The sequence below is a fragment of the Peromyscus californicus genome, unplaced genomic scaffold (genome assembly GCF_007827085.1).
Source record: "Peromyscus californicus insignis strain IS unplaced genomic scaffold, ASM782708v3 Scaffold_19__1_contigs__length_69161282, whole genome shotgun sequence".
Lineage (NCBI taxonomy): Eukaryota > Metazoa > Chordata > Mammalia > Rodentia > Cricetidae > Peromyscus > Peromyscus californicus.
The window spans coordinates 19,423,144-19,495,232 of NW_026294491.1; the positions used below are offsets into that span (position 1 = coordinate 19,423,144).

At 45.8% G+C, this 72,089-nt stretch overlaps 2 protein-coding genes across 2 annotated transcripts; one reads left to right on the forward strand and one right to left on the reverse strand.

Moving 5' to 3' along the window:
- Window positions 1–23,316: 23,316 nt before the first annotated feature.
- Ado (2-aminoethanethiol dioxygenase) lies at window positions 23,317–27,460 on the forward strand. Its single transcript, XM_052744802.1, has one exon. It carries the CDS (start codon window positions 23,429–23,431, stop codon window positions 24,209–24,211), a length of 783 nt encoding a protein of 260 aa, XP_052600762.1. The 5' UTR covers window positions 23,317–23,428; the 3' UTR covers window positions 24,212–27,460.
- A 2,363-nt stretch (window positions 27,461–29,823) lies between these two features.
- Egr2 (early growth response 2) lies at window positions 29,824–34,418 on the reverse strand. Its single transcript, XM_052743926.1, has 2 exons — window positions 33,566–34,418; window positions 29,824–32,216 (listed from the first exon to the last, which is right to left on the reverse strand). Exons 1-2 carry the CDS (start codon window positions 33,732–33,734, stop codon window positions 30,979–30,981), a joined length of 1,407 nt encoding a protein of 468 aa, XP_052599886.1. The 5' UTR covers window positions 33,735–34,418; the 3' UTR covers window positions 29,824–30,978.
- Between the last annotated feature and the right edge of the window lie 37,671 nt (window positions 34,419–72,089).

Here is a 72,089-nt window from a genome sequence, read left to right on the forward strand (position 1 = left end):
AGAGAGAGAGAGAGAGAGAGAGAGAGAGATACAGCAAAGGCTCCACATCACCGCATCATGACAGAATAACCTAAGACCGACACCTGTGGGAAGGGGTTCAAGCCAACCATCACAGACACCCACAGAACTATGTGTCTAAGCGGTACAGAAGTGAAAATACCAGTATGCAACCAAAATCCAAAAGACATCCCATCCCAGTGTTAGTGATTGGCGTGGAGAACTCTCTGTAGGACCCATAGGCCTTCTGTTCTCCAATTAAAAATCAAGGAGGTAGCGAATGTGTATCTTCAGGAGATAAACCCCATATGCTTACCTCCCGCTGTGCTGCTGTGGAGAAAGGAAAGATGCCTTGGAACTCATTCCTCCCCAGCCGTTGAGAAGCTCCTTTCTACACAGTGTAAGAGTGGATGCCAGAAGGGGAAAGGGCCCAGCCTCGGACCTGAAGCTTTCACATCGAACTAGGATAGAAAACATAACAATACAGAAAATCAAGTGGAAGATCCCCTGATGAGACGGCTCAGCAGGAAAAGGTGCTTGCCGCCAAGCCTGATGACCTGAGTTCAAGCCTCGGGACCCAAATGACAGAAGACGAGAATTGGCTCCCACCGTCCCCTGATCTCCACAGATATGGCATGACACACACTCATGCATAAATAAATACACACACATAATAATAGTAGTAGCGATAGTAACAAAGAACTCGATAAAAAGTAAAGAAGATCAAGCGGATGCTAAAGGGCTAAAAGTGGGTAAGGATGGGGTCATCTGCCTTGGCCCTGAGGGCTGGGAACCTGTGGTCCAGCTACTCAGTTTCCCTCAAGCCACAGCTAACACATCGCTGGGGAGGGTAGTGAAGGAGAGCTGCAGACATCGGGCGGCAGCGGTCAGTGCCTCTCCACCATCAGCACATTGAGATGCAAGCCCTGGGAGAGCCAACCTCAGTCACTGAAACAAGGAGGCCATTCAGTGATCTCACACAGCCAGAAATCCGAACGTAGGTAGTTCTAGGCTCGGTCTCATGACTCAGAAGCTTTTGTTCTCCGGGTCTCTAGTATGAATATTCGCCGCATGCCCATTACCTCATGCTGTCAGGAGAGTTACTATAGTTCCTGATATTATCTCGCAGTAAGAAGGGGGAGGTCCCTGAGAGCCTTCTACCTTCTAATGCATCACTTTGCCATGAAAATGAGAGTCCCCAGAAACCCCACATTCAGAGGACTTCTACTTACTGGCCAGAATTTCACGTGGCCACCGCTAATCAACAAGGAACATTGCAAGGAAGCTAGGAAGGAGGCGAGCCTGATAGGCTGAGATAAGAAAACGATTACCTCAGCACTGTGCTGCCCCAAGTCAAGTGTGTCAGCAAAGGGTGGAGGTGTGAACTCAGCCTGCCCTGGTGACTATTCTCACTGCTGATTGAAAGCTTAGGGCGTGTTGATCCAGGCCGCCACCGCTCCTGTTGTCAAGGAAGCTTCTTTGGCAGTGGTATCAATGACTCCAGACTCATAACTAAGAGAGACATTGGAGGCTTCTGTGACAACTGCCCCCCACCCGCTGCCCACCCCCCCCCAAAAAAAAATGCCACCAGGAGTAAGCGCCAGTTCAAGAAAAGGAACAGTCCAGACAGGAAGCTGTTGAAGAGAGTCCGTAAAAGCTGTGATAAAGATGCTGAAGTGTAGCTCTTCACAGCTGTTGGCTTCTGGGAGTGGGGGGGTAGAAAACGCAACTTGGTTTTCTTTAAGGGGCTGGCCACTGGGAGTCTGACCACGCTCCAGTAAGTATATGGGTGACACAAATTAGACTTGGTGAGTGGGGTTTTTTGTTGTTTTGTTTTTCTGAGGGGGGGGGCTCAAGGGTAGGAGGGTGGACCTGGGTGGAATGGGAAGTGAGTGGGATTGGGGAGTGTTGTAAAACATTCCCAAATAATGAATATATTATGTAAGGGGGGGGAAAGGGTCTTCTTTTCAAGCGAGGCATGGCGGCACACGCCTTTAATCCAGCACTCAGGAGGCAGAGGCAGGCAGATCTCTGAGTTCGAGGCCAGTCTAGTCTATAGAGCGAGTTCTAGGAGAGCCAGGGCTATACAGAGAAACACGGTCTCAAAAGGAGGGGTGGGATGAAGTTGTTCTTTTCAGTATTACAAAGAATCTATAACTTCTATTTGTACAGAATGTGTCTATCTTCTTTTCAGGGAAGGCAGAATGCTAAACAAAGTATCTTTTCTTCCGGCTGTCTCAGAAGATGTGGGCAAAGGAGATGGCTCAGGCATGAGGACCTGACCTCAACGGCCAGAGCCCGTGGGAAAACAGCCAAAACTGGTAGAGTGTACTTGAAATCCCGGACTAGTAAGGTAGAGACTCGAGTTCAGTGCCTAACCACCCATCCTGCTTGGCAGATTTCGAGCCAGTGGGAGACTTTGTCTCAAAAACAAGGTGGACAGTGCCTAAGTAATAACACCAGATGTTGTCCTCTGACCTCCACACACACACATGAGCATGCACAAACATGGATATACAACTCAAGCAGAAAATGCTTGTAGCAATTAGTGGTTATCAGTATTGGATACACTTTCTCACCCATTTGCTCCCATTGGTGCTTCGCTGAACTTTGACCTTGTTTACACTCCGTCTTATGAGTTCAGTGAGATTTCCCAGTAAACTGCTAGGAGTTAAGTCCTAACATAATACAACCACAGCAATTCTATTTCTCAAATCAGCCACTGGTTTAGGGATAGTTTCTGCCATCATCCTGGCTAGCCATGTTTTAGGGAGTCGTCTGATAACTTTCTAGGGGGGAAGCTTCCTCCTTGATTAAAAAAGAAGAGGAAAAAAAAGGAACTATTGTTCTTCATCTCAAAGAAAATGGGTGAGAATGTGATGATGTCTGGAACACCAGCAACCATGAGAGGACAACCCAGGAAAAGATCAAGGAATTGAAAAAGTTAAAAGTGGGCTTTATTATTTGTGGAATCACTGAGGTCACCAACCTTGAAATGGCTTACTCCTGGGCTTCATAGTATGTGAAATTAAAAAAAAAAAAAAAACTTCTTATTCGTGGATTTAGACTTGGTTTCCTGGGAGCCCAAAGTTCCAGGCACTCTGTGTCACTTAAGACATTTGCTTCACCGCCAACAGCAGAAGCAAGCTCTCTTGTGGAGGTTCCATCTGTGGGACACAGGGCAGTTCTTTGATATGTTCAAGGTGTTGTGTCATATCTGACAATGTCAAAACAGCCTCAGCAAAACCAAATCTGAAGTCCACAGAGTCAAGAGGTCCAGCATTGGCTATGGTGACAACAGGCTCTGAGGTCCTCATGTGTTCCATGAAAGGTTATCTACTTCCCTTCAACTACCCACAACCTATCTGCCCTGAGATGCCTGATGAGCTGCAGGAAGAGATACATGACCTTCCAGAAACTCGGACTTCGGGGCCTAAGAAAACAACTAAATTGACAGAATAAAGATGATGATCTGTTTTGTAAATGCTATAATTTGGGGCTCTAATCCTTCTACATGGCTATGTATATGTCGCTTGCACAAAAATTATGTAGAAGAAAATGCTTGAACATACAAAAATATAACCAGATGTACATATATTAAAAATTTTGGAGGCAGTATTTGGTTCTATTAAGTGATTTATCTAGATTATTTTTTCATAGAAAAGACTTAAAATGTGGTTAAATGTCTAAAATGCCATCAGATGGGGCTGGAGAGTTGGTTCAGTGGTTAAGGGCACTGGCTGCTCTTTCAAAGACCTGGGTTCAATTCCCAGTACCCACATGGCAGTTAACAACCATCTGTTGCTGGGGAATGTCTTTCTGTAAGCTGTGAATATATGTTGTTCCCATTGGTTAATAAATAAACTGCTTTAGCCTATGGCAAGGCAGCTTAGAGGCAGCCAGGGAATCCAAGAAGAGAGACAGGAAGGGAAAGGCAGAGTGGGGAGACATGAGACTGCCATCCTAGGAACATGCAAAGCCACAGAACACATGGCAATACATAGATTAATAGTTATGGGTTGAGTTAAGCTATAAGAGCTAGCTAGCAAGGGGCCTGCCATAGGCCATACAGTTGACAATTAATATTAAGCTTCTGAATGATGATTTTATATGTGGCTGAGACAATTAATATTAAGCCTCTGAATGATTATTTTATAAGTGGCTGAAGGACCACAGGGCTGGGCTGGACCTGAGAAAACTTACAGCTACATTTGGCTGCCCAACGTGGGGCAAGAGTTTCCACCTAAAACCTGAGAGAACTTAATAAGAGATTCTAAAATGGAGCCCAAAACAGCTTCCTACTTCATGTCTCAGGGAGGCCGTGGTACAGAGATGCCACAGCATTCAGGCTTGAGTGCAGCATGGCAGATTCCTGCTGTGGTACACAGAGCTATCTCCAAGCTGTGCAGCACACTGCATGGAGGATTTAACTTTTACTCATACAGACAAACAGGGTTTATGGGCCGGCTGCACGCTACCTGAAGGCAGCATGAACCCTAGAGTTGACGGAGTAAGCGTGACTTTCCTGGGTACCTCCACCATGTTGGGAAGCTGAAATGGGCGGAGTCAGCAGCCAGGGCTGCTGCTTCAATCTTAGCCATGCTGCAGTTTGCAAAGATCAGAAAAGGATTATTAGATACACAAAAGACAGATTCAGATAGGATAAACCTCTAAATGGTTTACATTGTGTGTAAAAATGTACGTAGGCTTAGAAGAGAGAGGAAAAGGAGGATAGACAGTTATTGAAAGAAATAAATAGTTTTAAAAAATAAAATCTTTAAAGAGACAGTAAAAGTAATATAATAAGCCATGCAAAAATGGAAATCACACAGAAAATCTGGATTATATTGTCTTTGGGATTTTTAACTACGTAAAGACATTTGATTGTAAAGGCTGTTGAGTTAAACCAATATATATATAAAGGTATCTTGACTTCAGAATTTATGTCTAAGGATATGTTGCTTTGGAAAAGAGGTTCTGCTTTTGTTTTCACAGAAGATAAGAACCTATGGATTGATTCCAGGCTAATATGGTTTGATCAGCCAAGACCCCCTGAAAGGTCTCTGATGACAACATGGCCCAGATGAACCAACATCCAAAATCAGCTTCAAAGGAACTGACTGAGACAATCTAGCCTCACAAACTACTACAACCAAGATTTAACTATAATTCTTAATTTTCTCAGGATCCCCATAAGATTACCAGCACCCCCAATCAGCAGGAAGTAGTAGAAGAAACTATGCCCAAATTCCCAAAATATTGTTTATAAATGTTTATTTATTTATTTTTATTTTTTAAAGATTTTATTTATTTATTATGTACACAGAAGAGGGTGCCAGATCTCATTACAGATGGTTGTGAGCCACCATGTGGGTGCTGGGAATTGAACTCAGGACCTCTGGAAGAGCAGTCAGTGCTCTTAACCTCTGAGCCATCTCTCCAGCCCAAAATGTTTATTTTTATTTAAAGGGGGTTGATTATAAATGCAATCTCTTTCTAAAAAAGAAAAAGGGATAGTATAGATATGATAGGATAAAAGGGTAGATTATTGAATCTACTTTTAAAGAGCAACAACTTGTTTAAAATGTTTTACATTGTTATGGATTTTAGTTTATTGATACAAATTTAAAGTTAATTTTGTTATACTGTATTTATATTTCTACTCTTGTTTAAGGTGTTATGTTTATATAGCTCATTTAAAATTATAATATATAATTAAGAAATACAGATTAACAATTAGTCATCTATGATAATCAAACTTACAGTCATGTTGAGTTTTCTAGGTATACATAGATATATTTCATTTAGGTATGTAATCTTCAAACCCATCAAAGACCTACAGAACATGGCATTTAAAATGTTTTAAAAACTTAGACATTTCATGACAATGAGTCACATCTGCTCCTGGCAGCACCGATTTACTTCAAAGAAGATGGTGGACATCAAAGAAACTCCATATGGAGTTTGCTTTCCTTATGGCAAAAGTTAGCCATTTGGGTAAGAAACTGTTCTTGCCTGGACTGCTTGACAAAATGTTGTATCGACTGGACATGCAGGACCCATGGAAAAATGACCACTAAATTTTGCTAAGACAAGGCAAGATGGTCCTTCAGGTTCCTGCTTCACAGAGGAGACTACCAGATATTCTACAGGACACAAAGGAGAAATGACTGAGAGTCTCTAGGCCTATAAGCTGAAGATGGATGCACCAATGTTACAGAGGAACTTTGGGTGACTATCCAGCCAGCCAGCTGTCTTTGTCATTCTAGATTTTTGGAAGTTGCTTACAATGCTCTTCTTGTTTACTTAGGTAATATTATAGCCTTTTGGGGTCTTTGGTGTAGTTGAAGACTAGATAGTTATAATTTTCCTTAGTTATGATAAAAGATAAATTAGATATGAAATTTTAGACTCACAAATATAGGAAGGATGATAAAATATTTTCTTTAATTTTGCCAAACACAAATAGACTAGATATTGTAACTGTAATTCTTGCTTGATAATGTTTGTTATATATAATTTTACTATATTAAAGCTAAAACTTTCCTTTTTGATTAGATAGAAAAGGGGAAGTGCTGGGGGATGTCTTTCTGTATGCTGTGAATATATATGTTATTCCCATTGGTTAATAAATAAGCTGCTTTGGCCAATGGCAAGGCAGCTTAGAGGCAGGCAGGAAATTAAAGGAGAGAGACAGGAAGGGAAATGCAGAGCAGGGAGATGCCAGACTGCCATCCTAGGAACAACATGTAATGGGATGCAGGTAAAGCCACAAAAAATATGGTGATACATAGATTAATAGTTATGTGTGGTGATATTGTGTCCCCCAATATATTGTGCACCCTAATAAACTTATCTGGGGTCAAAGAACAGAACAGCCACTAGACAGACATGGAGGCCAGAAAATGGTGGCACACACGCCTTTAATTCTACCATTCCAGAGGCAGAGATCTGGAGATCTCTGTGAGTTCAAAGCCACATCAGAAACAGCCAGGCATGGTGACATACACCTTTAATCCCAGGAAGTGATGGCAAGAAGCAAAAAGGTATATAAGGCATGAGGACCAGGAACTTTAGCTTTTTAAGCCTTTAACTTTGAGCAGCAGTTCAGCTGAGATCCATTCGGATGAGGACTCAGAGACTTCCAGTCTGAGGAAACAAGATCAGTTGTGAGGTGAGGTGGCTGTGGCTTATGTTCTGTCTATCTAATCTTCCAGCATTCACCCCAATTCCTGGCCCTGGGTTTGTTTTTATTAATAAGACTTTTTAAGATTTGTGCTATAGTTATAGGTTGAGTTAAACTATAAGAGCTAGCTAGCAAGAGGTCTGCCATAGGCCATACAGTTGATAATTAATATCAAGCCTCTGAATGATTATTTTGTAAGTGGCTGAGGGACAGTGAGGCTGGGCAAGACCAGAGGAACACAAGACTGCAGGGTGGGCAGGACCTGAGAAAACTTAGGATTATGATCTGTAACTCCAGTTCCAGGGGATCTGACACCCTCACACAGACATATATGCAGGCAAAACCCCAATGTACACTAAATAAATAAATAAATATTTTAAAAATGTCATCTGACACACATTTTTAAATTTTTATTTCCACAAAAAAAGTCACAAAGCACAGCAGTGTTCTTGCTGTTTCTAGGAACCATCTAGAATAAAGTGTTAAGCACAGGACTCTAAATAACAGAACACCCATCACTTAACAGATTTTCTTTTCAAGGGGTAATCTGAAGAAATGAACTGCCTTGCCTACAGTCATGAAACTGATCACAGTGGGAAAATAAAAACAGTAGTTTGCATTATATCCTGATGTTTCTTAGAGGGCTTAAATGAAGCCATACTCACCAAGAGGAGGCTGGGTTGAGATAGAGCCACAAGAATCCTCAAAGGTATGGCAAATCACCCCAGGGAAAAGCCAAACCTGTGTACTTCCATTCTATCAAGGCATTTCTCAAAGTATGTGAGGACCCTTACGGACAAGGGGAGAAAAAACACATCAAGTGCTATGAAGAGCAAGGAGGACACAAGTGACTCTGGACACATGGACCCTACTAAAGCAATGGGTGGATGTCTCTTCCTTGCTGCAGGCTGCAGGCTACCCTTGAAACACATGATTGGTGACTTGGGGTGGAGGTGGCAAGGGTCTGCTTATCAAATCCATCTGCTGCACTACTAACAGGAAAATTGAAACACAGACCTAGAATCTAAGCACTCTCACAATAAAGAACACACATCCATGTACACGCATACACAGATGCAGTGTCCTACGACTACATCAATATAAGCCACAGGGTGGTAAGCACATCAATGAGGCCAAATGCTCAATCTGCATCATGATATCACTGTCCCCCTACATTTGGGGGGGGGGGGGGGGTACAGACTTCGGTGACTCCATCCAGAGGACTATTGTATCAACTTTGTCTACCTTCTATTGTTATAAAAAGATACCTCTGACGGGGAAATTTACTTCTCACAGTTCTGGAGGCTGAGAAACCTAGTATAAAAGCGCTGGCACTCTGTCAGGACCCTTATTGCTGCACTGACCCAAGATGAAAGGTGGTATGGAAAACAGAGAAGAAGAGCAGGTGGGAGGGAGAGAGATCACTCATCCTTTTATTGCGGACTCCCTCAACAACCCCTCATTAGTCCATGTAAGGGCCATGGCCTCATGAGCTCATCCCCTCTTAATGGTCCGATGTCTTCATACTGCTGCCCTGAAGGTCGTTCTCGACACATGGACTTGGGAACACACCTGACACACAGCAATTGTGTTTTTCACCCAGCAGTGGTTTTGATGGAGGACCTCCTCAAACTAAGTTAACTCAGTAGAGTGGCCAGAGTCAGGAGAGCAGAAGGGGATGTGATGTGCTTAGTCTCAAAGGGGGACACTTACCAGCTATGGGGTGGCTGACTGAAGTCACGTGGTCCTTATGAGGCAGGAGAAAGGCCGAGAAGATCCACTGTTCTCTTGCTATGGCTCTGTGGTATAACTTGAAATTAAGTATGGGCTAACTTGAGCATTATCCTTTCTTGCTCGTTTGCTTTGCTCTTGGGGGTCTTTTGTACATCCACATAAATGTTAAGACATTTTTCTATGTCTGTGAAGAACGGCACTGGAATTTTGACAGGGTCACTGAGTCTGTGGACTGCTTTTGGTAGTAGCCATTTTCACAATATTAGTTCCTCTAGTTCACGAGTGTGGGAGGTCTTTCCTACCAGTGTCTTCTTAGATTCCTTTCTCCAGTGGTCTAGGGTTTTCCTTATTGAGGTCTTTCACTTTCTTGGTTAGCTGTAATTGGGGGGTTGGTTTCTTCATAGAAATTGTGGATGGGATTGTTTCCATGGTTTCTTTCTTTGCATTTCTGGGTTTGTTTTTTGTTTTTTGTTTTTTGGTGTATAAGAAGGCCACCAGTCTTTGTAGGTTAATTTTGTATCATGCCACTTTGATGAAAGTGTTATTATAAAGGAACATTTGATTTTGTCAAAAAGTCTTTTTTTAATCTACTGAGATGATCTTGTGACCTCTACCCTTAAGTCCTTTATGCGAAGGATTACATTCATTGATTTGTGTATGCTGAACCATCCCTCCATCTCTGCAACGAAGCCAACTTGATCATGGTGGATGATCTTTTTGATGTGTTCTGGAATTTGACTTGCCAGTATTTTAATGAAAATTTTTGCATCTATGTTCATCAGAGAGATTGTGACTGGGCAGTATTGAGATTGATATATTTATTTTTTCTTTTTTTGTGTGTGTGTGTACGCGTGTTTTGCTTGAATGTCTGTGTACGCACCATGTGCATGAAGTGCCCGTGGAGACAGAAGACACTGGATCCCCTGGAACTGGAGTTACAGTGGTTGTGAGGCGCCATGTGGATGCTGGGGATGAAACTTGGGTCCTCTGGAAAAGCAGCCAGTGCTTATAACCACTGAGCCATCTCTTGATGGTTTGAGCCAGGCCCAAGATTGATTTTCACCTCACAGTTTATAAAGCATCTGTTTGGGTCCCTTAAGATGAAAATGGCCTGTCGTCTCTGGAAGACTTGCCCATAAAACACGCTGCCACCAGGGGGAATGAACATCCGTTCTCACTTGGCATCCCACCTCATCTGTATCCTTCTTCCTCTTTCTAAGACAGGGAGGTCACTGTACCCTTGGTCAGAGCAGTGGGTATTGTCTTCCCTTGTGTCCTCCAGGTCATTATCTTTGTGGTTCCGCAGACTCTAATCTCCTTAATGAGCTGTTGGCTCTGAAATTGGCCCTTTGCCTAGAGTGGGGTTTCCCCAGCCTGGAGATATGAAAAGGCACCCCATACTCTTTGTGCAGGGGAAATCCCAAGGCCCCCAGAAAACTGAACTATTATTTTGTACATTAAATAGAAGGGAGGCTTGACTAAGAAGTGTGGGGGAAAACAGGCAATTTTCTATTGTGAAAACAGTGTCTGGATAAACTAATTTTAACAACATAGGCCCTTTCTCTTATACCAGCTTGCACAGGCACACCTGCTTGACTGGCTTGCTCTTTTATCAGCTGTCCAATAATCTGGAAGCCACAGAAGAAGAGCTGACCTGGGGCACCGGTCACATCTAGATCATATGCCGGCATCTGCGGCACGCTCTTGTTCACAGGCAGTGTATTTGTCCAGAGAAGTTTTAAAGTCGAGTTTTGAATACACATCATTCATTCAACATCTCAACGGAGAAATGCTAAATGGGTTTGAGAATAAATTGGTTCATTTTCTGTACTTTCAAAACTAGTGAGATCCCTAAAGTCATCCAGATCCTTCTGAAAATTTTCACATGAATGTCCTTGTTGGGAGGTAGCGGAGAGTTCAGGAACTGGGGGCGGAGGGGAGAGGGAAGTGGGTCCCCGGGGGTGTGCCTTTGATGGTGATAGCCCTCTTCTCTTTCTGCTTTGTATCCACAATGAAGTGAAGAGCCTCCTCTGTCCTAGGCTCCCACTGCCATGATGCTCTCTATCCAAATGCATGGGCCAGGCAACCATGGACTGAGCCCTCCAAACTCATGCTCCAAAACAAGTCTTTCCTCCCCTTGTTTCCATTGGGGGTTTTGGAAAGATGAAAGTAACTAATACACACTGTTTTGTAAAGGCCGAGGGGTGACTTTGCAAAATGGTATACTATAGGACTTGTTCCTGGAAACAGGGGTCCCTGGAAGGGGAACTGTTGTAGACGAATTTCTAATGGTCTTATTAAATAAAAAACATGGAGCCACATATAGGGGTGAAAGTCTTAGAGAGATCAGGGAAACAGGGAAAGCCACCAGCCAGCCTTACCTCACCTACTCTACAGCTTCCAAATGTGAGTGACTTCCTGTCTACACACAGAGAACATCACCAACAAGAAAGGGATTTGCCACCCCCAACTGCCAAGAGTCCTAGTGGAAAAAGCCTATTGTGTGCTAGCTGCTATAGAGTAAAGCCTACTATGTGCTAGCCGCTGTACAGCTTCAATCTGAATGAGAAGCCACCAGTGCCAGTCAAACTCCTGTGCCTCCTTCAGAGCAAAGGGGACTGGGGTTAGGAAGACTTTGCACTGGGTTCTTAAACATGTCTGGGCTACCTTAAGCTTGATTCTGAATTATTTAAATTACTTTCCAAAACAGTAAATTGAATAAAAGGAAGAGGCTTTATATAGTGCGTGTATGTTTTCTATTTGGGAAATGGAAGTCATGATTAAAATTGGCATTTTTGAAACTCTAATTGCTAGTTACTGCTTTGCTGTGGGAAGAAAATATTTCCAAGACCAGCCAGATGGGAAGTCTCAAGATAAGAATTATAAGCCAGCATTCATATTCCAATCAGAAGGAAAATTCTGTTTATCCACTTTTAATTCTGCTTAAGTAGTAAGTAATACATTCCTTTAATTGATTCCTAAATGGCTATTAATTGGCTGACTAATTTTCTAATGCTAAGCTTAATCTCCCAAATCCTATTAGATTGTAAATAAGTAAAGCAGAGTTTTGTGAAAAGGTCTGTGCATTAAGGACTTCACAGACTGTGATGGGAACAGACTGGGTTTTGGCTACCACAAGTGATCCTCCTGTGGACGTAGAAAACTTAAAATAGCCTGGAGAAATTTAACATGTCCACTTCTCCAAACTCACCTCTGACTAAGATACAGTTCAGAGTTTTGGTTCACACATCCAGAACCGGATCACCGTAAACACCTTGCAGACAAGTGTTGGGACTTCAGCTGTCCTTTGCTGGCAACCCCTGCCACACCTCTCCTGCTGAAGGCACCTCCGCCTGCATCACCCTCTCCTCCTCCCGTTCCTCTTCTGTCCTTCCCAAAGCAAGGTCAAGAACGGCAGAAAAGCCATGCAGGGAAACATCTGAGAGAAGGCCACGGTGCTTCCCCCCGACCTGTGAGCCCACGGAACTTTCTCTCTCTTACCGATGCTTCTGCCAATTGTTCCAGGTCTCTAAGGACCACTAAGGCAGGAAGAAAGGCTCTGATCCGAGGCCCTCGCCTTGGGGAGAAACTATGGAACTTTTCTTTTATTCATGTCTCCTGAAAGCTACTCAGAAACAACTACCAATTGAGGTACAGCTCTCGCTAGTTGCTTGAGTTTGACAAATAAAGCAATCATCGAAATCACGGAGCATGCACTGCTTCTAACAGCCCTATTTGTTTGACACAATACAGCAGCGGGATGGCCAGGCAAATAAATGGCATTACTTAACATAATCACTTAATGTTGTGCAACCAACATCAGGTCTCATTGCTTTCTCACTTGCAAAGAATTTGATGAGAATAAAGTTGATTGTTAGTGTGACGATATAAATTGTTCAGTAGTTAAAACTATTAATGACAGTAAAGGAACACAAAAGGGAAAAATGGGCTTTAGCGGCCCAAATTCACTGCTAATTGCCTGTACATTCAGTGCAGGCTGACCAGGGCTAATTATCTAATTAAACCAAAGGCTGCTGGCTTAGAGGCATCCAAGGCGCTCGGATGCTGGCTGTCAATTACCTCAGCACGGCTTCTTGAAATGTGTAGTTAACTCGAGGCATGTTTTGCTTTTCTCAACAGCAAGACATGGCACTCTGATTGCATGATAATTTGTGCTTAGAAAGAAAAAAAGAAGTTTTCTTTTGAAAAATAGGCTGTGGAGACTCAGAATAACGACAAATGCTTTCAACAGGAACTCTTGTTCATTCTGCTCCATGATCTATAGTCAGAAAAAGTCGATACAATCCACAGCAACTAAAAAAAAAATTACAACAGAGACATAAAGAAGAAACTAGATCGTCACTGCGTGCACGCTGCTGAGTGTCCCCTGCATGTCGTTTTTAAAAATACACTTGGAGGTGTCTTTTGTGACACCCCACAGCAGTTTGCAGTATGAAAGCACATTGCTTAATGTCATGTAGTCACCATTGTTTTTAATCTGGAAGGAGAGTGTAAAGTAGATGAGACTCTGGCCTACATCTCTGCAGCTGCCCCACGTCTAAACTGTACTATGACTTCTGGTGCTTGGCTCGAGGATGATAAGAGGGGGGCTGCTACTGACAAGGTTGCTTTTCCAAAAGAAGGTGTGGAGTGCAGTTCACCTTGAGATTGGAGCAACTCCCTGCAGAGCCCATGGTGGATCATGAGCACACATGGCCACTCCTCTGACTGGGCGGGACTACAAACAGGGCACGTGGATGCCCTACTGTGACTGGGCAGGCAACGTAACAGTATGCCTCTCTTGGGGCCCCTCCCACTCTTGGGACCTCTTTCTCATTTTCCCTTTTAAAAAAAATCTACATTTACTCCCTCCCCAAATTTTATTTTGCTTGGGAGTGAGTCAATGAACTTGGAAGCCACTGGCTCAGGGTGGCTTTGGTGACCAAGGCTTGTCCGGCACCCTAGCTTCCAGAGTTAAGCTCACCAAAATCTGAGAAAGGCGGCTCTCTCAAAATACCCACAAGATCATCTCAAAAGAAATGTATGCAATATCGTAACTATTTATTGTAAGTCTTCCACTGAATGTATTTTAAGATTAATTACCAAGGGTGCAGATTACATACATACATACATACACACACACACACACACACACACACACACACACACACACACACACAGTGGAAGCTGGAGGCAGACATCCTGCCTAAAATCCTGTCAAAAGAGGGACCATGGATTTCACAAATCAGAATGCTTAGAGAATTAGGTTGCGCCCTGCTCTCCAGTTCTAAACTGATCCTAAATGCACAGTCCATGATCATACAGAAATACTTATAAGCATCCTTGGAGGAAGGGCACCTCCCAAGAAAGAATGGCGTTATTCTGTTCACCTGCAAGCTCACAGAACTCACTAGCCTGCCCTTTCCAGTCCCTCACTGTGCAGGCAGGTGCCAGCAACAAACACACAGCTATTTCCTGACAGTGAGGAAAGCCAATTTTCCCTTTCACTGCCTCTTAAAGCTGAACATCAACTGTTTCACCACTTGTGTTTAAAATCCATTAATTAAAATAAATAGAAAGAAAAAAAACCCCTCAGCCAGGAGGAAAAGGACAGATGGAAAAGCGGAGGAGGTGGGGATAGCTGTGATCTTCTTGAGGGGAAGAAAAACAAAAAGCATAGAAGGAGGCTGAGTACTTCAGAGAGGTAAGATGTGTTTGAATTTAATTTACAGTTTGTGACTATTTTGGGTCTCATAAGCACAAGGGACAACCTCTCCAGTATCAAGTTTGAAATCATAAATCCACTCTCAAAGGCACATACCTGGCTGTCTTATTTATGGTTATTATTGCTGTGATGAAACACCATGACCAAAAACAAGTTGGGGAGGAAAGGGTTCATTCGGCTTACACTTCCATAGCACTGTTCATCACTGAAGGAAGTCAGGACAGGAAGTCAAGCAGGGCAGGAACCTGGAGGCAGGAGCTGATGCAGAGGCTATGGAGGGATGCCGCTTACTAGCTTGCTCCTCAAGGCTTGCTCAACCTGATTCCTTTTAGAATACAGGACCACCAGTCCAGGGATGGCCCCACCCATAATGGGCTGGACCCTCGCCCATTGATCACTAATTAAGAAAATGTCCTACAGGCTTGTCTACAGCTCAATCTTATGGAGACATTTCTCAATGGAGGTTCCCTCCTCTGAAGACTCTAGCTTGTGTCAAATTGACACGAAACTAGCGAGTACACTGGACTTTGGCAGCATGTAAGGTGGTGCAGAGCAAAAGTTTCTCTTCTTTAACAACTTGTGAGCCATCCCTACCCCACTTCTGCCTGCACATTCGCTTTTCATTCCTTTCTCCCTTCTCTCCCACTGCCTGAAATAAGCTGATGAAGGGAAAGGAATCAGCTTAAGTCCTTCCCCGTCTTAACCCTACACTCATAGGTCTGTAGTCTGGCTTCTTAAACTGTGGGATGTGACTCGAGAGAGAGTTGCATATGTGAATCAAGGAGGCGGACATGAAAAACATGTCCATGAAGTCACAATGACCAAAACTACTTCAAAATCAAATGCTTAATTAGGCCAAGGCGCTTCTGACAGTGCACTGGATAACGTCACTGCAGCCTTGGTTCTGACCACCAATGAGCATTCTGCATGCCATCACATCACTCACCACAATGAGCATTGCCTCAAACACCATGCTCCAAGTCACACCTACTGTGTGTTAGAACTGCAGTGTTTTTACTGTACACAGAACATATTCTGCTCTTACGATGGTTTAACCAGAAAAAAAACAGTCTTTTCATACTTTGTTTTTGTTTTTTTCGAGACAGGGTTTCTCTGTGTAGCTTTGGAGCCTGTCCTGGAACTCGATCTGTAGACCAGGCTGGCCTCGAACTCAGAGATCGGCCTGGCTCTGCCTCCCGAGTGCCAGGAGCCAGGATTGAAGGTGTGCGCCACCACCGCCCGGCCTGGCCTCTTTTCATACTTTCTTTTTCTTTTTTCTTTTCTTTTCTTTTTTTTTTTTTTTTTTTTTTTTTTTGTGTGTGTGTGTGTGTGTGTGTGTGTGTGTGTGTGTGTGTTCTTGGAGTCTGTTTGCCAATATTTTATTGAGTATTTTTGCATCAATGTTCATGAGGGAGGTTGGTCTGTAATTTTCTTTCTTTGTTGCATCTTTGTTTGGTTTAGGAATCAGGGTAACTGTAGCCTCATAGAAGGAATTTGGTAATGTTCCTTCTGCTTCTATTGTGTGGAACAATTTAAAGAGTATTGGTATTAACTATTCTTTGAAGATCTGGTAAACTTCTGTGCTCCACCAAGATGAAGTTTCAATTCTCAACATTTATGCCCCAAACACAAGTGCACCCACATTTGTAAAAGAAACATTACTAAAGCTTAAATCACATATAAAACCCCACACATTAATAGTGGGAGACTTCAACACCCCTGGACAGATCTTTCACTACTGGACAGATCTCCCAAATCAAAACTTAACAGAGAAATAAGGGACTTAATTGATGTTATGGCTCAAATGGACTTAATTGATATCAACAGAACATTCCATCCTAACAAAAAAGAATATACCTTCTTTTCAGCACCCCATAGAACCTTCTCTAAAATCGACCACATACTTGGCCACAAAGCAAACCTCAACAGATACAAAAAAAATGGAATAACCTCCTGTATTCTATCAGACCACCATGGTTTAAAGTTAGATTTCAACAACAACAAAAACTACAGAAAACCTACAATCTCATGGAAACTGAATAATGCTCAACTGAATCACCAATGGGCTAAAGAAGAAAGAAAGAAAGAAATTAAAGACTTCCTAAAGATCAATGAAAATGAATACACCACATATCCAAACTTATGGAACACTATAAAAGCAGTGCTAAGAGGGAAATTCATAGCACTTTTCATACTTTCAACCACTGTATTTCAGCACATTTCAGATTAGTCTATCTTTAGATTATACTGCTGGATTTTAAAACTTGCTATTTGAGTTGCTGACTTTCATTTCATTAAAAAAAGATTTAAATGTACATTTTGGGTTAGAATTAAGAAAGATTGCCCAACAATTTCTGACATGGTCACTTTATGCTCCATAGTTACATAAAGTGGCATTCTCAGCACTCATAGTTGTGCGACAAAAATATCAACCAACTCTGAAAACTGTTGGGAGAAGCTCTACGTCCTTCAGTATTAAATATTCAGCCAAGACTTAGTCCTTTATGCAAATATAAACACATCCATCTCATTAGCATACAAATTTTCTTTCCACTTTAATGAATGTTAAAAAAAAAACATGAATTCCAAAGGTTTGTTTTTGTTTTTATTTTTGTGAGCTTTTCAAGACCAGGTCTCGCTTTATAACCCAGGTTAGCCTCCACCCCTTGGTGGTCCTCTTGCCTTAGCCTCCCAAGTGATGGGATAACAGGAGTGAGCCACCATACCCGGCTCAAGAATTGTTTCAAAATAATTATGACTAGTATCAGTGAATGCTTGACTTATATACCTTTAAGACATAAAGTTTATGTAAAAAACAAAGTAACAGCCTCCTCCCAAAGACTAATACAACCATAGCAGGAAGAGAGAGAGCTAAACAGGGCTGGGGGCTCTTCCAGAGGCTTCCCCCGGAATGAAACAACTTGGAAAAAAAAAAAAGGATGTGTTTTATTCCTGCTTCCGTGTGCTCCCCCACTTCCGAAGGTTAACAGCCGTGGACAGAAGGTGGGATGTGAGCATTCTCAGTCTTGCCTATCACCACAGAGCTGTCAGCGTGTGAAGGGGAGAATGTGGACAGTACACTTGGGAAGAGTCTGCAAAGCAACTGCTCACAACAGCTAGCTGTGCCTTCAGAGCAGAATCTGTTTTCACGCCATCTCTCATCTCTCCCCTGAACCACTGCGTGGAGCTGGGGTAACAAGCAAATGAAGCTGGTCAGGTCCCCTGTCCAGCCCACAACCCACTAAAGGTTTCCTGCCATAATCATAACACAATTCAGTGCCCACCCATCACTGCACAGCACTCATAAACTAGTTCTTGCCCACCTTTCCAACTTCATCTCCACCCAAGACCCCACACTCAATGTCCCTAAAGCCTTTCTCTTCCCTTCCTATTCGGTAGGAATCAAGTTCTTTCTGGCTTGGTCAGTCATAGTGTGTCAGGCCATGACTGTCCTAACACAGGCCCTACAGCTCCTGGGTGGCATGGATAGCTTTGAGCAACTTGTCTGTGGACTCACAGGACTAGAGATCCTTGCTGTGGTATTACATGACTTTCTCAAGCACCACAGACGCAGCATGGGATGAGATGGTCCAGGGTGAGCATTGTCAGTGACTCTGGGAGAGTAACACCACACTGTTTTCTTGCACACAGAACTGTCATGAGTTGGGAAGCACCTTTTTATCTGAGCCACAGACATCATTTTATTTATTAATTTTTTTTAATATTTAAGTATATGGGTGTTTTGCCTACATGTATGCTGTGCAATATATGTGTGCAGTGCAGTGTCTGCAAGGCCAAAGGAGATTGTCACCTCCCCTGGGACAAGAGTTACAGATGTTTGTGAACCACCAAGTAGGTGCTGGGAATTGAACACAGGTCCTCTGGAGGAGCAGCCAGTGAGCTTAACTGCTGAGGCTCTTAAATGCCATGCTGTTATAGAATATTACTTTAAGATGTGTTACTTTTGTTTATGTTGCATTTGTTTAACTCTGTGAAACTGTGTTACTGTGCCTGTCTAAAACACCTGATGATCTAACAAAGAACAAATGGCCAATAGTGAGGCAGGAGAAAGGATAGGCCGGGATGGCAGGCAGAGAGAATATACAGAAGGAGAAATCTGGGAGAGAAAAGAAGTAGCCAGAGAAGGAGGAGGACTCTAGGGGTCAGGAACCCGGCTACCCAGCAAGCCACAGAGTAGGAGTGAGACTTACAAAGTACTAGATCAGGAAAAGTCCAGAGGCAAAAGGTAGATGGGATAAGCGAAGTTAAGGAAAGCTGGCTAGAAACAAGCCGAGCTAAGGCTGGGTGTTTATAACTAAGAATAAGCCTCCGTGTGTGCTTTATTTGGGAGCTGTGATGCGCCCCCAAAAGAGTAAAAACAAAACAACAACACCATGCCCTGGTATTTTTCCATAGCTAGTTTTTTGATACTTGGGGCAAGCCCAGTCTTACCCTTGATCAGTCCTGATAATTGCATGTGAAGTAAAATACCTCACACAAATACCAAGCCATCCCATTACCCTGTTCCACTGCCTCCGTGCATCTACATCAGTAAGAATTTCACACTCATGACTTTGGGCTGTGGAACATCCTGCCTTGTCTATCTACTATCTGCTGCTATAACAGTGCCAGACTGAGGAATGCAGAAGCTGGAAAGTCTGAGAGCATGGTGACATCTGGCAAGGCCCTTCCTGCCATGTTGTTTGTTTTTTCTCTTTACTTTTTTGGTGGGGCCTGCCACTGAGCTTCTAAATAAATCGCACATGGAGGCTTATGCTTAATTATAATATACTTTAATATACTTAATTATAAATGTCCGGCCTTAGCTTGGCTTGTTGCTAGCCAGCTTTACTTAAATTATTCTGTCTACCTTTTGCCTTTGGGCTTTTACCTTTCTCCATTTCTGAATACCTTTCATTATTTCTTACTCTGTGGCTTGCTGTGTAGCCGGGTGGCTGACCCCTGGAGTCCTCCTTCTCTGACTACTTCTTTTCTCTCCCAGATTTCTTTCTTTCTTTTTTTTTTTTTTTTTTGGTTTTTTTGAGACAGGGTTTCTCTATGTAGCTTTGCGCCTTTTCCTGGAACTCACTTTGGAGACCAGGCTGGCCTCGAACTCACAGAGATCCACCTGGCTCTGCCTCCCGAGTGCTGGGATTAAAGGCGTGCGCCACCACTGCCCGCTAGATTTCTCTTTCTATATATTCTCTCTGCCTGCCAGCCCCGCCTATCCTTTCTCCTGCCTTGCTATCGGCCACTCAGTTCTTTATTAGACCATCAGGTGTTTCAGACAGGCACAGTAACACAGCTTCACAGAGTTAAACAAATGCAACATAAACAAAAGTAACACACCTTAAAATAATATTCCCCAACACTGCTACATCCTAACATGACAGAGGGTAGATATCTCACGGTGAGAAAGAAGGAGCATGCAAACTCAGTTGTCATCTTCTTATAAAGCCACCAATGTTATCATGGGGCTACACTCATCACTTAATCTACCTGCCTCCCAAAGGACCCATCTCCAACTATCATGGACTTATGGATTCGGGTATTGTGTTGTCAATATATTTGACACATTTGCTTTGAGACACATTTGCTAGTAAATTCCTTGGGAAATAAAACCTTGTCCCTCCTGTTCCTTGCTGAACCTCCAAAGCCTAGAGCAATACATTGTTCCCACTAGATCCTATTTACTGAAAATATATCCCATCTGTCCCAAACTTCTCCAAACATGTTTCTGCCATTTTCCTGGACTTTGTTATCATTTGTTTTGTTTGTTTGTTTTTCGTATTTCTTTTGGTCTTCACTCTGCTTCTAGCAAGATGGAGAAATGAGAAATAAAGAATATTTAAAAGGGTATTACTATAGGATCCCATCCAGTCTATGCTACTGGCAGTGGGGCCCGAAAGCCAAGCCAAGCACTTCTCAAGGGCAAACCCCCTTAAGCTCAGTACCCTTCATGAGACAGCATCAAAAGCAATTATGAGGTCGCCTGCCTGTGACCTATAAAGCACCGTATGCCCTGCAGATACTCACTGGATCCCCAAAACTTCAATACACAAAAGATTCTGATATGGATTTTAATGTAATTTGGGGACTGCACTTTGGACAAACACCCCCAGTTTCTTATGCGGGTAATCTAGAAATTGTGAATGCTTCAGCTAAAAAATGAATAACAAGGGCTTGAGTGGAGGTATCACCAGCTCAAACCAACAAAATAACCTTTCAAAGCTCTACTCTGAAACTGACAAGGCAAGCCATATTCCATGTCAGTATTCACTGAATGTTTAAACCTAGTGTTCTTTAAAGGGAAACTTTTAGCCATTGAAAATCTTAATAATACCTATTGTCCTCTGGTAGTAACTATGTTCCCAAAGGTTTCATTGATGGTTTACATACGTGTCATAACTTGCCAATTTACAGATTAAATGCTTAGCTTCATTTATGTAAATGTAGACTATTATTAAGAAGGGACCCGTGTAAATCAAGCACATCTGTATGCTGTTCAAGTCTGTGTTCTGTGGAGTCTAAACCTCTCACTAATTACTCTTTAATATGAGTAAAACCAATACGTAAAAGATCTGGTTATGTAACAAATGGAAACAACTTTCTCTTAAATATTCCTTACTTTACAAATACACTGCATGGGATTTCCTCGCACAGTGAACTTTGATAGTACATTTAAGAATGGCACACCACCAGCTTCTAAAGGCCAAGCCACCATAAGGATCCTTTTACATAGCAAATAACTGATCTTACTCACAGCCACCTACTATGACAAGTTGGCTCACCATTTGTAGATCTCACAGTGACCCCCCCCCCTCCCTAAATGGTGCTGAATCTAAAACTACTTCAGAGAGCATCCCCCAACCAGAATTCTATCCTTCACTCCAGTTCTCCTGAATCAGAAGCCCTGGAGCGTAACTTCTAGAATTACCTTTTAAGCTAACCAGGGGCTTTCAGTGAAAAAAAATAAATAATAAAAATGTGGTTCAGAAGTCTGGTTACACCAAAAGTAGCATTCTGTGAATAGAAGGGTAGGATGTGAATAATACACTGGAGGGGCTAGGTCCTTGTGTCCCCCTGGTTCCACTGACACCAGTTCAAACTGGGTTTAGTTAAGCTGCACTTAATGCTCTTCTTCGTATTCCCTCACGTACAGAAGGGGAATAATAACATTGGTGCCTACTTCTTAAGAGTTTCTGTGAGGGTTAACTAAGATAACATCCATTACTTAATGTACTTAACAAGGTACCTGTTATAGTGTACTGACTGGCTAGGTTACATAACCCCCTAAAAAAAAGGCCGGGCGGTGGTGGCGCACGCCTTTAATCCCAGCACTCGGGAGGCAGAGCCAGGCGGATCTCTGTGAGTTCGAGGCCAGCCTGGACTACCAAGTGAGTTCCAGGAAAGGCGCAAAGCTACACAGAGAAACCCTGTCTCGAAAAACCAAAAAAAAAAAAAAAAAAAAGTACGCCTGTTCAACCGGAGAGGATTTTCTAAGCTACTGCAGTTACAAAATGTACAAGAAACCCATGTTTAGCTTTGAAAGTCTTAAGGGGACTCTAATCTAGGGATAAAGGTTTAAATGCATGGTTTCTAGTGTCTTCTTTCTTCCAGCCACCACCTACGTCCGTCAAAAGTCCAGAGAATGATCACTCGGCGGCGAACTAACTTCATAAGCTGGCCCGAGGGTGGCATAGCACCAGAGACTTCATCTCTCGATGCCAGCGGTCATCTACGGACAAAAAGCCCCTTCCTCCTCAGCGGGTGCTCCTCGGGCGTTCCAGGGATCGACAGCCACCGGTGCACGGAACCCTGGCCATAGCCAATGCTCTCCCAGTGTCTCCCCGCTGCCGTCCCTGAGTCAACGATCAGCGTCATCGGGCCCCGCGGCAAACAACAGCTGGGCGCAGCTGTGCTGAGTGACCGCTTTGGTTACCCGCTCGACCCCATTCACCTCCTAAGACACAGACAAGCACAGAAGCGCCATCCCCGGATCTCCGCGGCGGACACGGCGCGGCCTACGAGCAGCTGAGGTTGACCCCGCAGCCTCGTTCCCAGGGGGCCAGGGTCAAAGGTGACCCTGAATGACCCAGCAGGCCCTAGCGGCACCAGAAGGTTAACAACCCTCTTGCCCGGTTCCTCCCAGCCGCGAAAAGCCTCCACCGAGCACCGCCCCGGACAGCTGCCGGAAGTACGTCACCCCGCCTGCGGGGATGCCGGGAGTTGTAGTTTAGCGGGCTGTGACTCTTGCATAATAGTGAAGTTTTATCAAACAAGAAAACACCCCTACGACTCTGGAGAACCAGCTGCCCGCTTTCGGCCAAGTCTTAAGAGAGCCCTGGTTTCCCGACTCGGCCGAGCGCCGGCGCAGCCGCGGACTACAAACCCCAGCGTGCCTTGCGGCGCGCCCGCCGCGCCCGGCTGTCGTCGTTGGTGCGGGCCGCGTGAATGGAGCTCCGCGCCTGAGGCCGCGCCTGGCACGGCCCGCGCGGCGCCCTACCTGGGGGGGCCCCCCGAGCGTGAGTGCCGACCGCGGCCGTGCGCGTGCGCACTCGCTTTCGCGCGCCGGCGAGCGCCCGGCCGTTGGCGCGCTTAGCGGGGCGACGGTGGGAGGCGGCCCCGCGCGCCCCGCCGGCTGGTGGTTTGCGGGGGTGCGGGGAGGGGGGGGTGTCTCCCGCCTGGCGCGGGGCCCGCGGGCAGCCGTGGCGGCCGCCGGGGACCGCAAGGGGCGGCGCCGAGGAGGAACGGGCCGTCCGCGAGCCGCGCAGGAAGCGCCAAGCATGCCCCGTGACAACATGGCCTCCCTGATCCAGCGCATCGCTCGCCAGGCGTGCCTCACCTTCCGCGGCGGCTCCACCGGCTCCGAAGCTCCCGCGCCGGGCTTCCCGGAGAACCTGAGCCAGCTGAAGAGCCTGCTGACCCAGCTGCGCGCCGAGGACCTCAACATCGCGCCCCGGAAGGCGCTGCCGCAGCCGCAGCCGCAGCCGCTGCCGCGCAACCTCCCGCCGGTCACCTACATGCACATCTACGAGACCGAGGGCTTCAGCCTGGGCGTGTTCCTGCTCAAGAGCGGCACGTGCATCCCCTTGCACGACCACCCGGGCATGCACGGCATGCTCAAGGTGCTCTACGGTACGGTACGCATCAGCTGCATGGACAAGCTGGACGCGGGTGCAGGGCCGCGGGCGCCACCGCCTGAGCAGCAGTTCGAGCCGCCGCTGCAGCCCCGGGAGCGGGAGGCCGTGCGGCCGGGCGTGCTGCGCTCCCGGGCCGAGTACACCGAGGCCAGCGGGCCCTGCGTGCTCACGCCCCACCGGGACAACCTGCACCAGATTGATGCGGTGGACGGGCCAGCCGCCTTCCTGGACATCCTGGCCCCACCCTACGACCCGGACGACGGCCGGGACTGCCACTATTACCGTGTGCTGGAGCCCATCAGGCCCAAGGAGGCCTCCAGTTCTGCCTGCGACCTGCCCCGAGAAGTGTGGCTCCTGGAGACCCCACAGGCCGATGACTTCTGGTGCGAGGGAGAGCCCTATCCAGGCCCCAAGGTTCTACCTTGAAGCGCCCGCTGCCCGGCAACTGTGGGCCAAAGATGTGCCCTGCCTTGCTCGAGAAAGGCCTGGCTGCCTGCGACCTGCCATAAGGGCTCCTTCTCTCTGTCCCCTCTCCTGAGCGATGGATCTACTGGAGTGACCAGCGCCTCATCTTGGGCAACCTGGGGGAGCACGGCCCACTGGAGTACAGCCACCGGGCACGGTTATGGGGGCGGGTGGGGGGGAGGCTAGGTTGCTTTCTGGTACTGTCACTGCCACCAAGGTTTTGATTTAAGGGAGTGGGGCAGGGGACCCTACAGCGCTTCCATACTAAAGCCATAATGAAAATAGCCTTGTTTCTCATTCTCTACAAAATACACTAAATGGTTTTGAAGCTCCCTCCCTTTGGTGACTAAGATCTGTTTTCTCTCCTGCCTGCAGGACCTTTTGTTACTTGATAATTTATTACTGATTGTGCATGACCTTGAAATGTTTTTTAGTTCAGGCCATTGGTTTTAAGAAAAACAAAAACCAAACAAAACTGAGTTTCTAAAGTGAGCAGATCTGAAAAGATACCTTTCCGGCACTGGGGTCCACTCTCTCAACTCTGCGTGGGGAGGAGGATTTCTTTCCTCCTCTGGCCTAGTAGCCACATTTGGTGTTCTCAGGTAGCCTTTAGTAAGAAGCTGACACGTGTGAATTCCCTGAGGCCAGGTCCTTAGAGCTCACCTTCCCCTGGAGTCTCCAGATCTGTCAGTAAAACTGTTGGGGAATCACCTTCAAAGCAAAGACTATTTTATCCTCGAGTGACTTTTTTTCTTAATGTACTTCGAAGGTGATACAGTGGATTCACAGGAGCTGAATCTGTTGTGCTTCCAAATAACTGAATGTAACGCCCCCTGGCCACCTGTTGAATTCCATACTATTTACTTCCAGCATCTTCCAGCATCCACCTGGACTTTTACTCTATTTTTTTTTTGCCTTCTCCCGGGAACCCTGCTGAGGGCTGTGGTTCCAGCTGTGTTGCTGGGGTTAGTATCCCAGCCCTCCCTTAAACAAGAGCCACTGATGGCTACTGATGGCCCTTTCCTGTAGGAAGAGGTAGAAGACATGGAGTCCCCTGGGAAGGTCAGTCCTCAGCACTACATAAACCAAGTGTGGCACACACAGAACTCCAGCATTTAGGAAGTAGAGGCAGGAGGATCAGAAGTTCAAGGTCAGCCTTGGCTACATAGTGAATTTGAGAGGAGCTTTGGATAAATGAGACACTAACATAATTGTGTGTACACACACATGTATAATGAATACTTGGGATAGACAATTGAGAATTTAGGGCACCAAGATTAGAGATTAAACCCTCGTGCCAACTCTTGCAACAAACACTAGCAGCTCTCTGCAGCATTATCACCGGCTGAGTACCTTTACCTTGTTTACAGATATGTTGATAACGTAGCTTCTGGCCATGGAGCACTGGTTCTCCCTTTTTACTGTTTAAAGGGTTCCTTTTTATCACAGGCCTTTTCATAAAGACACACTGAGAAATAAAAGGTGTCCAGCTGTCTTCTAAGCCCTCTTGATTGCTCATGTGGCAATAGAAGTCTAATATCTGTAATAAATGGACACTCTACTATCAAGGGTGGCTAGTGTTTGTTGACCTGGTAGGGAAACTGCTTTTGACCCCGCGTATCCAGGTTACACAGACCCAGGCTGACGGCGTTTGTTCCCAGTCATCAAAGCGGTCCGAAAAAGCAAATTATTGATGATGTGGCTTGTGCTTTGTTTTGTTTTGTTTTAATAAAAATGGAAACAACGGGCCAGTGGAAACCGGTTGTAAATCTGACACAGGTACACCACTAAGCACTTCCACCAGGGCCGCTAGAGTTCGGGTTGCCTCCCATCTAGGTGTTTAAAATGTCTGTGGATGCCTGTGAAGCGGCCCTTTGAACCATCCCTTTGAAAATCTAGATAGCAAGTGATGGTTTTAACCTTGACGATTTTTTTTTTTCATAGAATAGCGATGAGTGTAGTTTTCAGCCACATACAGTTTTTGAATGGTAGCCAAGATTGATTTTTTTTTTTGAATGGTAGCAAAGGTTGATTCTTTTACAAAGACTGTTCAGTCGTGTGTATGTTACAGGGTCCTTTGAGGTACTTTAAGCTAGCCTGTAGGAACCTAGCCTGGAACTAGGCTGGTAATAAAAGTTATTATGAAAGCCTCTTTTGCAAAAAAGGAGGGGATTGTTAAAGGTTTGTTATAAGCAGTCTGGAAGGAAAAAAACTAAGGTGCTCTTCAAAAAGAATAACTGAAATTGTTCTGGGCTAAAACAGCAATACTGTTCCTCTTCCGTTCAATAAGAACAGCGGAACTGTCGTCTCACTAATACATTGAGTAAACTTAGGGTGAAAACAGTGTAACATGTTTTAATGAGCCACTGTGGAAAGAATATGCTCATTACTAAGACACAATGTGCAAGAAAATCCTTGCACTTCTATGCATAAACTGTTAGCTGTAACTGCTGCCATTGTGTTTCCATATAGGTCTACACTAGATTGTGGTCTAGAAACTGGGATAAAAGTTCCCTTCTTTCCTTCGGGAAGACCAATGAGCACAATGGTATTAGTCACTTAAGTTTTCTGATGAATAATAAATGCAATAACTGCAGCTCTGTCTGTCTGTCTAAATACTCTGAAGCTTTTAAATTCCGTAGTTATATCAGTGACCACTTTCATTGATGTAAGATTTTTCGTACCTTCCTACTCCTTTGAGAATTGATGGGTTAAATACCAAATGCTGCTGATTAAATGAAAAAGCCTGCCTTTTAAGTAACGTGTTTTCTCAGTAAGAGTGAGTTCTCTGACTTTAACATGACTAGAGTCTCACTATCAAAATCACACCTTTCCTTCCCCCTTTGCATTGTCTTGTAGTTTTCCTCGATCTTGACATCTGGGGAGGACTTTGCCCACTCCTATTGCAAATGAGCCCTCTGCTTTAGCTCTCCTGCCCAGCAGAGAAGCAGTGCATCCCCACTTCAGACCTCTGCCATTGCTATTCAACTATCCTGACAATATTTACTCCTAGACCTACAGTCCTGAAGTCAGAGCTTAGGGTTACACAGAATCCAGATGTTCCAAATGCTCATTGGTCTATTGCATTGAGGTTTCTGCTGTCAATGAAAGATAATTTGTTAATGATAACCCAAGCTTTAAATGCAGGGGTGTTTACGTTTCTGAGTAAAATCTGTGTACTTACGGGAAATAAAGGCATGTTTAAAATGATGTGGAAATAATGTTGGTTATTACACAGTGGAAAAGGGAAACATTACCTACAATGATAACTATATTTTAATTATTGTTAAAAGCTCACAGTTTATTCCATAAGATTGTAGTATACCAAAAGCTAGTGACCTACAGATTTCCAAAGGCCAAGAAGTGGTATAAACTTAAAATTACTTTATTTTCCTGAGAGTGGCCTTTGAAACAAGATGACTGAAAACACATCTGAGAGTATTTAATGTCTAATTACACTATTTTGCTGTAACACAGAAAAGGCCGCTTTTGTATTTAACCTAAAGAAAATAACAAGAAAACAAAGTTAACTTTTATCCTAAATGGAAAAAATCTTTAAGACCCTAAATATTTTCATCTCCTGGTCTTGTCTCACGAATTTGATGGTAGTTTGAACTAGCAGTATTTTAGGTGTCTGTACCTACCTGCCTCTACATACATGCTGACGTATTAACAACATTTGAGAAACTTTAAGATAATTTACTTGATCACATTAGCAGTTAGACTATGGGAACTGAATAACCTGTCTTGAGAATGTTATTTAGGTGTAATCAACAGTTTATGCTGCAAATCAAACATTCTCAGAGGCATCAATCTTTAAGGCATTACTCTCCACAAAAAGCTGAAACATTTATAGTATTATCCCTTAAAGTACAGGAAAAAAGATGAAAAGAACCAAACTTACTTTTCTGTGCAGATTTCTTGGGCATACTTTTATAAAAATGTCTTGAAAATTGGCCTAAATGCTTTTAAGCTGAGAAAGAAACCTGGTTACAGATACTGTGTAAGAATCCGGGGGCAAAAGCCACAGGGTTGGCCTAAGCAAACAGGTATGCTAATTTCCTAGGACTTGTTGGTGAGGTTTGCCACCACACCAACATGAAACTGATCACATAATCAACCAATGTGTTTAGCGTGGATAGTTCTTTTTGTTTTGTTCCTTAAACGACATTTAGTCTTGCTTTTGAAATCATGGCTTGATTGGAGATGCTCTACAATTAAAGTTTGGGAAGGAGGTTAAAAACTACGAAATTTAGGTGTACTAGACCTTTAAATGATGAAAGTTTCTCGGGAGAGAAGTATTTGTTTAAAAGTAACCACAGTGTGGCATGGCTTTATAGTTGCCAGTGTTGGATAAACAACAATGATATGCTCTAAGCCTGACTCCAGTGGGAAATTATAAGATAAGGAAAACATCCCACACTCAGGTTTTGAAATCTGTTTAGGAGTTCTGGAAAGAAGTTTCTAGATCCTTGAAATGGGGATAAAGGAAGATGATGCAGGAAAGAAAAAAGCATCAGTTGCCTCTATAAATTGAGTCTCAAATCCTAGTGCTGGGAAGGGCCAAAGATGTGTCCCCCTGCTGTAAAAATACAGGCCCTTGACTAGCGGCCATCAGTCTGAGGGACTTTACAGGGACCGGAGAGCAAGGGAAGGTACTGGACATTAAGTATTTAGGTCCAGATTCTCCGAGTAAAGACGCTAACAAAGACATGATCTGTTTGCTTTGTAAGATAAGTGGGTAGGTGAGATTATTTTGTGTTTAAAAGAAAATCACAAAAGGTTCCCAGTAAAAGAAGCCTTACACAGTATTATTTTGCAAACCATTATCCAGTGTCTTGGGGGAGACTACTTACCTATTAAATTTAAATTGCCTTGGAGTTTTACAGGTTGGTAGTCACCTATCTTACCTAACAAGATACTTCGAGAATCCCTTCTAGATCCACCGACCTTATGATAAGTGATCCTTCCAAATATGGGCAGTCATCTGAGAAGCCAGGACCGGAGAGAAATGAGTCCTGGGGTAATTCCTGCAACCACCCATTAATGTTGTCATCATCAGTGTCTGAGCAATTTTGATCTGAAAGGATGATAGCTCTTTGAAAAAGTTTTCTGTGGTCATAAGATTAATCCTGGAACCCAAAAGTCATTTCCAATTTGACCATGCCGCCACACTTTCCACAAAGCCACAACTCGACTGAGCCCCAGGCCGTGGTCAGAGTTCTGAAAGCAGCTCTGGGGTTGTCATCTCCAAGTAGGCACTTGTTTGTAAGTATTTATTTTCCGGAGCCCACTCAGGAGCAGAGAGAAGCTATAGGCTGTTAGAGGGGATGGAACGATGAGTCAGAAGGCCTCTCGACTTTGACACTAATTCAAAGGGGGAAACCCCTGAAAACTAACTATGGCTTATGAATGGAGAGTGAGACTTAGTGTCCACGGGCCAGCAAGGCAACATGGAGGTCCTGTGCTAGGCCCCCTGGCTAGAGTGGTCTTCTGTTCATAGTTCACAGATGGGAATAGCTGTTTTAGTTCCACCCAGTAAACACTTCGTAAATGACTTCTGCAGCAAAAAATATTGTTGAAAAGTATTTATTTACACCATAGTCATAAACCATCCATTATCTGAACTCCAGTTAGTGGTTTTATGTTAGAATAGGTTGTTTGTTTTTCCACAACTATTAAGGGCTAATAAACAAATCAGCTGCAGTGATATTATGCACATTCTCATCTGAAATTTGACTACAAAGGTAACACTTTTAAGTCACAAAACAGAGCATACAAAAATATACTTTCTAAAAAAATTCCAAATATTAATAGGCAGAAATATACAGCCATACTTAAACCCAGGGAATGATTTTTTTTCCATAGTAAGGCATCCTGTATACATGCAGACCCTGTAACACTGCCCACATCACACAAGGCACAGAGGACACTTCCAACACAACTGCATGCATCCTATGTACATCCCCCTTTAAATAAGTTAACCTTTGACTCATTGCAAGAGATCATAAATGCTTTACATTTTTTTTCCCAAAGGTTCAGAACTTGGAGAAGAACAGTGCACATCAAAAATACACAAACTCTGAATGGATATACACTGAAAAAATAATCTTTGTTTCTCAACAAAAAGGAGCCAATATTGCTTCTCCCTCCCACCATTGCACTTCCGTTCTCTGAGTTTTTCGTACCTATTGCTTAAGGGTTCCCACGGCTAGGTACACTTAAATTCACTGTTCTAGGGCAGCAGAATGCCGCAGCTGAGACCAGGCTCCTCTCACTGTACAACTTCGCCCAAATCAGTCCCAAGCCATAAAGTGCAATGTCAGTTTCTCAGTCTTTTTTGCTGTCCTTACTCAAAGGAATCAGCATCTCCCAACCTACTGTAGAAAAAGTCTCAGAACAACTCTGACATCCAGGGTCAAAATAAAGGGAAGGACTAGCAAAACCTAGGGAGATTTCTCTCAGTCAGGATCACTCCAGTCCAGGGGCCCTCATCCAGCCCTCTTTGGGCTCCTCATTGCATGGAGTCAACTCCCCTAAGAGAGTCAAATGGCCTAAATTTCAGGAAGGCCCTGTGTCTAGGAAGGTGGGGCAGGGCTGGGCTCCATCAAGGTCCTTAGCCCAGACTCTCAGAGAGGAACGGAGAAGGGTGGTAGTGTTTTTGCAGCTCAGGTGGACGGAGGGCTTCCGGGGCATGGAAAAACTGATGTGTCAGCCAGAGCTTCATCTCATGGTGTCCTGGTCCGAGAGGTGCAGGCCAGTGGTCCTCCAATGGTGCTGTTCCCGCACAGGCTGCCTCCTGCCTGCGAGCCCCCAGGACCAGAGGCTGAAGACTGGGCCGGTGCAGAGGACGAGGGAGCACTGCTCTTCCGCTCCTTCTGTCGAAGGTGGATCTTGGTGTGGCGCTTCCTCTCGTCACTCCTGGCAAACTTGCGCCCACAGTAGTCACAGGCGAAGGGCTTCTCCCCGGTGTGGGTGCGGATGTGAGTGGTGAGGTGGTCACTTCTGCTGAAGTTCCGCATGCAGATGCGACACTGGAAGGGCTTGTGGCCCGTGTGGATTCGGATGTGCCGGGTCAGCTCATCAGAGCGGGAGAACCGCCTGTCACAGCCTTCGGCTGGACACGGGTAGGGCCTCTCGTGCACTGGCGTCTTGCTGGGCCTGTTAGGGTACTTTCGGGGCCGCAGGATGGGTCGCAACGGCAGGTGATGCGGGTTATAGGGGGTAGTAGTCACTGCTGCAGAGCCACTGCCGGGCACTCGGGGTCCCTCACTGCCTCCACTTGCCCCTGGTCCCGTGACTCCGGCACCGGGACCCCCCAGAGTAAAATTACGGATGGTAGAGAGTGGAGTGAGCGGAGGAGGGACCCGCAGGGAGTCCAGAGGGCAGGGAAATGGCTTTCGATCCGGGCCAGCTGCACCATGTGGATCTCTCTGGCACGGAGATGGGAAAAATCCAGGATAGTCTGGGATCATTGGAATGAGACCTGGATCCATGGCTGGCTTGGGGGATGGGTAGGAAGGAGGTGGCTGGTAGGCCAGAGAGGAGGTGGAAGTCGTGGGTGGTGACAGGAATGCCGAAGGGTCCTGGTAGAGATCTCCTGTACAGTTCGAATACGGAGGAGGAGGTGGCGGTGGAGAGTAAAGGTGGTCCAGTTCAGGCTGGGTCTGGGACATGGTACACACACCCAGGGGTCCTGTGGCCAGCGGGTTGGGGGAGGCCGAGGTGACGCTAGATGAGGCTGTGGTTGAAGCTGGAGGGGTGACCCCCTGCAGGATGCCCGCACTCACAATATTGATGATGCCTTCTGGGTAGCAGCTGGCACCAGGGTACTGGGGGTCAATGGAGAATTTGCCCATGTAAGTGAAGGTCTGGTTTCTAGGCGCGGAGATAGGGGCAAAGCTGCTAGGGTATGGGAGCTCCAGGGGCCTCTTCTCTCCGGTCATGTCAATGTTGATCATGCCATCTGGGGAGGGAAAGGGCAGGAAAGAGGGGGAACAGTGAGAATGCAGCCAAGAGCCAATTCACGCGCATGCACACACACACACACACACACACACACACACACACACACACACACACACACGGCCATCCCCATTTCAGGATTTCAACACTATAGGACTGGAGCAAAATCCAACAGGTGGGGAAACTGAGGCCTGGAGACAGTAAGAAGAAGTTAGCTAGAGTCTGAGACTCAAGAACTATCTCCATCTCCGAGAAAGCAGGACGTGCCCCTCCCCTCTTTATTCCCCCCCCCAGCCATCTGTGACTCTAGTCCTCAATAAAAACACCCAATAATAGCAACAATATCAAACAATTTCCCATCTGCCTCGGACTTCTCTCCCACTCCTTTGCCTCGTAGTCCCACGGCCGAGGCAACGGTACAGACACCACTCAAGATCCCACCAATCCCCAGGCGATGCTGAGAAAGTGCCAGCCGCGGGAGAGGGGAACCCCAGAACGGGTAAGTGGGTGGGTGATGTTCCCGCTGCTAATTCCTGGTGCCATCTCCCCCCTCCCTCTCCTGCTGCGCTTCAGCTGACGACTGCCAGTGGGAACCCAGGCTGCGGAGGAAGGAGTCTAGGTTTCCCTTCCCTCCCAACATCCTCAGCCTTGCCCGACACCCGCGCGTCCCCGCCCCAGCCCAAGACCGGAGGCTGGGCTCGGAGGAAGACGCGGAGGCTGCGGGGGACGACTTTATACAGCATCGCCACGGAGCCCGGCGCACGCTGGTGCCTGCGCTGGCCTCCGCAGTCTCAGGGCTGCTTCCCGCTGTTTGCCCTGCTCCGCCACCTCGTCTTGCTAACCCCCATCACTCTGGGGTGGTGCCTCCCAGCCGCGCTAGAAGCGCGACGAGCTCGGCGATCCTCCCGGAGGGGGCTCTGCCCAGAGAGCGCTACGCGCGCTTCCTAAGAGCTGCGCTCCCCTGCCACTTGGCTCTCCAGACGCGCAGCTCTTGCCCGGACTCTCGAACTTTCCTGTCACTTTAGCCCTATCCCAGAAGCCCAGAGTCCAGCCAGTGGACCTGCTTCCAGCCTGGCAGCCCAGTAAGGGTGTCCCTGGAGCCCTGCGCCCAGACGAAACTGGGCGCGCCTGAGAGCCACAAGCATGCCAGTTGTTTTTGGTGACCAGGTGCATCTCCCAGCGCGCACAACCCGGGCGCCCTAGTCCCTGTTCTTTCTCGCTCCTCCTGCACTCACTTCCAGAGTCAGTGTGGTCAGCGCTGTCCACCACCTCCAGTCCCCATTCTCCCCTCCAAGTCCCGCACACCCACCGCTCCCCACCCACCAGCTCCGAAGAGGACACGCGGCTTACCTCCGGCCACTCCGTTCATCTGGTCAAAGGGGGCTCCCAGTTCAGCATTGGGAAAGATGGTCACCGACGGGGCGGCGAGGTCTTCCACCGGGTAGAGGCTGTCAGGCAGCTGGTGCATAAAACCACTGAGAGTTACTGGGATTTTGTCTACGGCCTTGGCGGTCATCATTTGCTCCTCGCACAACCTGGAGACCCAACTCCCTCGCTACCTGGAGTGCCAGAGAAGCCGTTTTTGGAGAGGGGTTGGACTGAGCCTGGGTTGGTATCTCCTTTTGCCCTCCACACTTAGAAAAGACCACCACCACCACCACCATACACACACAAAAAAAAATCTAACAGAAATAAAACTAGCAAGCAAGTTGTTGGCTTCTTAAGAAAGAAAAATGGCTATAGGCCACTGACTCTCTCCTGCCTGTGATCCGGCTGTTGGGGAGCCAGGAGTTGCTGGTGTAGTGTTATTATAACAGTCAGTGTGTCCCCTCGCCCAGCTATTAATCAATCGCTGCTCTCTCAGATGGAAAGTGTTAGGCTCGGGAGTATTTATGGGCAGGTCTTGAATACCCGTGACGTCGCTGCCCATATATGGACTGAGGAACAGGGCTGGGCCAGGCAGCTTTTGCCGTCACATGGCCAATTTGCATACGAGCCTGGCAGCGCGGTCTCTGCCGAGCTCCCCTGGATCCGTTCGCGGCCAATGGACACCGCCGGGGTCTGGGGCTCTCGGCCGCTACTGTAGCCGGGGCTCCGGGCTGCAGAGTTCAGCTGGGGGAGGGCGCGATCGCCGACCCCGGCGCGGTCGCCGCAGGGGAACGCGCGGGCCGCGGTGGCAGCGCTGTCTCTTGGGGCGGGGAGGAATTCCGGTTCTCCGAGACTTTCCAAAAAAGGAGAAGATCCGGTAGTGGCGGCTCCGCCTCCCCAGCCCTTGTTTGGGAGCCATTCCGGAAAATTAAACTTCGGAAAGAAACCGAGCGGAGCCGAGACACTACAGTCAAACCCCTCCTTCACTTTCTTGGCAGCTCAAAACCGCAAGCAAAAAAGAGACAGAGAAAAAAAAAAAAAGAAGAAAGAAAAAGAAAAAAAAAAAAAGCTCCCCGCATTCACGGAAGCTGACTGCCTTTTTCTGAATTACACGGTGGAAAGTAGTGTCTGCTGATAAGAGTGAATGCGGTCTTGCTTTTTTGGAAAGTCTGTGCTATTTATACAGGAGCGAAAACGGAACAGGTCTGGGTTGTTTGTTTGTTTAAGTATTTTAGGCACCTTAAGGGTAGGGGTTAGAGGAGTACGGGGCAGAAGAGCTGCGGGAGCTTCGAGAGATCCTCCGCCGGAGGCGCCCCCTTCCTCTGCCCGCGCGCGCTCCCCGCCCCCCCTCCAGCTGCTGCACAGTGCGGGCGCCCTTCCCGGCGTGTCTGGGCGGTCCGCTGCGTGGGGGCGACCAGATGGAGGCTTGGACACTCACCCGGCCCGGCGCGCGCGCGCGCACACTCACACACACACACACACACACACACACACACACACACACACACTCCACTTCCGCTACACACTCTCCCTCCTCCGCTGCCCTCTTACACACCCACTCACACACCTTACGCTACGCACCACACACCTCCCTCTTGACAGCGCGCGCGCGCGTGTGCCCGCCTAGCCAAGAGGGTCCCCAGGCGCCAGACAGGACGCCCTGCGGAGACACGGTCCTCACCTTCACAACCTCTCCCAGTCAACAGCCACCAAGCGCCCCCTGATCCCTGTGTGCATCCTACCACTTGCGCCTAAGATCTACCCTAGGAAATGTCTTCCTCTCCTTTTGCTTAGAACCTACTCGGTGCTGAGTGACAACAAATGACACGGGTTCGAGTCACGGTGGCCCCACACGTGTTTCCCTTGGCAAATGAATCGATAGATAAATAAATAAATAAAAATACCCTCCCAGTACAAACCTTACTGTTAAATTCCCAAAAACTTTTCAGAGACCTAAACAGTGGCGCCTGCAGGCTCCCTGGGCACTCGGCTCCCACCTCCCAACGCTCCCAGCCGGCACCAGAAGCGCTCCCGCTGCGCAGCCGGGATTCTTCGCGACCGGCCTAGCCTGAGATCTTTGACGCGGGCTGGGAAATTACCCTGCCCTTCTCAGCTCCGGTCCCGTCCCCGCCGTTTTCTTTCTTGCCCCTCTACCCGGAGCAGCGAGGATACCCGGGCGGGCGGGCAGGAGCCACGGCGCCACGCCGTGGATGGAGAGCGCTGCTGCAGGCGCTCTCCCGCCGATCACCTGCGGTGCCCGCGGCCCCAGCGCGCCGGCTCCTGCCCCGCCTGGACTACCGTGGTCAAGCGAAGCCCCCGGGCCACCAGGAGCCGGCTCGGTGCCGCTCTCCCAGTCGCTCTTTTCTCCCCAGGCCAGTCGCGAAAATTGTTCTCCCGAGAATGGCCATCGCCCTGACTTCAAACGCCCAAAAACAAATCTGGGAAAGTTTCTCCATCGCGCCGTGCGCGCTCTCCTTTCCAATTGGGGATCAAATCCAAAGGGGAGAGGAGAGCCAGTTCAGCCAGGGTGGAACCTCTATAGGTGTCCTACCCTCTGCAAAATCCTGCAAAGCCCTGTTTCCAAGCGAGGTGGGTGGAATGGAAGAAATAGAAAGCCGCGTTCTTACCACGTGCGCCAGCCCGCTCCGCCTGCGCTCCGGCCGGTCCCGCGGCCCCCGCGCTGACCACAGGCAAGACGACGCCTCGGAGGGGAGCCCGACTCTCATCTCCAGCCTGGGTCGAGAAGAAGGGGGGGGGGGTCGGGTTATGCAAATAGAAGTCCCGGCGGTGGGGCTCGGGTTACGGCCCCCCACCAGCCCCAGAGGTGAAGCACCCACCCGCGCGCGGCAGGCGCGGGCCTGGCGACTGCTGGCGCTTCGCTGCCGTCGGTGCACGTGGGCGGGAGGATTGCAGTAGCCGCCCCTCTTACCGGCGCGCTGTCGCCAACCCCGCAGGCTGCCGCTGCGCGCCGCCCGGAGGGGGAGCTCCCGGGCGGGCGGCCGAGAGAGCCGGGAGAAGGGAGCCGGCCGAGGAGGGCAGGACGCCCGACGAGGGTAGAGCTGGAGCGCGGGAAGCTGGCGGATTGCCGCTACCAACCTTCGCGCAGGAGGTCAGTGGTGGTAAAACAGGGGGTTCGCACCATCGAGGAGTCTAGATACTGGGGGGCGGCGCGTGGGAGCAGGGCACCCTATGGAAGCCGAGCCTTCCAAGAACTCTCACCCTCCCTTTAAGAGCTTCCCTGGATCCAGCTGTTGGAGAGTAACAGCATGGGGGAGGGGGCAAGTGCTAGCAGAAGCTAGATGCCCAAGACCTGGCAGGCCAGGTTCCGGAGGGTGCCTGGGGACAGTCCCTGTCTCAGCCCTTCCAGAACATCCATGCTGGAACGCGTCTGTGATGGCTTCTAATAACCTTACCTAAACTATCTTCTTTCCCTCTCCCCCCCCCCCCCTTAAAAAAGTGTCTCTTTAAGTACAAACCCTTAACTATGTATGGGCAGCTTAGATAATGAAACAAAATCAAGGCACATATTTCAAACCAGTCACCACAAACAGATGAGTTCAGAAAACCTAAAAGCACTTGCCTAAAGTCACGCAGCTGGTGATTGGTCCAGTTCAAACCTGCTACCACCCAGTCTTCAGAATCCAAGTCCTTTGCACTGGTCACTGTGTGGGTCGCTCAGAACTCTTGTCAGAAGGTCCGCAGTTGAGTGTTGAAAGCCTGGCTCACCGGTGCCTTTAGGGAAGAACTCGCCGTCTTCATCAATTTCATCTTTCTTTGGCATTTCAGAGGAAAGCAAAGCTGAAGTCGGAGAGGGTAAAGGCAAGAGAGAGATGGGGGTGGGGGGCTGTTACAGGTGGACCCCTAAAGGTAGAGGGAGAATTTAAATGCAGGGACTCTGCAGACGTGTGTGACGGAAGGAATGACCAGGCTGGCAGAAAACCAGCATATTAATGCTGCGATCTTAAGAGAACCCAACCCCACAGTATCCTTCCTGGAGGCAAGGAGGGTTAAGAGGAAGGCAGGGGTGTGATTCTGTGCTGAGGCGAGGAAAGAGCCCGGGGAGATGTGGGAGTGGAATACAAAGGTGAAACCAGGGTCCCTACTTTGAAGCATTTGAACTTACAGTGTTTAGATAAAAATACAACAAACAAATGACTTTTTAAAAGAGTTGACAAGTTGCCCATGTAAACGAGACCCTCCAAAACATATCGAATCAAGAGGAACAACTTGCTGCCAGGCTCTAATTTGCATTTACCAGAGGAGGAAAAACTAAAGAAGCAAGAGGCGTCTCTGCTTCACAGGCTTGCTCCTGGGGTGGAGGTGAGGTGGCCTGTGGGCCACTGGGAGAAGGAGACAGCTGGCAGGTCCTAAGGGATGCCCTGTCAGGGTGGTTTTGGACGTTTCCTTCAGTCTTGAAGCTGCCATTCACAGTGTGGTGACAGGGTGATAGCTACTCAGGAGCCACATCAAACCATTTACCACATGCATTTGGATGTGCAGAGAACCATGTTTGAGTATCTTCACAAATGCTTCCTGCTGTGATGTCACTTTTCATCCCACCTCTAACTGCCAGTGGGAGGGGAGGTACAGTCATGTCTGAATCTCCCTGAACTGTAGACACAAGCAGGGACTAGATCTCCCATTCAGATGGCCCAGAGCATGTTGCTTCTGAAAACCAGATGAATGCTAACTGCAAAATCATCATAAAGATCCCCTTATGTGCTGGGAGACTGGTAAATCGTTCCCTACACCCAGTATCTCACTACAAACCTGGGAACCTGTGGGCTATAAACCTACCTCAGGTCATGGCCAATGAAGCTGTGAAGGCCAAGTTAAGAAGCATCATTGGTATAAATAATATAGACAAGAGAAGTCCCTTAGGACCATATTTTTTAGATGTGTCAGAGCTGGCTCAAGAATTGGATGGTCAGAGTCTTGAAAAATATTTCTTGAGGATCTCCCCTGTTTCCAGCACTGCACTAAACTCTAGAGGATACAATGGTGCCTAGAGCCAGGTCCAGTTCCTAAGCCCCATGGGGCTTGCTTGGCACATCATGCACACCATCATCACGGTGACTGTGTTTGCTCTCAGCAAAACAAAGATCCAGTGGGGGTTCATGGCTGTGGACTTCACAAATTGCCTGTCTGAAGGACATGCAAGGGTTGGGGGGCAAGATCTGTGGAAAGAATGTTCCAGGGAGAGAGCAGGTGAAAGGTGGCTTCAAGATGGGAGGAAGCAAGGTACATTTGTGTAGAGAAAGTGCAGTGTGGGTAGACATTCTAGGTCACCTTACATGCCTGGCACTGAGGCTGGCAGTAGCCAATACAGGCAGCTGTCTTGTGAGTATTCTAGAAGGCTTTAATTTCTCTATTGCTCCTCTTTCTGTTCTGGCATTTTTATTTTTTTCTGGAAAATGACAGTGGCACTACAATTTTTTTTTTTTTTTTTACTTCTGAGGTTTTTTTTTTTTTTTCCTTGCCACTCAGTTTCTGCAGATGAATAAGAACTTGCCAACGAGGTTTCATCCAGGAGAACATACAGACACACTTACTGACATCAGCATTGTGTCTCTGTGACAGCTGTAATGAAATACATTCCTCGGTTGTCAATAAAGGAATGACAGACAGCGTAAGTTTTGTCCCGTATAAAATGAAAGCGTGTGTAAGTGCAGCAGAGAGATGACATGTCAAACCACTTTAAAAACAAAACAAAACAACAACAAACCTAACAGGTAAGTGGATGTACCTGTGTGCACGATTGTTGAAGACAGGTACACTTCAACCCAGGGCCCAACTTAACAAATGACAGTTTGTCAGTCTAGTCATAAGAGCCCAAAGCCATACCCTCCCACCAGATCATCTCAGTGTGTGCTGTTGTATGTTTTAATCTTTCAGCTTATATAGTCAGTGCATTGTCTATGAGCGGATGAAAACTGAAGGTCATTACAGCTATGGAACCCAGCCGTGTTTTATTTTACTGGCCTGTTTATATTGCCAGGTTATGGGAAGTAATTCTTTTTCCTTTCCAACTGATGTCTGACGCGTGAAATTTTCGGTTTTATGTTTATAGAAGGATCAGGCAAGGCAGGGCATCTATGCCAAAGCAATCGTTTCGTGGAGTTTCAATGCAAAAATTCTTGTATTTCAACTGAATAATCTCATCAAGAATGTTGCCATTTATTATGGTTAAGGTGTTGGGTTCTGGTCTTCCATTCAAATCTGAAGGTTGACACTCCCTTGCTGTGCACACTTTAACACATTTCATAGCTGCTCTGTCCTTCTTTCTTCATTGAGAAAGTGAATGAAATGACCACTGAGTTACTGAGATGATTAAATATAGTGATACAAAGCTGACAGTGCGCTATTGGTGAACAGTAAATATCCAATAATTGTTAGTTATTAAATTATTTCCATTACCGAATGCAATGGACCAGGCCCAACTTTATAATTCTAAATTCATCACTGTGTTCCTCATAATCAACTTGAAAAACACAGTTGTTCTTGACTGCTTCTTAGATGGGGGATGAAGGCTTTGAGGGGGTTACACGAATTGCTCAAGTCATCCCAGCAAGAGGCAGGACCAGAATATGGACTCCTCTGTATTGGTCCCAAAGCTGTGTGCTTGAGTCCATGCAATGCACAACTCTCATCAAATAAAAGCAGAAGAATGACTTTTCTTCAAATATTGAGGAAGGAAGGATTCATGGTATTTCTCCCAAATTCTGAGTTTCTGCTTCTGAGAATAATGAAGACACCATTACTGAGAAGGTTTCGTGATTGGGATGTGAGGAAGAAAGGGAAGCCCAGAGGTAGAAGTCTCGAAATATACTTTAAAAACATCTAAGCTCAGAAAGCCCAGTTGCACATTTAAAATGACTTAACTAACATACACATTTCCCCCCAGAAGGAGCCATGTACATAACAACTGCATTGTCCTTCGAGGAAAAGTTGGGATATCAGAGTGATTGAAAATTTAGGAGACCAGTGATGCACACCCATAATCTCAGGACTCAGGAAGCTGAGGCAGGAGGACGCCAAGTTCTGTTCCAGCCTGGGTTGTACAGTGAATTTAAGTCCTCTGTAAGGGGCGTTCTTTGTCTTAGCATGTCCTGTGAACTTATCCTGTATGATCTTTCCACATATCCTCTATACTACCATTTTCTTAAACTACGTAAGTCGCCTGAATTCAGAAGGATGATTGCTGTCCGTGTTCCAGCCAGTGGAGTTCTGGATGGGAACACAGTGTCTTCCGGGCAGTGAGAGAGACCTCATAGATAACTCCTAATTAGTTCTGCTGGTCTTCTTGCCTGCTATGTCAAAGTTTCCCTTAGAGATACCATACTTCAGAGCAAGCCAGGGGCCCTCCAGGAGCCCCCCTCAAAGACTAAAAGCCACTCATCTCTGAGCTGCCACCCTCAGCACTCAGTGCAGGGACCACTGGGAATGCAGTGGCCATCAGCAGAGAAGACCACTAAGACCAGATCTGTCTAGAATCCCTAGATACGCCATTTTTTTCTTCCCGATTCTTCTCCCCACCTGCCACAGGCAGGGAACCTGGAGAATGCAAAGGATGCAGGGCAAGGAATCCATAGACCTCTTTCCAATTCGTCCTCTGCCACCCAGCAATGGCATGATTTGGAGTTGATGGTTGATCCGGGGAGAAACGCGTTGTGCTTCCTACCACCACGTCCCTCTAGGCTTCCAGGGTAGACAGGTTTTTCATTCCCATATTTCTTGATACTTCCTAATCATATGCCACAAGATAAGGAGGCACGGCCTTCCCTCATGTCTGCTGCAACACTAAATAACAGCCCAGGTGCCCATGGGCTTCAGAAAGAGAGCTTGCGCCTTCCCTATTGTGAGTGAGAATGGTGTGGAGGATGTAGGGAGAAGATGGTGTGGAGAGGGAATGTAAGAACCTGGCACTCAGTGCAAAACTGGATAAAGGGGAAAGCAGTCTGCTAGAAACTGCACTATTGGCTGCCTGTCCATAGCAAGGATGCTTGCAATAAATTAAGTAAATAACAATAATGATGGTTTGTGTGTATTGAGCACCGGAGAGTACTAAGCATTCCACTGCTGATGGGGCCCGATTCATTTCTTTCTGCCCACCATCTTATGAAGCAGGGATCATTATTCTTTTTACTTTAAAGGTGCAGGAATGGAGTCACCAAAGCCCAACTCCCTGTTCTAATTCAGTGGAAGTAGTCAAGCTGTGAACCCAAGCAGTCTAACGCCATAGTTCCCAATACTTACCCCACCCAGCCTGTGTAACTAGATATGGCTCCTCCCTCCTCGGAGCCTCTGTTTTCTCACCTTTTAAGATGGGGACTATGGCTCTGACTCTAATGCCTTTGGCTAGGGCATCGTGGGAGATCTCTAGTTGCTGTCAGCCAGGGTGGTTGTTGGGTTGTGGGGGTGAATATAAATGAAGTTAGGGAAGGAGGCCCAATTGGTTCTAGGACAGAGATGGGGCGTTTCTGATTGAATTGGACCTGTTTGCTTACTGACAAATCCCAAGACTCCTTGGGAGTGATCTTCCCCTTTGCTCATACTGGGGGTGGTCCAGATCCTTTTCATACTGCAGAAGGGGGGGATTCCCCAGACAATGACAGCCTTTGGGGCTAGTTCCCATCTCTCTTGCCTCTCTTGATACTAAAAACAGGCTAAACATGCAATCATGCTGCCAGCAATCGACAAAAGTGTGTTTCTGCTCTGGGGATGCTGTACCTAATAGGCTACTGTGTTTTCACTGGGGTCATCCCCTACTCACAGGATAATCTTAATCATGGTCCCATAAGCACACGGGCAGTGTCTACCCCTGGGAACTGGTGATGTCCAGCCCAGAGTTTGCTTTTTATAAACAGGATTTTTCGGGCAACAGCCCATGGGAGTTTCAAAAGGGGGAAAAAAAACTAGAGTACTTTAGATTGTTTTCTCTGATTGCATCTCATAAAAGAACACTGAAGATATGCCCAAGTGGTTGATTTGGCCCCACATCTGTTAACTCAGAAACACTGGGGATGAACAAGGCCTTTACAGGGTACTATGTCCTAATACACAGCCATTGCATCACCGCGTGTTTGCAAATAATGACAAATCCACCTATCCGCAGGAAGCTCTGTGTGTACATGTGTGTGTGAGTGTGTGTGTGTGTGTGTGTGTGTGTGTGTGTGTGTGTGTGTGTGTGCGCACACACACACACTCAGGAAAAGGCTACACAGCAATATCGAAGCCTTAGTACACTTCACTCACTCTCTCCAAAGTTTGTGTTAAGGGACTGTGGATAAGTAGGCAGGTGAGCTAGAACAAGTGAGTACGGCCTGACACAGGCCTGTCACACTTCCAAACATCCAGACAAACTTACTGTGTCCCTTAATCTCTTCCCTGGGTATTTATCAAGCACCTTCTGTGTGCAGTTACCATAATAAGTGCTTGGAAAGTGTCAGTGGACAAAACTCTGTGGAAGTTCTTGTGGGTTTATTCTAGGAACCAAAAAAGGGAAGACTCAGTTTGTAGCGTCTTCCCCTTGGCTTCAGCCGGAATCCCATTTAAACCACCCACACTTGGGTAGGTATCTCTCCTAAGGCCATTGAGGAAGAATACCAGACTTGCTTTGATAACTTATTCCGGTGTCTACTCTCACAAGGCATTCCTCAGAGATAGACTACACCCCCTTTTCATCATGAATTTTATTTTGTTTTCTCCTTGGGAGACTTGAAACGACTTACTCACAATGTTGCAAGAACCAGTCATAGACTGGACTATCGCCCTTGGCCTTTTCTGTTCCCTATGGACAAAATCTCAGTTCTCAGAGTCAGTCTTGGGATTTGGGGCTTTTGGTCCATTTCCTAGCTAAAGCAACATCTTGAAGAATTTCCTGACTGCCCAGGCTTCCCATTGTTAGTAGGAAAGCCTAATAGTATGTTTTAGATAACTACTCGACCCGTTCCAGGCCCCTTTCTCCCACATGGCTTCTTTTCAGATGCACAGTATAACCTCTTGATGTTAACAAGCCATGTTCACCTTCCCTCTGCCCAGAGAAGTCAAGTGAACCCCCCAAAGAGATCAGGTGACTTACCCAGGGTTACACAGCTAGAGAGGGAGCAGAGGCAGCGTTCTCCGCCATGGCTCTGGGTGCTGGCCTTGAGTTTCAGTCTGTGGAATGGGAGTCCGAGCACTGGTTGGGAAGGCCCAGGCATGTGAATGCTTGTGCAACGCCTGAGACACTGGGATGGCGGATGGCCAGTTATCATTCAGGTCATGTGCTTGCTTCTCCACGGCTGTGACGGACCCTGTTCACACCCGGGGTCCTGTTCGATACAGTGGTGGGAACCAGTACCATCAAGATGAGAAACGGCCACCAGGCCGCCAGATCTTAGCCTCCTAGGTCGCTGGGAGGCAGTTCTGGGTCCCACTCCGCCTCAGTTCCGTCCACCGGAGTCCTCCCTTGTCCCACTTCTGGGAGGCTGGCACTGACTCAGTGATTGCCACTCTCTTAGTTATCTTCCTGTGGTGCAATCAGAAGAGATTGTCATCTGTGTGGGGTGGCTTAAGTGTGGCTGGGTCTCAACTGGGGTGACCAGCCTGACCAGGGGGAGGGGAGAAGCCGAGCAGCTTTCTAACAGACAGCCTTAATGGTTTTGCTTTTTCCACACTCAGTTAACCTGTGCTCCGAGAAGGTCACACAGTATCATTTGCATCTCTGGCTAAAATGTGGCCCCATTCTAACCTGTTTGTCTACTGCATAACTTGCCCATCCCCCCCATGCTTCTCCAGAGAACTAATGTCTCCAAGAGTCACCATCCTGCCTGACCCTTAAGTCTTCCAGGCCCCTTCCTATCTTAGAATCCATGTGCTGGCTGCTCCTTCTGTTTAGACCAGTGGTTCTCAACCTGTGAGTCATGACCCCTTTAGAGTTGAATGACCCTCTCACAGGGGTCACCAAAGACCATCAGAAAGCAGACATTTACATTATGATTCATAACAGTAGCGAATTTACAGTTTTGAGGTAGCAACAAAAATAATTTTGTGCTTAGGGGTCACCACAGCATGAGGAACTGTATTAAAGTGTTGCAGAATTAGGAAGGTTAAGAACCACTGGTCTAGACCTTACCTTTTGATCACCCTGTGATCAGGTCTTGTTTGGGTGCAAAAACCTTCTCTTCTCAGCCCTCCCAGTAATCCCAGTCACCATGCCCATGGTCAGGCTTCATTTTCTCAGCGAGGGTTCATACTTAGTGAATCTCAGACCCACGAGAGTAAGGACCTCCCTTGTCGTGACCATCACTGAGTCCCCCATAACCCAGGGCAGTTCTGGCAGAGAACACAGTGAGGCAGAGTTTGTTAAATGAATGGATGAGGGAGCAATGACCAGCCAGGTTTGGGATCTACAACCTCATTTCGGTACCTTTGGTTCTCTTGAGTCCCAGGGTCCTCATCTGTGTACCAGGGCACCAGCCTACGTAATATCCTGGGCCCTGCACAACTTTGCATGTCTGTTATTATCTGGCCCTGAGGACTTGTGGGAACGCAAGAGCTGTGGTCTCAACCATCGCCCACCCATACTAGATGTCTAGGGGAGGCAGCACCACAGGAGAAAAGAGCCCATAGAAGAGGCCTCTCTCCGACAAAGGACCCAGGCCATGCTTTCTCCTAGGAAGAGGTTGGATGATCCCGGGAGGAAATATTTTTCTTGAAATCATTTTGATGAACTCCTGTTTGTTGCCTTGCTAATGCCAAGGCATTTGCACACAAAGGAGGCGGACCCACATCCAGGTAGAAATAAGGGCAATGCTAATAAGGAAGCCAGGACTGACTGTAGCCACCTGGACCTCTTTTCACTAGAGAAAGGTGGCTTATCATTTGTCAATCTCCAGGCCAGTCCCCAGGAGTTCAGTAAACCCTCCAGAGGTTGTTCTGCTTAAGGTGACACAGAAAATAACAGAAAGGAAATAGTTAACAAGAGGCAAAGGAGGTGTTTTGTTCCCAGTTAATTAGAGTTCAGAGCCATAAAGCCAGGCGCATTATTTCATCGATGGCAGTGAGGGCCGCATGTTGTTTTTGAATGAATACTGCTAAATTTCGGTAAGTAAACACCATTATTATCAACATTTGGCTTTGAATATGCTAATAGCACTCCTGTAGGCTCACTTTAATTTCAGTGATGTATTTTAATTTGGACTATAGAAAGGAAACTATAATTTATATAATTTTTAGAAAATCAAGAATAGGTTGGCTTAATTACAGCCTGGTTATTTAAAATGCATGCACACATACAACTCGATACACGATGGAAAAGGAAAATGGGCCTGTAAAGAAATAAGTGAAAAATCGTATCACCATGGTCCAAAAGTATCTAAAATGTCAGGAGTCTCTTGTCACTGACAGTTAAACTAACATCATCTGTTAAGCCTAGGGGGGCGGTAGTACTGGCAAAATCATCCAATGTGTTGAGACCTGTAGGGTGTTGGAGCAGGTGTAAGCATTTGTAAGGAATAAAGGATGAACTAGAGCCCTTGACTCTTGGAACTAATATTCTAGCACAAATGCAGACAAGCGTACAAATAAGGAGAATGCGTACAAGGCAGGGTAGGCACTGTCAGACATGTTCAAATCACTGCTAGGGGCTTGAGGAAGGGTAGGGACCGTCATGGTTGTGGAAAAATTCATCCGAGGGTCATTGATTGTTCCTGCCCTTCATAAATGGTGCACCTGTCTATATTCAATATACTGGGATGCCTGTGAGAGATGATCACTAAACATCGATCAATCCATCAACTGGCTGATGGTTATTTACTATGACATGGAACACATTCCAAGCATATTCTATAGCACCCATTTTGGTAGCATTATTGGACTCTGGGGATTTACTTGGAGACTGACAGAGTCTAGCTCCTGTAAATACAGATCTGCAAATGTAAGTTCTTCATGTATTTATCATCTTTAATTTTCTGGGCAAAGATTGTGGGACTCAGCTACATGATGAAAAACAAGATTTGAACACACCACACACACAAACGTGAAGAAGGCCATGTTCAGCAGCAGCTCAGCTCTTTTCCCTGGAGAATATCCTGAGTATACCTTCACAGTGTGGCTATGTGACTCCAGGAGGGGAGGAATGGTGTCCACAATCACGCTTGTCTGTTTTGTCTAGTCAATGGGTAGGAAACAAGAGTTCAGCCTTGAAAAGTTCACAGGATCAGATGCAAAGAAATTGGACAGATGCCCCAGCAGTTACTAGCGCAGGGTGGTCTTCCAGAGAACCCTGATTCAATTCCCAGCACCCATATGGCCACTTACCATGGTCTGTAACTCCAGCTCCAGGGGATCTGACATTTTTTCTGGCCTCTGCTGGTACCAGGCATGCATTTGCTGTAAAGACATTCATGCAGACAGAATACCCATACACATAAATAAATAAACAAACAAACAAAGAAATATATATGCATATACATATATACACACACACTATATATATATATATATATATATATATATATATATATATATATATATATATATATATATTAGAGAGAGAGAGAGAGAGAGAGAGAGAGAGAGAGAGAGAGAAAGGAAGGAAGGAAGGAAGGAAGGAAGGAAGGAAGGAAGGAAGGAAGGAAGGAAGGAAGTTTCCACATCCCATGATGTTGCAGGTCCCCAAAGACAGGGTTTCCAACTAGAGATTCGGTCACTGGTCCCTCCACAGTTGTTTCTCCACCATGTGGCCATCTGTGATCGGCTACCACCATGCAGTCAGGTCGCCTCAGGGTTGCTGTCATCAATGAGCTAGAGGGAGTGCTGCTTCTGTTAGCTGCTGCCTCATTTTATCCCTCCACAGAGCTCCTACATGGAGTTCGACCTCGGAGTACACTTGGACTGCAGTGGCTAAATTTTGGGAGCCAAAGAAAGCCCAGCTTACAACGGGGGAGCTCTTTGATTTAGGAATAGAGACCGGAGAAATCAGGATATTGGGATGAATGGGCCTCTCTAGCATCATGTCCTACTCCACTTCCTGTATGAACCCTGGCTCAACCTGACACCCGGCTGAGAAATGCAATGAAGTGTCAGGGACTTCCTCAGAAGGAAGGAAAGGTGTCGACACTCCTGGCTCCATTGGGAATAAGTTTCAGAATAGGAGATAGATCATTTAGCCCTCAATGAATTAAAAAAAAAAAAAAGAAAGAAAGAAAGAAAGGACATTTTATTGGTTCTGTCTCGGTGATCTTAATTAACTTTCAGAAATCTCCATACCTGCCACCTATCATGCCGAGACAAAATGTGATGGATATAGATACAACTAAATGTTAATTGGCATAATTACCCAGTTAATATTTTAAGCCTTGCTGTTTGCGTTCCTCTGCTTCTGCCTTCTTGTGCTTTGAGCTCGTTATAAAGTTGTTGTTTTCTTTTAAGAACTTTCTCTTCATCTCCCACAGAGTTATTTTTTCACTTTGGGTTTGCAAGTTATTAGTCAGAGACGATAATAATAATTTTTCTTAAAGTGCAGGCTGCAGCTGAGAATTTCCAAACCGTAGTGAGTCACGTCTGGAGTAGTCATTTATCCCCAGACCTCAGAGAGTCAGACGCTATGCCAGGAAGGGGTTCAGGGTTCCCCACTTTTGAACAGAGCATCTGTGTCATGAACCTCTCAACACATGGGATGGCTGTCCTGGGCCAATCGGTGGGAGCTGCTACGGCCCCACAAAATAGATGTCAGAAAAAGGTCTCCAGTTATCACGTCCCTCAGACCAGTAGCTTCCATGTCCACCCTGCCTCAGTATCACTGGCCATGTGATGTCCCACACTTAAGCTCCATTGCTACACAGTGACAGATGTTAATGAGTTCACAGTATAATCTGTGAGGGACTGGACTTATGGGACAATCCAACCCTGGCAGTGTTCTGCCTGGCTCAGAGATTGCCCTTTCCAGGTTGAGTCCTTATTTTATTCTGTATTTCTGTTTATGTTGTATTCCTCTTTGTTTGTCTTAATAATAAAGGGGCTGAGGTAATAGCTCAGTGGGTAAAGTGCCACTTGGTGAGTTCAAGTTCAGGGAAAGACCCTGTCTCAAAGAATAGGGTTGAGAGAGGCTGAGGAAGACCTCCAACATAGACCTCCAACCTCCTCACACATGCGTACTTACACACATACACACACACACACACACACACACACACCCCAAATAGAGAATAAATATATTTTAAAAGAAAACTATATTATCACTGAAAAATTGAAACTTGTGTCATTTGCAGAGAAAAAAATGAAACCATACAAGTAGACAACATTTTGGAGTTTTCAGCCAACACAGGGAAATATTTGCTATGGGAGTCTGTGTGGGGACCGACTCACCGATTACCTGGGGCTAAAGCGGGTTCTTTGTTGCCAGCTTATATAGTAAGTAAGATGGAGGAAACCAAAACAGTAGAACAGTCGCTGACTAGTGGTCTGAGGCTTTGGCTTAAAGGAAGATAACCCAACCCAGCCTCAAAGCTTGAAGGCCAAGGACTCAACAAAGCCACCAGCTGATGGGGTGGGCCAATTTGTGAGTGAGATAGCAATGGGAAGAGGAAAGAAAAAAAGAAAGAAAGAAAGAGAGAGGGGGGGAGGGAGGGAGGGAGGAAGGAAGGAAGGAACATTACCTTGCTCACAAATCTTGAAAAGATATACTAGTGAAAACAATTTTTCAAATACAATCAAATAAAAATTGGATTAGAGACAGACTATTATTGAATGGGAGCACAGTGCTAAAGAAACCAGCAAGATGAAGGAGATGAAGACGAGGTGGGAGAGAATGAAATAATAAACCAGTGGGGAGAGTTAGGAGACATGATGGGCAGCTTGAGGCTCTTCAACTAACTTTTTATGTGTCCAGAAGAAAAGAATGGACAGGGTGATGTAGAAGCATTGTAGAAAGAGACAATACTCGGGCTTTTAGCAAGACGCTTTAATGCCAAAAACGTAGCCAAGCACAGCTGACACCCAGATCTTGGTTTCTTATACCATCCTCATGTAAAAGCAACCAGAGCTCCTTTCAAAAATGGGGGTTGGGGGAAAAACATGCAAGATGAGTCTGGAGTATCTTATAGGGCCAGAAAACAAGACCATAGCTTCTAAAAAACACAGCAATAGAAGTATGTCAAAAGGATACAGGAATCAGCTGATGCTTCGGAGACCAAAGCTGGACCACTTGAGCAACAGCAAGACAGCATTGGATGGCAAGCCAAAGCAAAAAGCCATCTGTAAGTCTGTACTGGCATCGATTGCACTGATGGACAGTTGCCTAAACCATCGACTACACAAACAAATATGAAAAATGGGCATGTCTCTTGTGTGGAAGAATCCCACATCATCGTTATAGACACTGTGAGTGGGGAATGGGGCATAAGCAAAGCTGCACACAGTGGCTTTCTTTTAAAGAGATAAAAGGAGTCATTTTCTAGTAGCCTGGGCTATGGGAGACACAGTCTCTCAAAAAAAGAAGAGTGCATAGTATGTGACCAGCTGGGGTAAACAGAGTCAATGCAATAAAACCGTAGAACATCGAGATGAATGAGGGCTCTTAAAGGCAAAGTAAACCCACCCATTACGTAGAATGGCGACTTGAACTCATGTCTGTTGTGATGAGAAAGAGCAGACAGCTGTGGAGGAGAATCCTAAAGCCCTGATAAAAAAAATAAATGTTAGAAAGTGTGCAACAAATGAAAGAGGAACTAGAACTGGAGAAATGGGCAAAATGAAGTTGTTTTCAACATACTATTTACTATCAACATAACTAAAAGAGAAATCTAAAAGATCACTTGACAGTATTAGTTGGACCCACTAGTATTTTTGGAGGTCTGGACTTCCTGTAAAATGGTAGCCTGTTAAAGGTATAGTGCTGGGGCTGGGGAGACAGCTCAGAGTGCTTGCTGCTCTTCCAGAGGACCCAACTTCCATTCCCAACACCCATGTTAGCTCCAGGGGCTCCGACACCTTCTTCTGGTCTCCAAGGACATCTACACACAAATGGCAGACACTCACACAGACACACACAGACATGTAAATAAAAATAAAAGTGGTACTGGTTCACAGATAGTCAAACAGGCCAGAGAAACAGAACAGGATCTTAGACCCATGTTTATATGATCATTTGAATTGTGTCAAAGGTGCCTCTAAAATATTACAGGAAAATGATAGCTCTTAATCAGTGTTGCTAGATAATTAGCCGGCTGTATGTCAAAACAAAACAAAACAAAAACACCCAACCTTTTCATCTTACCTGATACCATATACAGAAATCAATTCAAAATCAACAGACGTAAAAGTGAACATCAAAACAATAAAGACAATGTAAGCAATTTTTTTTTGTATGATCTTGAGATGATCGTAAATCTACATGGCCCATTAAAAACATTAAATGTGGAGGAAAACATCAATTATTTAGACTCCATAAAATGTAATACTTACACAAATCAAAAGGCACATTAAGAAAATGAAAAGCCAGGCCATGAAGGAGGAGTTTGTCATACACGCATCTAAAAAATGGTTTGTGTCCAAAATATGATTGTGAAAACCGTCAGGTAGGCTCAGTGGCACACACCTTGAATGGGCTGGAATTAGCACAGGACACCCCAAGACCGAGTTCTCAGTGCAAAGGAGATTTATTCACCCCAGAGGGACCAAAGGCAGGGAATAAGAGACAAAGACAGGAGACAGAGGATGGGGGAGAAGGGGAGGGTGGAAGGGACAAAGGACTGTCTCCAGATAGAGAGGAGACAGACATGGCTCATAGGCAAATGGTAGTTTATAAAGGAAAAAAAAGGGAAACCCATGTGTTCAGATGAGTTAGTTTTGATTGGGCATGTTAATTAGGAGGGCAAAAAGGGGATTTTAATTGCTAGACTTCAATACTTTCATAGCTGGATCTTGACAGCTGGACCTCTGCCTTAGGAGGAGGAAGTGGCCCCATAAGGGAATAGACCTTAGTGACTAGCTTTAGGAATGTGTGTTGGTTTGAATGTAACTGGCCCCCATAAGCTCATAGGGAGTGGTACCATTAGGAGGTGCTGCTTTGTTGGAGTAGGTGTAGCCTTGTTGGAGGAAGTGTGTCACTGTGGGGGCGGGCTTTGAGGTCCCCTTTGCTCAAGATACACCCAGGGTCTCAGTCCACTTCCTCTTGCCTTTGGATCAAGATGTAGAATTTTCAGCTTCTTCTCCAGCACCATGTCTGCCTGCATGCCACCATGTCCCAGCATGATGATAATGGATGAAACCTCTGAAACTGTAAGCCACCTGAAATTAAATATTTTCCTTGGTAAGAGTTGCCGTGGTCATGATGTCTCTTCAGAGCAATAGAAACCCTAACCAAGACAGAATGCAATCTAACAGTTTAGCAAGGCAGACAGAAGGGGGGAACAGTAAGGTCTGCCAGAGCCATGTTTGCCATGCTCAGGCCTACCAGAGCCCTTCACACCTGCCATCTCAGCACTCAGGCCAGCCTGAGCTGCATAGTGAGGAGAGATAACCCTCCTATGGGTCAATGTTTAGCAGATAAACTGATTTCCTTTTTTTCTCTGTGTCCTGGTTTATGTATGTGTGTTGCTCTGATTGATTGATAAATAAAACGCCGATTGGCCAGTAGCCAGGCAGGAAGTATAGTGTAGGTGGGATAAGGAGAGAGGAGAATGCTGGGAGGTGGGAGGCTGAGTCAGGAGACACCAGCCACCACCAAAGGAACAACATGCCAACAGACCAGTAAGCCACAGCCATGTGGCAACTTACAGATTAATAGAAATGGGTTAATCTAAGATGTAAGATCTAATCAATAGTTAGCCTGAGCTAATGGCCGAGCAATTTTAATTATTATGAGCTTCTGAGTGATTATTTTCTTTTTTTTTTTTTTTTTTTTTTTTTTTTTGGTTTTTCGAGACAGGGTTTCTCTGTGTAGCTTTGCGCCTCTCCTGAAACTCACTTGGTAGCCCAGGCTGGCCTCGAACTCACAGAGATCCGCCTGGCTCTGCCTCCCAAGTGCTGGGATTAAAGGCGTGCGCCACCACCGCCCGGCGTGATTATTTTCTAAGTGGGCTGTGGAACTGTGGGGGCCAGAGCAGGACTGGAGAAAACTACAGCTACATATGTGTGCTGTGTGTACTTGTTGGTGTGGATATATGTACATAAATATGTGAAGACCCAAGGTTGATGTTGATGTCATTCCTTTATTGCTCTCCAGTTAAAATTTTTGAGACAGTTAAAATTTTTGAGACAGTTTTTCTAGGTAAACCTGAGGCTCATTGACTAATCTAGATTGGATAACCTATCAGCTTCCGGGATGCACCTGTACATACCTGCACACCCCACTCCCCAGTGCTGGAGTTATAGGCATGATGTGCCAGTCTGTCCAGGTTTTCATGTGGGTTCTGGGGACCCAAATTCAAGTCCCAATTCTTGTGTGGTAGGCACCAAATGGGCTGAGGTCCTTTTTATCCCAATAGACTAACTTTCCATTGGCAAAATGCTTTCACAGATACTTCACAAAATAATGATGTTTATGGCCAACGCACATAAAAATATTTTAGTATCATTACTCATCAGAGAAATAGTAATTAAAACCATGGTGAGATGCCACTCTACATCTCCCAGAATAGCTGCAAGATTAAGAACCGTAGATACCAAGTGTTGGTGAAAATCTGCAGCAACTGGCAGTCATTTACCCCAGGTTTGCAGTTGAATTTGCCCAACCACTTTAGAAAACTATTTGCCCATTTCTTCCAAAGCTGAACTTTCGCCCTCCACCATAAGACCAAGCAGTTAGTTCTTGGGTAATAAACTAACAGATGCTGCCACACTTTGTGAAGGAACAAAAGAAAACAAAACAGAACAGAAAAAAAACAACTCCAATCAGTCCAAATCCATCCAAAGAGTAAATAAATTACAATGCATGCAATAATGGACACCATAGTTAAAAAATGTTTTTGGAAAAATGTAGCTAAATGTTATAGGCATAGTGTGAAATACAAAGAGAAGAGACACATGTAAGCATACCACAGTTCAGTTCCTATAAATCTCAAGAACAGCCTAAACTCATCTGTGGTATCCATGCTATACTATGACCTTGCCACTTGGTACATTGCTCACTGAGCTCTGATTCCTAATTTTTGGAAAGCAGACAGTAATGGTACTGTTGTATGATAGTTTCCTCCATCCTGCAGGGAAGCTCCTTGAACAGGAAAGTAAACAACTCAAATGAGCTTCAGGAAGTCCCTGAAATAGACCAGATTCGTTATGCCCCTCCCTGCCAGCATCAACAATAAAAGTAGAGAGCCTCTCAGTGAGTAGCATAACAGAGCTACAAAGAAGGGCAAGCTGAGCTGAAAAAAAAAAAATGGACGAGGCAGAACCATCTCAGCGGCCTGGAAGAGGTTTAGACCAACTGGGGGACCTGGAAAGGTCACTCTCCAACCTGTTGAGCTGCCTGCAAGATGTATAGTGTGCTCCAGATTCCAAGTTTTAAGAGCTGTTCCCCATGCTAGTGTGGGCTTTGTGATGCAGTTGTCTGTAATTCTTGACTGTATGTATTGTATATACTTATTGGATGTAGTTTTTCTTGTATTAGTTATAAGATTTTTTTAAATCTTAGACAAAAAGGGGAAATGTGGTGATATTGTGTCCCTCAATATATTGTGCACCCTAATAAACTTATCTGGGGTCAGAGAACAGAACAGCCACTAGATAGACATAGAGGCTAGAAAATGGTGGCACACACACCTTTAATCCTAGCCTTCTAGAGGCAGAGATCCATCCAAATCCCTGCATTCAAAGCCACACTGGAAACAACCAGGCAGAGTGACACACGCCTTTAATCCCAGGAAGTGATGGCAGAAAGCAGAAAGGTATATAAGGCATGAAAACCAGAAACTAGAGCCTGGTTAAGCTTTTAGGCTTTTAGCAGCTGTTCAGCTGAGATCCATTTGGATGAGGACACAGAGGCTTCCAGTTTGAGGAAACAAGATCAGCTGAGGAACTGGCGAGGTGAGGTTAGCTGTGGCTGGTTCTGTTTCTCTGATCTTTCAGCGTTCACCCCAATACCTGGCTCTGGGTTTGTTTTTATTAATAAGACCTTTAAGATTCATGTTACAGCTATCTCTGGATCACTTCTGTTCCTGTAAGTAACCCCTCACCCATTGGTTCACCAAATTGGACTTTGTTGATATCCATACTTGGATCTGTTGTGGGCTCCCTATCTGGGGTGAGCAGACATGTGTGTTGCATCTCCCCAGGAAAAGTCTTGTCCTACAACATACTGGCACTGGAACAGGGACCCAACAGAACCAAAGATGACTTGAGAAGGAGTGAGTGCCTGGTACTGGATATGGGTACAAGACTACCAGGAGCAATTCTTTCTAAATAAAATCTTCTGTAACATAACAGCACTTCCCTCCATAACCATTAAAAACTTAACACCCCTACTTTTGTTTGGTTCCTGGAGAAGTCCCACAAAAGACTACCATCCATGAATGCAATCAGCAACAGTGTTTTTATTCCAGCATGCTGGGGCCTGCCATCCAACACAAAGACAAAATGGCGAAGACCCTGAGAGGAGCCCACAGGCTTCTTTTAAACACAGCCAAAGGGAGGTCCTAGAGCAGTGAGGTCATTTTAGATAAGATTGGCTTCAGCAGGTGCCAATCATATATATCAATACATTCTACTAGGCTAGGGCTAGACAGGGACTCATTAAGACTACAGCTTTTTCATTTTTGGGCAGGCCTGGACAAATCCCAGGCTTTGTCCTTGAGTTGTTATGGAGGCTGGCTGACCTAGTATGCATTGACTATGGGGACTGGCTCAGTGGCCCAGGCTTTGTGCGTCCTATCTCACTTGTCCCTGTGGTCAGGGGCACCAGTAATTAATTGTCCTTTGTGGCTCTTTCAGAAACTGCTTGTTCAGTCTCAGGAAACTGAAATCAAGGCCTGATCTCTAAGGGAAGACTGAGCCGCCTATTACGGCATCTGCTTGGTATTCTCACTTTATAGCTACTCCAACTGAAATAACTTCAGATTGCTCTTTATTGCACATTCAAATGCTTCCTATAAGCAAACAAATATTGCCACACCATCATATGTCACTAAACTTCCTGTAGGAGAACAGGAAATGGCACCAGACAGACAGTAGTCCAGCCTGGCTCTGTTAGTCACCTAGTGCCAATGTGCATCCAGTTGTGTTCATCAAACTTTGGCAAAATTTCAATGGAAGCTGATTGGAAGCCTCGGACATTAAAGGGCTTGATGGACAAGTCTGACCACCTGCATTTGATCCACAGATGGTACAGCAGTTTCCTCTGAGACTGAAACATTCCATCCTTCAGGGAAATTCTTTAAGTCAGAAGGGAAACAACTCAAAATAGCTTTAGGAAGTCCCTGAAACTGACCAGATTCACTAGGCTCCTCCCTCCCAAGAGGTAAACAATGAAGATTTCTGAGAGTCACTTTCTGGCAAGACAAACTACAAAGACTGAGACTAGACCAGATGCCTGAGAGAAGCAGAAACTGGGCTAGCTACCTGGAAGAGGTTTAGACCAACTGAGTCACCTGGAAAGGACACTCTTCAACCTGCTGAGCTGCCTGTAGGCTGTGTGCTCCAGGTCTCCATCTTTCTTGCTGGTGTGGGCTTTGGTGATACAGCTGTCTTGGAGTAATTTCTGCTCCTCTAAGTAATCCTTCACCCATACACCTGTAAGTAACCCCTCACCCATAGTCCTGTAAGCAACCCTTCACCCATATTCCTGTAAATAACTCCAATAAAAACTCATGGGCTCACCAAGGTGGACTTCAGTGGTATCTGTACTTTGGTCTGTAGTAGGTTCCCTACCTGGGCTGAGTAGATGTGCATGTTACATCTCCCCAGGGAAAGTTTTGTCACACAATAGGCACCTCCTCAACAGGGATATGTGTGATCAAGATTCAGCACAGTAATTGGTTCTAACAAGAAATGTTTTCTGTTATTACAGTTTGTGATGGTTACTGTCACCTTGACAGGATCTGGAATCACCTGAGAGACAGACTTCTGGGCATACCTGTGAAGGGTTATCATGATTTGATTACTTGGTATGTGAAGATGCATGTTGACTCTGAGAAGAACTATTCCCTTGGCGGGACATCCTGAACGAAAATGGAGAGAGCTGAGCACTAGACAGCATCCCTTGCTTTTTGTTTCTTGGGTAGATACAATGTGACCAGCTGTTGCAGGCTGCTATGACTTTCGTTTTCCAGCTGAGATGGACTATACCTTTACCTGTGAATCAGAAAAAAAAAAAAAACCTTTCTCCATTAAGTTGCTTTTGTTAGTTTTTTTTTTTTTTTTTCAACAGGAAAAGAACAAGACACTGTAACCGTCCTTCTTGTTACTGTGTTTAACCCTGGGGGGAGGGGGTGGGAAACTGACATCTAGTGAATGTTGCACTCTGATTAATTAATTAATACTGGTTCCTCCCAGAACATGCACAAGAAAGGCATTGTTGTCAATACATGACTTAAAATGGGAAGTTCATCAGAAAAGACAGTAAATTGGGAATACTCATGTGTGAGCATGACATTTTGAGACATTCCAGCCTGACCAAAGAAATACAAGGTTTTTGATGTGAATAGTGGGCAGAGAGTAGAGGTCCAAGAGCTTGAAGATGGAGGCCGAAGATGAACTCAGGAAATACTTCGGGTTTTTTAGTCCATCTTAAAGGATCTGAGCTCATCCTTCAGATCAATGGCCTTTGATCTCTTTAATTGAGGACGCCTTACACTTAAATATTTGTAAAGCCTGTCACCAAAATAAATCTATTGCTTATTTATAAAAAGAGAGCCATGGTATAATGTAGATTTAGGTTCGCATATTTATTAATAATATCTACATGGATCCATGGATCAAATAGTCTTCATATTGCAATACAGGGTACTTGTTAAATGACAGGGGCATTATATTAAGGAGTTAACATTTATGTTCAAATCATAAACAGTTATGGATGTTGACATCAATATATTCTTAAACGTTAATTTGAATACATTTCACTATTGAATGGCTGTGATTAATGAGTTGTAGTAATGAATGACATCCAGGTTTTTCCAATCTCAACGTATTTATATTAGATATTCCTAGCAAAAACTATAATATTTATCATAAAGATATCCTTTTGCCCTACAAACTAATTGAAGTCTTCAGTTGCCTTAAAACTAGCAAGGCAAAAAAACAAGCAGCAGTAAAAATTTAAAAAAAAAATGTTTATTCAATACACTTGGCTGGGCATCTCAGGCAGCCCCCCCCACATCACCTCTTCAGTTCTCCAACAGTCCAACATTACTACTCTTGTCACCTCCACCAACAGGAACCCAAGGCACAGGAAGGGTGGGTGTCCAAGGTTACGCAGCCCGTAAGAAGGAATTTGGGATTCGAACCTGAGTTTGTAAGTAGTACTCTATTGCAACTCCTTAAACAATGGTGGTTGCAAATGGAGGGAATCTACAATTTTCATAGTACGTACCCGCTGAAAGCATTTTTAAAAGAGACATTTAATTATATATAAAATGTTCATAAAGACATCAAAGATCTAAACATGAGAAGTGATCCACTGAGTACTTATTCTCTTTGGGGGCTGATACTGATTTTTAAGTAAATTATCTTGATCACCACCCTAACTTGGAGATAAGCATTCTTTTCATCTACTCTTTAAAGATGAGAGAGGAAGAAAGTATGTCCAGAAGTTAATTTGTTAAACATGACAAAGACCGAACAAATGTACGTAGCCTGACTCAGCAGCAATGCTCATAAATACTACTTTATACAGCTTCCGCTTCCCTGTCTGTAAAATGGAGCATCTATTAATTTATTTATTCAAAAAGTATTTATTGAGCACTTAATATTATATGATCCGGGTATACTGTAGCAATGGGGATACAGCAGTGAATGGGGCAGATAAACTTCCCATATTATATTCTAGTGAGAAGCGAAGGCATCCAACCACCCCTTACAGTAAAACTTAATGAGCATGCAGTCAAGAGACGTCCCACAGTGTCTTGGGAACCAGAAGTCTAATTAATTCCTGGCGTGGCAAATCCCTTCTAAATCCTATTATGTGTGTGTGTGTTAGTCTGCACAGAGCACAATTTAGATGATCCACGATCCGATCGTTCAACACATCCTCTTGCGAGAGGCAGTCTCTGGCTGCCTCCTATCTGGTGGTGTCATAACTTGCCGCCAGTGTTCTAGATCGGAGCAGAATCTGCCAAAAAGTCGCTGTCACAGGCAGTGATTGCTTCGACTTCTGGTGTTCTAAGTGTGAGCAAGACAAAAAGAGGTGTGAGAGCTCAGAGCTCCTGATGGGGTGTTTGGGGGCAGGGCAGTCCACCGAAAGCCACATGGGATAGATAACTGGTTTGGTTTTCTCCAGACCACAAGCTGAATGGTACTACTTTCTTTCTATCCTGTGCTCTCTTTATTTATTTATCACCTACTTATGTACTTATTTATTATTATTTATTTATTTTTGAATGCAGGCATCTATGTAACCATGGCTGACCTTAAACTTATAATCCTCCTGCCTCTCAGCCTCCTAGGTGTATGTTACTCTACCTGGCTGTTTCCCACAGTGGGTAATGTTTGGTAGCAGTGGTTTTTCAAATCTCCCCACTATGTGTACAATGATAGAAAGTTGTAGAAAAAAAAAAAGTAGAATAACCAGTTGAGATATTTTTGACTCCAGGCATCCAAATGTATCTTTTTGCTTGCTTGTTCGTCAGCGGTGGGGAAATACCCCTAAACTCTTGACCATTTTTGAATGCACTTGAGTGCTGTTAGCTAATCCACAGTGTGGGAGGTATGATATCCCTGGTCCCTTCCCGTATCTCACTGTTGACTTCCTGTCTGCTGTGAACATCCATCTTCATCCACAGGCTCCCACTGTCTCCATGTTCTGCTCAAGCTCATGGGTGCAGGCTATCACATACTCTGAAATCATGAACCGACCTGAAGTTTCCTGCCTCAAGTTGCTCTGTCAAGTATTTTAACCACAATGATGCAAATACGGACATTCAGTATCCAATATTCATGTCACGTGGATCTGAATTTCCTTCAGCTGTAAGACTGAACACTACTGTATCATGTGCATACTCATTCACCTATTGATGGCCACACGGTTACTCCTACCTTTTGCCTATGGTGAATACTGTTGTTATGAACATATATCTAAATATCTCTTTGATCCCTACTTTGAGTTATATACCCAGACGCTGGACTTGCAAATGATACCTTAATTGTATGTTTAAGTCTTTTAGGAACTACTGTACTGTTTTCCGTGCCAAGAGTTATACAAATGTTCCAATTTATATCACACTAACATTTGCTATTTTTGATTTTCTGAAAATAGCCATCCTAATGGGTATGATCAGTGTGTCCTTTTGGGTTTGAATTTTATTTGCCTAGTGATTACTGATGCACCCTTCCCATGTTCTTATTGGGGGGTCTCTAGGTCTTCTTAAAATTTAAATTAATACCACAATGAATATGCTCATACAGAACTTCCTGTTCATCAGGCAAATGATCTGATCCGTCAACTATTGGACAAATTCCAAAATGGTATAAAATTCTAATACTGACCAATTGTCCACTGAAAAATTAGACCTAACAGTAAGTGTGTATTGAGTAAATAAGATTCAAATTATAATTCTCTTAAGGGCTTCACTAATGTGGCCAGTGCCAACACATATCCCAGACAAAAGGACAGTCAGCACGCATTCTGGTTTAGCAACAGCAGTAATTAGTTTTTGAATTCCTGTGCATTGGATACAGGATGGGTGGCAGATTCTGTGAAATAAATCTGAAGGCCGTAGCCAAGGTGGCACACTTAGCGTAAGGTGGCATCTTAGAAGTAAGCACAGCTCTTTTGGATAGAAGGCCAATTGCTAGATTACAAGACCAAATAATCAGTTCAGTCCAGGAAGCACATATCACGATAGAGAACACTAGTCCACAGGAGGTTGCCAACACCCTGGGTGGTGGGGAAGGAGGAGTGTCCCTGGGGATAAGGAAGCTCTGTGCCTTGTCACGTGACGTGAGGGGAGAAAAAAGGGATATCTCACCTACAGGTGACAAATTTTAGGGAGCTCCGGGTAGCCATTCTCAAGCAACTTGAAAGTTGATGTGGGTAAAGGGGAGGAGATGGGCACGGAGCTGGAGCTAGTGCTCGTGGACCAACTTGTCAAGCAGAGAGATTTCCACTGGAGATGAGCTGACCGCTTTGCTGATCAGTGTAGGTCCTTGTGCAATGACGTGAGCTGTCTCCGCGGTAAGGAAGTTCCCATTCCTGAGGAGGCTATAGAAAGGGGGTTATGAAACCTTACAAGGCTGTGGTAAAGGAAAAGGCTGCTCCAGGGGTCTCCTAAGCACGACCAGCTCCCTGAAGGCAAAGGAACAATCTACGGGTATCCAGTATTGAGGAGCGATCCCAGCACCTCAGACTTCGTCACTGGTCTGCTCACTCTTGGGAGGACTCTTGGGAAAGGGTGGCGGGGATCCAGAGATGGAGAAAGCTCTGGGGAAAGCTGGAGAAGACGTTATAAACACAAAGAAAAACAAACGACACTAAAAATAAGCACCGCCTCTGCCTCTCCCAGCCTTGCTGCCCCCCCCCCACCCCCCTCTTTCCTGTCCAAAAAGCAAATGTCTAGTGATAGATACCCTAAGCTAAGTCGGGGGGGTGGGGGGTGGGGATGAGTCAGTCTCCAGAGCTGATTCCGATCAGTTGGTAAGGTCTGGGTAGGGTCCTGAATTGAGAGGGATTCAGATATTGTATCTGGGCTCAACAGGAAAGAACAGGAAATTGATGAGCCCTTCTGCTCTGAGCTCATGGGAAGTGTAGGAGGACTTGTCAGAGTTGGTTAGTTGCACCAAGATGGTCCCAAATGTTAGTACTTTCAAATCCCCAGAGAGAGATGAAAGCTTATTGTTTGCAAGAAGAAGTCTGTGAGAAGAGGGTCATGCTTAACCCCCCTGCAAGAGGCTTATCAACAGCCGGAGTTTAAAGCCCTGTGGCATTTTCATGGTGGCCAAGTCTGAGACTAAGGAAGCTGCTGCATCCCTCTCCCAGGGGGCTGCCTCCTTTCCCATTCTCTGCCTGGCAGGCTCTGAAAGCAACTTCTGCTGCGTCCAGTGTTTGACTTCAGGCCTAGAGACGTGGAAAACTGGGATTTTGCCTCCAGAGGCACACACCTGACTTCCATCTCTCCCCCAAGACGTGACTCAAGGATCTGAATGGAGAAACGGCTTCCCAAAGTCTCCACACATTTTCCTCATGTCTTTGATCCCTGAATACTGGTCCCCGATCCAGTGAGCCCGGTGAGTGTCCCTGTCGCTGCTGCTGGATCAGATGCAGGCCCTCTGGTCCCTTTACCAGGTAACTGTGCCCACTCCCCTGAGGCTCCCGCCCACTTCTCAGAGGCCCGATCCAAGTATTATGGTGATGTCAGCGGCTTCTGGCTCCCTGCCTGCAGCCCACGCTTTCCTCCACAACAAAAAAATGCTTCAATTCTTCTACCCCCCAACGCTTTCAAGTTGCCCGTCCCCAGTCTGCCACAAAGGGCCCTGTTCTCCTTTCCCGGTCTCCTCAGCACAGACTCAAGGCGGCCCCAGGGCAAAGACTGGGGTTGATGGGGTAGGTGGGTGGGGATAGAATTGTTCCTGGACTCTCACAGACTCTTCTCCGGGCAGGGCACATTGAGAAAACCGAGGCTCAGAGAGGAGAAGGAACTCACTCAAGGAGATGAAGCGTCAATGGCGGAGGTGTGGCTGGGACCTAGTTTCCTGTAGCTTGTCCAGTCTTCCCACCTATGAGCATCCACTTGGCTGCACAGTCTGGGACTGCTCAATTTGGTTATTACTTTACACTCTTTTTTAAAAAGTCCCTCTCCTTAGCATTTTCCTCCTCTCCTCTCATTCTGGCTCCGCATCTCCGCCACCTTTGCCCACCCCACCCCTCTTCCTGGCTAAGGAACAGCTGTTTCCCCACATAACCTTGGTGTCCTCCTTAGGCCGAAAGAGGGGAAGTGAAAGGGGCCAGAGAGAGTCCCCTCTGACTTAACTGGGTCACATTCTTCCAATCTCAGACCCCCACCCCACCCCCCACCCCGTCAAGGTTATCTATTTACCACCCTTTAAAGAGGTGCTGTTTTAATTTCCTTGTGGTTTTTCCCCTGGTGGGATTAGAGGCAGTCATCTTACATAAAGGTGAGGTGCTTTTCTACTAACTAGAGTGTCCCCCCCTTATTGAACTCTTTTTCTGGGAATGCCGCCAAGGGGGATGGAGGGAGGGTGGAAGTCACCTGGGAAGGGAGCACTCACTCTTTGAATGCCGATGTTATCACAGGAGGCAGGTCACTGTGTTCTGCCTCAAACACTCACCAAGAGACAGGAGTAGGAGTTCGGGTTTTGCAACCAGATACCTGTATAATGTGTAATAAATAAGGAACACAGGTGAGATGGCCTTTTATTATTTTTCTAATCACAGGTTTCACTTGTAAAAGGAGGGGAAGACAGTCAGGCATGTCTCTCTGCAGGGGTCCTCAGCGTGTCCTTTGGTGGGCTCACAGTTTAGATGAGGGTGGGCTAATGGGAGTTGACAAATGGTCATCAAATCCACAGTGTTAGCCTCATGGAAGGAACGCTACACAAGGAATGAAGAGTTGGGGATGCCTCTCCCAACACAGCCTCAAATGTCCTGTGGGAACCAAAGAAAACTGCTTGCTCACCAATTCCAGATGCTCTCACATCTGGAATGAAGGACTTGAACCCAAACCTGATGAATGGGTTTCAGATAATAATATCCCATGCCTTTCACTAGGGTATGTTTCAAGACATTTTCATATAGAAAAATAACATCTGTGATATAATGATGGTGGAAACTTCTAGGAAAACCTGCCTGTCACTTTTATTTGTCTAACACAGTGAGGTTCCCAGTAAGCTTTAGTTTATAAAACAAGGTCAGTAACATTAAGATAAGATAATCCTGTTCCTTACACAAAGGTCTCGAATCTGGTAAGTAAGGCCTAAATTGGTTCTTATAGGCATGCCAACCCTATAGCACTTACCCTGTCTGGACTGAACACATTCACCAAAACAGATGGATCCAGGGCTGGAGAGATAGGTCAGCAGTTAAGGGCACCTGTCACCACACCTGATGGCCTGAATTCAACACCTGAAACCAATATGATGAGAAGAAAGAACCAACTCCTGCAAGCTGTCCTTCAGTATCTATTCATAATTACACACACATACACACACACACACACACACACACACACACACACACACACACACTATGCATGTACACATGCATAAATAAATGGGAAAAAAGATAAATTCATTAGACAAATGATCTATCACACATGGAAGTACTAAAAGAGAATGCTACTGATTACCCAACAAGTGCTTCCCAGGCACCTCTGCTCCAGTTCTCATAATCTCATGATTATATCGGCCTGAATTCATCAGGATTATTGGTCAGATAGTCTTACACTAGGGATGGCTCAAACAGCACTCCTGTCCCTTTGTCCAACTCTGTGCTCCAGCAGACATCACTAATCAACTGTCGATTTCCCACAAAAACTAAACATGACCTTTTTCTCAACACACTGGGCAGCCCTTGACAATCAATAAGCGAGCTCATGGAATGAAACGTGTCTTTCATCCCTGCATCTAAACACTTGAATCACATAAGTAACTCCTTTTGTTTAGCTGTCTGACTCATCAAGCAACCTTCTGATTAGAACATAGTTTCCCATGGATGTTACAGAAACCAGATGGACTTTCCAGGAGACAGGAGTGCTTAGTCCTCACGATGGGGACATCCTTCGCTGTACACAGGTCTCATAAATTCAGCGATTGCAAATCATTCTGCTCTTATAGAAGAGATTAAGTATCCCGACAACTAACCATCTACGGACCAAATTCTGAGCCCTCACAGATCCACCAAGACAATGTTCCTAAGGAGAGGGCTCTCAAGATCATCTGCGTTCTCCAGATAAATTACTCATCTTCTCTGGATAGTGTGACAACACACACCTCCATTATTTCCAGTCTCTAAAAAGAGTTCTAAGTAGCTTCACACAGAAGTTCCGTGACTAAAGAGATATTTGCTACTTACACCAAAAGTAAAATTGAGAGGGCATTGGGGCACTTGTCCAGTATTCCTGATAATATTGTCCAGCAAGCTAAATGAAAAAAAAAAAAAAAACCCGAAAAACCTAAGGCGGTAAGCGCATAGAAACAAGGTCACCCCCCTCAGGTGGTGGTCAAACCTCTCTCAGACTCCAAATAGCCACCACCAGGGCACCTCACCATGGAATTTCCTCTCCATTTCCTGGTTTCTGTGGGCACTATTCAGTTGTAGATAGAAAATGAGAAATAAATGTGATGAAGTAGGAACCATTGGTCTTTCAACCACATTATTCCTGCTTGGCTTTGTTTACAGAGTAACGTGGAATCTTGCCTCACATTAAGGCCATGGCTGGCATGACGAGCCATACAAATGCACTCCAAAGCCTTAGCTCACTCCTAAGAAGCTTCCATGAAAACAGCACACAGTGATGTTCTTTCTCTTGGAAGTCTGACTCAGACCCATGTCCTGCCTAGAACAAATCTACGTTTGTTTGTTTTTCAATGAAAGTCAGCTCTAAAGCAAATAACCTTACCTTGTGAAGAGGCCTCAGTCTTCCCAAGGTGTCACTGCTATGGTAGCAGGATGGGGCTACTCTAACTGTCCTGGGATGAATCCACATGTCCAAGTCCTCAGCTGTGGTTGCTCCAAATGTAGCTGGGTTTGGAATTTCTACTAGAAATGAAATGGAACTACATGAAATGTTCCCACAAGTGGGGCCCTGACCCCATATAATTGATGTCCTTCTTAGAAGAAGAAATTTTGTCACCCAGACTCCAGGAAGGCCTGTCTGAGAGCACACTAACAAGGTGGCCATCTGTAAGCTAAGGAGAAAAGTCCAGAGGACATCAATACAGCCAACACCTTGCTCTTGGTTCTTCTGGCCTCTAGAACTATGAGAAAATCAGTTTCCATTGTTTAACCCGTCCCAGCCAGGCTGTTTTGTTGTGGCTGCTTTGCTTTCTTTTTAAAATGGATTTTACCAACCTCTGAGATGATGAGTTCCTGTGGGTCTCTGGCTAGGCCTGCAGAGATGCTAGGCCTCGACTAGATGCTCTGAGTTAACATTACCCATTGGGTTAAGAGAGTGGAGTCAGAACGTTATTTATATCTGGGGGGGCTGGAGAGATGGCTCAAGGCGGGTAACAATTCTTGTTGCTCAAGTGTGAGGGACTGAGCTCAGAGGCCCAGCACTCACATAAAGGCGTAGTAGAGTTGGCATATGGATCTGTAACCCTTGCTCGGGGAGGCTGGAGACAGTTGGATCCCCAGGGCTTTGCTTATCAACTTCTCTAGTCAAATGGGTGAGAGATCCTGTCTCAAAAATACAGTGGAAAATAACAGTAGAAGACATCCATGCCAGCATCTTTCCTCCATACACACATGCTCATATGTATACACACACACACGCACACACACACGCACACACACATTGCACACATCCTGACCAAAAACACCATGCAAAACTGTCAGATCTTTATGTAAAACTCCGCAACAGCTCCAAATCCCTCAGAGTACAGGCGAACACGGCCCTGTGGTCTTCCTCCCAGTGACTTCCACTGTACCCTCATGCTCACTCAACTCCAACTCCACTCACGCCCTTCTTTAGTTCCCAAGCAAGACCCAAGGAGCTTTGGATTCCCTGTTCCCTTTCTCTAAAATGTTCTCCTCCCAGAAACTACACGGCTAACTCCACAGCCTCCTTCACGTCTTCCCTGAGATACCACCATCTCAGCTTGGGCCCACCCTGAAGGCCCATGACCATGCATTAGTCAGTTTTCTGTCACTGTGAGAGAAGAGCCAAGAAAACAACTTAAAAGAAAGAAAGGCTTATTTTCAGCTCATCACTTCAGAGTGTTCAGTTTCAGGATGCTGGGTCCCTCACTCTTGGTCAGAGCATCGTGGCAGAAGGCTGTGGCAGAGCTGATCACCTCACCTCATGAAGTGAGGGAGGCAGGTGTTCAGGAAAAGATACACCCCAGAGGCACACCCCCCCCCCCCCAGTGACCGTCTTCCTGTTGTTCAGGTAGGCCCTACCTACCTCTTAATAATCCGTTCGGCCATGAACTCACTTGTGCACTAATCCCTTTCTGAACTCAGCAACCACATCGTTCAGTCTCAGCTGCACCGAAGGCTGGAGCAAGTCTTCAACCCGCAAGCCTTTTGGGAGACAGTTCCATATCAAAACCATACACTTCTGAATGCCTACCCCTGTGGGACACAACTCTGCTTACCATCTTGTTTGCTTTCTCTCTACAGTACTTACCATCCTTCAACATTTTAGATATTATGTATTATATGTATTATTGCCTCTCCCACCTCCAGATAGTATGCAAGCCCCAGAAAACCAAAAATATTTATTTTCTTCACTGATGTGCCCCCAAGTATGTACAACCATGCTTATCACAGAATAGGTACTTAATAAATACTTGTTAGTGAATGGTGTCTTGTATGAACTATGGTTTTATATTTTCTATGATTAGGTTGTGAACTATGTTTTTATATTTTCTATGATTATTAGGTTAATATGACCAAGGTCGAGTTTTCCGGGCAGCCATCAAAAGTCCAGTAACATTTCTGAGGGGTTTAATTTTTGATCCTGTGTTGAAATGCAGATGAGATGGTTAGCTTCTAGGTTTATCAGCTTGAAGATGGCTACACCAAGATTCAACCAGATCACTTTTTTTAAAGCACCTAGTGGACAAAGCATGCAAATGCATATTTGTTATCTGCTATACACCGTCATCGCCCCCCCACCCCCACCCAACCAACCAACACCCCCACCCCCTCCTGCCCCAAATCACCCAAAACCACCAACCAGCTTAGTCACAGCAGGGGAAAGTTCAGTCATCTGTGCCACCATTAAAAAAAAAAAAAATGTATGAGTTCACTACACTCTGCAAAGAACACATTAGAAGTGTGAGTCTTCAGGGTGGCCTTAGCCACCAAAAAGAAAAGCAGAGCTTACAGAGAATTTTAAGATCTTGGGAGATAGCATGAACCAATCATTTTAATACCCAAGGCAGGACATTGCTGACCATCAGCTAGTTGGGGACAGCCTTCCGGCTATGAAAAATGTTCTATTTTTCCTAGCTGTTCCACTGACAAATTCTGATTTTCTCAGGCCAGATCATCATCCTCAAGGCAAGGCAGAGTCTCTAGATTGTTATTTCCACCCCAGAGAAGACTCGATTGAGGATGTAGCCATTCTGCTAGGCCTTTACCTCCGAGGAAGTGTAGAGAACATTCTCTAGGAATGATATAACCCATCTCTAGCAAGTATCAATAGCTCCTCTCCACCCCTCACCCAGAATCTCAGTATCTCTCAGCGAACAACTCTAGACACCCCAAGTGACTCTATGGAGGACCCAGGAGTGGGGGAGGGGGTCACCAGAAAGCAAGTCCCCTCATCAGTACCCTGCCACAGCTAGTTTATTCTTGCCTGTGGTCAGAGATGCTCACACATTCTCTGTGTCATCTGTCACTCATCTTCACCGTATGCATATGCAATCTGCAAGCTTGTGGTGAACAAGATAGGCCTCCTTCCTCTCTCCAGTCTCTTCCTCCTCCTGCAGGAGTCTATATTCTAGTCAGAGATGTGCAAAAACTGGGTCTCTGACTTCCGGGGGCTCCCCCTCCAGCAGCTAGGAATGACTCTACAATGGGTGACAGATGTCACCAAGAGAGAGATGCACAGTGTCTGAAAACCCTGGAGGAGGACAAGGATTCTACTCAAGGAAGGGCCATGTGAAATGTTGCCCAGAGCGGCTCCATGTGAATTCTACTGAAAGTTAAAGGCAAAGTTTGCCAAGGAGAAAAGAAGTTAAAGCCTCATGGGGGCTGAGAAAAATGACGAGTCAGTGGATAAAGCATTTGCTTTGCAAAAGCAAAGTCCTGAGTCTGAGTCCCTAGAAGCCACAGAGAGCCAAGTGTCTTAGTAGTGCCTGTCTGTGATTGTTCCTGTGGTAAAATGGGAAGTGGAAACAGGACAATCCCTGGAAACTCACGGGCCAGCTAGCCTAATGTACACAGTAGAAAATGACAGTATGACCCTGTCTCAAACAAGGTGGACTGCAAGGACCAACACCCAAGGTTGTCATCTGACTTCAACACACATGTTGTGGCACATGTGTGTTCACACACACACACACACACACACACACACACACACACACACACACACAATCAAAGCCCCTTGATTAAACTGGCTTATGCAGAGGGAGACCGCTGTGAAGGAGTGTTCCATAGGGATGAGTCGATGCAGCATCCAAGTAACTAGTTAATGAGGGGCACAGTCAGCCAAAAGAGTGAGTTGACTTTGGGAAAACCAAAAAACGAAGAGCATCGGACTGATTTCTTTCACACATGGGGACACGTGCAGTCAAGTAGAATGGGAAAGTGATACTGAGAAGCCAGCCATATTCAGAATGACTCTCCTGCTCCTCCTGACTACATAGCCAAACAGCAGGCTGCTCCTCGCCCTGGCTTATATTCCTGGGAGATCTCGTGGGAGACAGCCACTACAGGCTAAGCTCCAGGACCTTGGACTCTTTGAACCTGACACTATTTGTAGAGTTTGTGGGAGGCGCCAGGGCTAGAGATATTAGGACCTCACTGCTTTTCCTGGAAGACCAATTCCAAAACAGGAGGGAAGGGGCCTGAGTGAGAAACTCTTCACCATCCAGAAACAGTCCAAGATGGATGACTCTCTTTAGTCCACTTCTTAGGAGAAATCTAAGGGCTGGAGAAATGGAAGTGATGTCCTTGGTCGTTCTCACCAAAGTTTCCACTGTACCCTGTGAAAACAGGTTTCCAGTAACTTGAATGAGGTCCCACAAAGTGACAGAGTTGAGACTGGAATAAAGTTTCATTGGTTCTGGGACATAGTCCCTTGCCTCAACGAACAACACCCTACTTCCTGGTTTACCACTTCTCCGTTTTCTCTCGGAGAAAAAGCAGTTGGGATCACAACAAAAGGAAATGCCAATAGGTAAAGGTGACCTTCAACGGGGTCAAGATGTCAGGTGAAAACTGCCAGGCCAGGTGTACCCCCCAGAACTTCTGTAGCCAGATGCCTTCCTGGGGACCCAAGGCCAATGTGAAGTCCCGCACCCGTGTCCCGTGTAGCCCAAGCTAAGCGCCCTGCTGCTGCTGCGGAGCTCTGGTGCACTGTCGGCTTCTGTTCAGGGGCTTGGCTCTTTGGAAAACTTCTAATCAGCCTGGGGTGGGCTGACTCCCGCTGCTACAGCCCGACTTCCTCTAACCGCATCGCCGGAACCACACCACCCTCCTGCCTCCCAGACAGTTGCACTTTTACCCCAGTCAAATTTCACCTCTGCGAGATTTCCTGCAGAGCCTCCCTAGAGTCAGCCTTTCCCCTTCTGCGGCTCATTACTCAGTCTTAGGTTCAATGGTTCTTCCTCAAACGCTCTAAAAACGTTTCCACACAACCTGAGCATTTACAGTCATAGGCCTTTTCTTTCCTCTCGATCAAATACAGTTCTTTGTGTCTTTCCAGCCATGTTGTGGTATTGCTGACCAAAACGGTAGGGGAAATTTGCGATGTACAGTCATGATGTTTTTGTATCCATTATGAAATGACTACTGCAATCCAACAGCTTAGCATATCCGTCACCTTACGCAGCTACCCCGTACATGCACAATGAGAATGCTTCAGGCTGGCTCTCTTGGCAAATTTCAGGTGTGTAATGCAATATTATTAGTTACCATCACCATGCCAAGCATTAGATGTCCTCACCTTATCCAGGGCCGTTGGGATTTCTAAACCTGCTTATGAATTGGGGAATGTAAATGAAAGAAGGTGGGGCAGGAGCCAGAGGACTTGATTCAAACTCAGTGGTGGTCAGCGTCCCAGGTAAAAAAAGCAAATGGTTTTAGAAGGAGGGTATCAGTAAAAAAAAAAAAAAAAAAAAAGAAAAAAGGGGGGGGGGGGGTCCTTGGAAACCAGGGCGTGGGCCAGGTTGAGCAAGGCCAGCAGCATCTCATGCCAGCAACAGCTTGAAGTCTCAGCATGCCCAGGTCTAAACAGAAAGAAAGGGGAAGAAGAAACTGGGACTGGAAAGGACACCTGGCAAGAGCTGAGTCTTTGGGTTGATGATGCAACCCTGGACTGGAGAGACAGCTCAGGTGGTAAGAGGTTTGGGTAGCAAGCCTGAGGATGTGAGTTCGATTCCCAGACCCACGTTAAAACACAAACACGATCCACAAGTTGACCCATGTTTGTGTCCCCAGTGCTAGGAGTGACTGGCTGATCCCTGGAGCTCACTGCTCAGGTGGTAGTTTCGCCGGCTTGGTGTGTTCCAGGATGGTGAGAGATCCTATCTCACCAAAATAAGGTGAACGGCACCTGAGGTTGTTCTCTAGCCTGTACAACACACACACACACACACACACACACACACACACACACACACACACACACAGAAAATACAAGTCTGCCACCTTGACTCCTGGTAGAGAGGAATAAACACCTCAACTGTCCTTCCTCTCTCCCCTCTAATGCATTGACTCTGCCTCCCACCCAGAGGGGAGAGAGGCTGATGTGTGAAGTCCATGGTGCAGGATAGAAAAGGAGGCCTTCCTGTCTAACACTTTTAGACTCTAGATTTGCATGCTGAACCTTTAGACCTCTAGAGGCAGATACTCTCAAAAAAAAGCAGTTGGTGGCTGCTGCTATTCACTTATATCTTGAACCAAAATGTGTAGAATTAGAAATCCACACTTTCGTACTATCGCTTAGGTCTTAATGTGTTTCTGAGGAAAACAGGTTTACATGTTTTGATTATTCATTTTTTCTTCTGTAGCCATGTTTATACAACATCTTGAAGTGTGTCCTGAAAATTATTCCATTCTCTATTACAGTGAGAGCCCTTCCGGTTCTTTGGTCTCTAACATCAGTCACTCTGTCCTCGGTGGGGCTTTGAATGATTTATAGTCTGAAAAGAAAGACATGATTTACTCAGAAACACATTCTATGGCACCATGAGAGTCAGTAAGCAACACTTTCTAGATTCAAAAAGGATGAAGGTGACAGGGCTCTAAGAGATATCCTAAGAAACCTCAGGACCTCCGGCAGTGGTCCTTCATGGAGGCCTGGTTCCGGAGATGATGACGGACTGTAGCTAGAGTTTTCCTGCCTGGCCCACAGTCAGGACAAATCTCTGTCACCCGCCAGTCCCACAGCAGCTCAGACCCGACCAAGTAAACACAGAGACTTATATTGGTTACAAACTGTATGGCCGTGGCAGGCTTCTTGCTAACTGTTCTTATAGTTTAAATTAATCCATTTCCATTAATCTATACCTTGCCACATGG

Excerpts from the sequence above, each read along its gene's own strand:
- Egr2 (XM_052743926.1), bottom strand. The coding sequence starts at position 33,734 with ATGATGACCGCCAAGGCCGTAGACAAAATCCCAGTAACTCTCAGTGGT. Across the intron at positions 32,217-33,565 it reads GATGAACGGAGTGGCCGGAG|ATGGCATGATCAACATTGAC; the intron begins GTAAGCCGCGTG and ends TTCCCTCCCCAG.
- Ado (XM_052744802.1), top strand. The coding sequence starts at position 23,429 with ATGCCCCGTGACAACATGGCCTCCCTGATCCAGCGCATCGCTCGCCAG.